We start from the raw sequence: 72089 nt of genomic DNA on the forward strand, positions 1-72089 counted from the left end.
TATCCCTCTCCCTTCTTCTCTGTAAAAAATCAATAAAATATATTTTTTAAAAAATTAATTAATTAATTAGAAAACAAACAAACCATATAATGTACACCACCACCAATGAGCCTCAATGTAAACTATGGACTTTGGGTGATAATGATGTACTGGTAGGTTCATTAATTGTAATAAATGTGCCACTGTGGTGCAGGATGATGACAGTGGGGAGGGGCTGTGTACATGTGGAGACAGGAACTATACGGGAATTCTCTGTACCTTCTGCTCAATTTTGTTGTGAACCTAAAAGCACTATAAAAAATGAACTAAGTCTATTGAAAACAAACTAAGAAACCCTAGTCTTCAAGATAAAGATGATTCTGCTAGCATGGTTGCTGGGGTCCAACCCCAGCAGGTCCAGGGGTCCCCAAAGGTGTGGACGGAGTCGGCGAAGAAGGAATGACACGGAGACAGCGTTCAGTTGATCAGCAGCCTAGCCAGGATCTCTAGCCAAGTTCTGGTCAGGATCTCCAGCAAAGTTCTGGTTAGGATCTCCAGCCAGGTTCTGTTTCCATGTTCTCTTGCTAGGTTCTCCAGCCAGGTTCTGCCCAGGTTCTCCAGCCAGGTTCAGTCACCAGGTTCTAGTCAGGTTCTTTTGCCATGTTCTATCCAGGTTCTGTAGCCAGGTTCTGTCTCTAGGTTCTTCAGCCATGTTCTCTCGCTAGGTTCTGTCTCTAGGTTCTGTGGTCAGTTTCTGTCCAGGATCTTTTGCCATGTTCTCTCCAGTGAAGTTCTTCTGTCTCTAGGTTCTGTGTCTAGGTTCTGTGTCTAGGTTCTGTGTCTAGGTTCTGTGTCGTGTTGTCTTGTTACATCTGTATTTATACCAGTTGATTCCAATCCTATCAATCTCTATTCCAAAGGTTAGGGCATTTATCTCATCTCCATTCCAGGGAGTAAAGATTATGTAGATTAAAGTGATTAATTAGCCTCCTGGAACTTAGTTAAGGGGTTTTATTCCCTCCTTAACTTCAGGGGAAAATCCCTACCTGGGGAAACAACCTTTCTCAGCGAGGTGACCTTGGTTAAAACACATAGTGCCAAGAAGGTGAGCAAACCTATTAAGAACAGTATGCCATATATGCCAGGTCCCTTGAAACAGCAAGGATGGACCGGCTCCTGGCACATGGTATTCCTGGTTCTCCCTGATTTCCTTCATCTATTGCTCTTACTTTATCTTCTACCACATTCACCATTCATCCACCCACCCATCTATAAAATATTTATTTTGATTCTTTACATGACAGATATTGCTAGGTGCTAAGGCAAAATGGTGAAAAAGCCAGACACTATTATAATATTTATAATCATAAGTTCTAATCATTGATTTTTTTTATTTTAAGAAATGTTTGAGAACAGAGATTTTATCTTGTTTACCTAATATGATAGGTACTCAGAGAAAGTTTGTGGTTAGATATACAGTATGAATAAATAAATACATAAACAACGCTTTCTTTTATGACATTTTGAAATTTTGAGCTCAGTTTGAATATTTACATTTCCTTCTGAAAATTTTCTTCTGAAGACTTTTAAGTAAATGGGCATTTTAGTGTACCTGCATTATTAAATTATTAGACGTACTCTTCAGCACCTCCTGAGAAAGAACCCAAGAGTAAGAGCATGCTTTATGTTGCAACAGCACAGCTTGCTAATGCAGGGACTTTACATTTCTTTGGAAAAATGCAAAAGTGCATACCTTCTCTAACTGTTCAGGGTGACAATGATTGACAGAAGTCTTGGCAGAAGAAAAAGTTAAAAAAAAAAAAGATCTTGGATTTCAGTTTACTAATTAAAAGTAAGATTTCTGAGTCATCTCTGTTTGAGATCTTCTTACTTGGTCATTTTTTCATGCTTCATATACATAGGAAGAAAAGATATTAAAACAATTTTTAAAAAATAATCACTAAAATATGGTTCAGTTGAAGGGCATATTCAGAACCTTACAAGTAAACTTATGAAGAGTAGAACTGCCCATAACATAAAATTATTTTAAAATCTATCCTGAAGACAAAAAATATATGCAATTATATTTTATAAAAATTTATATATATATATATATTAAAGAGAGAGTGCATACACCACAAAATGATTTTGGAAGGGTGTATGCCACTGAAAATAAATATATATAATTCATCTTAAAAAATGTGAAAACCTATTTTGAATAACAGTATTCCTAGAGAGGGGAAAAAGCTTCCTTTCAACATTATACACTGCATCCTTAGCCTAACCAGTTTTGTTTCTAGAATAACGGGCTGATTAATTTCCAACTTTATCAAATTTCCTGGTTATATCAGATTTGTTTCAAGTAAAATACTTTTTAGACATCCTTGTTCATTTATATTCTGTTAGATCATGGTTCATAGTTTTTCAGCATTTTCATCTGTACAAGCATTTTCATCCATTTGCAAATAGATGAGAGCAGAGAAAAGCAGAAATAGCTTTACCCCAGAGTCAATTTCCCATACATTCTAATTCAGGAGGGTGGAGGAGAGACAAATTATGAAGTCTCTATTTTTGTCACAGTCTCTTGCTCTCCACCATTACCTTCTCATCTCTGAAAGCTTTTCATCCTATCATTAAAAGGACTGCCAGCAATGTGTGCCTGTATTTTCACATTTAACTTATAATTATTGAGAACACGTACCAATTTCCCCTCCAGCTATATGATGAATAAATCCTTAACTGATCTAATAGGTGCCCAGTCACAAAGTTCAGTACCCACCATTTCCATTTCTGTGTGGCCTCTGATGCTACCTGCCTCCTGAAAAACCAGCTTAGAACTGCAATAGATCTAAATTTGCACAAAGAGCCGTTGTCAGATGCCTGGACTGCCAGCCGCTTAGCAAACCCAACCTGACATGGACAGCAAATACCACACTGAGAGTGACATCCTGTTCATGCGTGGTACCAAGGTTTTGTCACTCCACACTAAATAGGATGTGGATAGAGGGAGAAAGGCATAAGTACATATATCAAAAGGGAAAAGTAATCTCACAAGTAAAGACTTAAAAAATATGGGCAGTACTCTTTGGCAGGAAAAATCTGGCTTTTGCTGGCGCCACACCTGGACTAGGGAACTGAGGGTAGAGGGGACAAGGAAGGGTGCAGGGACAGATTAAAGGTCTAATCTTTGACCTCTGGATTGACATTTCTTTCCAGAAGACACGTCTTCCTTATATCCCACGCATTAGTTTAACACACATTTATCTCAGATGCACAATTAAAGTTCACTACAGTGTGAAGGAATCCTATATAATAAAAGCCTAGGTGGTGGCACACCCTCGCGCAGCACCCTCACACAACGTCGTCACAAGATGGCCACACGCACCGCGGAGGCGGGCCCCAGCGGCTGCTCCAGGTGGTGAGGCCCGGGGGTCCCACGGCTCTGTGCAGAGTGGAGGAGACCAGTCCCGGAGTCTCTGCTGCCTTGCGTGGAGGAGGCAGTCCCTGGTGGAGGAGGCGGGTCACAGCAGGGGATGGCAGCTGGGGGCAATCAGGCCAGCAGGGGAGGGCAGTTGGGAGTGACCAGGCCAGGCCGGCAGAGGAGCAGTTAGGCGTTAATCAGGCCAGCAGGGGAGCGATTAGGGGGCAATCAGGCTGGCAGGCAGAAGCAGTTAGGGGCAATCAGGCAGGCAGGCAAGCAAGTGGTTAGGAGCCAGCGGTCCTGGATTGTGAGGGGGATCCCAGATTGGAGAGGGTGCAGGCCAGGCTGAGGGAGAATCCCCCTCCACAAGAATTTCATGCACCAGGCCTTTAGTTTAGGATTAAACATAATTGAGGGGGATATAATAAATATAATCTTGGGTTAATCACAAATATAACTCTTAGCATAAATCTAAAACAATTAATGCTTTCAGGTGGTCACTGTTGACATGTTACATTCAGATGACAAGAACTCCCTAAATGTAAATATAGTGTCATTTCTAGATAAGTGGCGTTTCTTTTCATTTTTGGGGGAGAAAGGGGGATGAGGACTGAGGGAGGACAGGAGTCATTGATCCCTTTGAGAATTTGATGCCTGCTAAGGATCTGATCTCCCAGGAAAAAATGCAGAGACATACATTATTACACACAATTTTAGAGGACCATGGGACCTCTATTTTGTTTCATTCCATTTTTATTTCACAGCCCAACGACAATTTATTGCTTTTGAGCTCCTTTCTGCTTCTGGAAGAATAAAGTCCTTCCTAAGGGAATAAAGTCCTTCCTGGATTGAGCCTAGCCCTAGATTGATCCAATTCAGCTTAAAAAAAAAATTAGTCTTTTCAGCCCCTCCCTCACCCACCAGCCCGTGTCCATGGGCCTGCCCATAGGCTAGATCTTCCTCTGTAATCTGACTTTCTGAACTATGTCCCCTGCTCTGGCATCCTAACTTGACATCTCCAAATCCTGGAGTGCGGGTGGTGCTGCCAGGCTGTCCATACCAGCTCAACTCTGCAGGAAGCATCAGGGCACTAGAGATTCAGTTCACCACCCTCCACCCCTCACCTTTACAACTGCTCCTGTGGGGGAGCCCCAAGAGTGACAGGATAATGACAATTCCACAGTCTTTTCTCACAAATTTTAAAGCACTCAAGACCACTCCATTTACATTTTAATACAATACTCATTAGTCCCTTGATAGAAAGTTCAGCTCTTCAATTCACAGCACTGTTTTTTTCCTTTTCTTTTCACCAGTAGGGAACATGTAATCACAAGCCTAGATAAAGAAGATAAAGTGTGTCTTAATGGCTCTCTTCATGCATATATTTTATTAGAGATTACTCTATTTCCAGGGCTACCAGAAAAACACACTACTTTCATAACTTAAAAATAAGCCAAATCAGCATATTTCTTATCTGACCTCTTTCTATATTCTCATAAAGACGCAGTATATGAGAGTTAAAATTCTGTATATTAAAAATTAAATCCCTCTTGTGTTTTTCTTATTTTATTGAGAAATAATATAAAATTATACTGTATAAACCTGCCTTTATACATGACATGTAGAGTATTTAATTGTAAATTTAATTATAGAAGTCTTATTTTTCCAGGCATGAAGTAATTTTGAACAGTTCTAATTAATTGCTGATCTGAATTTCAGGCTATCTGTAGTTTATTACCTAGTAAATTTTTTATTATTATTTGCTTCCTTTACACTTTTTAAAATTTGTATGTCTCTTAAACAATGTCAGAAATAATGTCTACTAAAATGCACACCAATACAAGATATATATTTTTTTATGTAGGATTATTTAAAGAACTCCGAATGTCTTCTTCATTTGAATAAACAGTAAGAAAAGCAAATATTTTTGACAAGACATTCTCTGAGTAACTTTCCTTATTCTAATTTCTAGAAAACTTAATAGTGTTAGCTACTCTATTTCTCTTAGCAGTGAAAATACTACTAGATGAAAAAGATGGAGACAATAGAAGTAGTATTTCCAACTTGTTGACATGTCTTTCAATATATTATTCTCATTGACACAGGTGATATTGATATGACATTTACTAGTGATACTTTCTTTGGAGTCCTTCCAAGGACAAGGTGGTCTGGGGGCCAAGCACAGCACACCAAGTCAAACCTCTGGCTGGCACAGAGAAGATGGGGCGCCGCCCAGCACCTACACGTGCTTTGAGCACAGCTGTCATGCAAAGCTGCTCTACGTTATTTACAAGAGCCCAAACAGGAGAACAACCTAAGTGTCCATCGATGGATGAGTGGATAAAGCTGTGGAAACACACACATGCATACACAAATATTATTCAACCATAAACAACGAGGAAATCCTAACATTTGCAACAACATTCATGGAACTTGAAGGCATTATGCTGAGTGAAGTAAGTCAGACAAAGAAAGACAAATACTGCATGATCTCATTTATAGGTGAAATCTAATTTTTAAAAAATCCTAGAAAAAGAGATCAGATTTGTGGTTACCAGAGGAGAAGGGTGGAGGAAGGGAATCAGAGAAAGGTGGTCAAAACATACAACCTTCCAGTTATACGATAAACAGGGATGCAATGTACAACATGACTATCGCTCACACTGCTGTATGAATTATAGGAAAGTTATTAAGAGAGTAGATCCTAAGAGTTCTCATCACAAGGATAAAGTATTTTTTCTTTTCACTGTATCTGTATGAAATGTTGAATGTTAACTAAACCTGTTATGGTAATCATTTTTCCAACATATGTAAATGAAACCATCATGTTGCACACCTTAAACTAATATAATAATGTATATCAATTATTTCTTGATATAATTCGGAATAAAAGCTGCTCTAATTCTCCATTTATCTGCTTCCCTCTGTGACTACTCAAACACATGTAATTAAATGTAGTTTATGTGTTTTTGTGTCACCGGTGCCAGCTCTTAATGGGTGATCAGTAAATGCTTCTTAAATGTAGATATGACATCAGTTCCTAATATGGTCTGAATGTTTGTATTCCCCCTCCTCAAAACTCATATGTTAAAACCTAATGCCCAACCCTAGCTGGTTTGGTTCAGTAGATAGAGCATTGGCCTGTGGATTGAAGGACCCCGAGTTCGATTTCGGTCAAGGACACATGCCAGGTTGTGAGCTCAATCCCTAGTAGGGGGCGTACAGGAGGCAGCTGATCATTGATTCTCTCTCATCATTGATGTTTCTATCTCTCTCACTCTCTCCATTCCTCTCTGAAATCAATGAAAACATATTTAAAACAAAACAAAAAAAACTAATGCCCAGTGTGATGATATTAGGTGGTGGGGCCTTTGGTAGGTGATTAAGTCATGAGGGCAGAGCCTTCATGATTGGAAATAGTGTCTTTGAAAAAAGAGACCCCAGAAAGCTAGCTTACCCCTCTGCAGGTGAGGTTACAGCAAAAAGGAAGTGGGCTCACACCAGGTACTGAATCTGATAGCCCCTTGATCTTGTACTTCACAGACACCAGAACTATGAGAAATAAATGTTTGTTGTTTATAAGCCACCCAGTCTTTGGTATTTTGATCTAGTAGCCCACATGGACTAAGAAAGTTCTCCCTGAAAATTTTCTTAGGACTTTTAACCAGGCTATTATAATTAACTCATTTGAGTGTCAACTTGATCCCTTTGCCTAGATTTCTTCTGAGCTGCTTTGCCTTATTAACAACTACTCATCTTTCAGTCTCAACTAAGGTCAGGAGTCCCTTCCTAATCATCCTGGAGTAGGTTCCCCTCCAAGATTTTCCTACAGTTCCCTGTGCTTCTGCTTCCATAGCCAAGTGAAAAGACCAACAACCACCAAACCTGTGTTGAGATTACTTAAAAGTGAAAACATCTGAGCTACAGCAAGTACAGAAAGAATGCTTATCTGAACTTTCCTTACCAGACTAGAACAGATCTTTATGAGAGCCAGTAGCCACAGTCTCCCCCTCCAGGGAGGTCTCCAGTCCTGGAGGCACTGATCTTAGGCACCAGGACATTCCAAAAAAATTTTTGTAAACAAGCCTCAGCAGAACCACCCCCACCCCCACCGCCACTCCAGCCTTTATTAAGCTAGTATGTAAATCTTTACCCCTAGCTGTTCTGGAAACTACTATTTATATAGGGTACTCCTGCATCCATGATAACATCTCTTGTTAAACCTTCTGTTGTCACTCAATCTGCAGGTCCCTGACCAGTATGACCTAAGTTGGTAGAAAAGTTTTTCCTCCTTACACATGGCACTACTTATTACAAACTGAGTTTTCACATGACGACAAGCTCACTGAAAGCAGAGATTGAGTCTCTCTAGTACTCACTGAATCCCCCAGGAGGTTCCTTAAGCCCGTGCCTATGCTCGACTATTTTTTCACTTCATTCACACATGAACAACAAAGTAATTGGATACAGAATCCACATCCATGTACTATAGTGTCCCCCACCCCTCCCCAAGCTTACTGGATATTTCTCAATTGGTCTACTTTTTCTTTTATCCTTGCTGGATATAACAATTATTCTCCTTATCCACATCCTATCCCATCCCATCCCATCCTCTAAATCTATTCCATGTTTCTCCACCTTTCTCTGACAAGCTGTTTTTTGCCTCTGTTGGCATGCTTGCTGGCTTTCTCTGGGTTCCTTCAGCCAATGGGAGGCACCAGCAGGAGAGCAGAAGGCAGGAGGGCAGAGAGAGGTCAAAGTTACCACTTACCATTCCCTACTCCTGCTCAGTGCTAATAGTAGCTACATCCCTTGCAATTTTAGAACCCACACAAAGTCCCTCCTCCAGAACTCCAGCTCATTAAACTCTGTTAACTCAATCTTCTCCCCTCATTCCTTCAGTTCAAATGGTATGGACAGCTTCTCGCTGTTGCTAAAACTTGAGTTAGGTTTTATCAGAGATTGGTGTGAGTTTCTGTCCAAATCCTTCTTTCAGAAGGCAACGGGGTTGAGAGAGAGAGAGAGAGAGAGAGAGACTTCAGAAGATATCAACCCAATTTAGTAGGGAAAAAGTCAGAAATGGCCTGGAGCCTCAGTTGCTGTCTGAAACCAAGTTTTCTTCCCCTTTGCATTCCTATCACAGTACCTAGTAAAAAAAGGTTTGATGGATAGATAAATGAATTAAGGATTTCAAAGTTCAAGAGTTTTTAAAGTTCTTACTGAAATAAATTTCCATATTAAAAAAATAAACTTTTAAATATCATTATCTTAACACACTGTCAATTCAACAAAATTGTTGGTTTAAAGAAAAGATTAATGTTTTTAAGCCCTAAAGTGTCATTTTTATTAAAATGTTATTGTTTACTAAGTCTTAAGCAATATCCTTTCTTTCTGTACTTGGAGAGAACAAATATGTAGATGAATTATTTGATTTGCAAATAGATCATGGGAAGCATGGTGGTGTCAAGAAAGGAGGAAACTGATTTACAAGACGATATCAAAGTTCCATCTCCATCATTCTAGCAATATGACTTGGGTATGTCACTTAAGCAAAGTCTCAATTTTCTTACCTGAAAAATAAATACAGTACATTACGTTATAATAATAACAGCAACTAAGATTTGCATAGCACTTCATGGTTAAATGTACTTTTTGTTCCCTCATTTGAAGTAAATAGTGCATATTTTTCAGAAAGTAAAGAAAACAAAAGACTTTAAAATGGGAGAAAAATAAACCCAAATGATCTCTGGCTGTGCTGAAGATGGAACAAAAGTAAGTGAATTTAAATAAAAAGTGGAAGTTAAGAAAGTACTCAAGTCCTAGACTCTCAGAATGATTGAACACTAGCACAGTCTACCTGAGAAGATCCGGGAGGTTCTCTTAAATGAGCATAAAAAAGAGAATACACATGGAGTTTTCTATGATGAAAATGTCTGATGAACTGCCTTTTATTCTTCTAAGCCAACACCAAATCTCATTCCTGTGAAGACTTTTCCTAATTTTCTCCCATTATTCCAACTCTCAGACCAGGAACAATTAGTTATCTTTTACTCCTGTGTTTCTGTAGCATTCTGTATCCAACAAAAGAATTTCTAGTACCTGTAACTTTCTGCATCCCTCTCTACCTTCCCTACCACACTCTAAATAAAATCTCTGAGTCCAGGGACCTAATCTTACTTATTATTTACCTACCTCAGTTCTTAAAATGATAGCTATTTTAAGATTGTCACTGAGTAAAAGGTTTAGGGAATACATAATTTTCAGTGAACATTCCCCAAGGAATGGATAAATAAATGAAGAAATCCAGGAAGAGTGCCTGTTTTTCTGTTTCCTTTAGGATCAATCAATACTCTTATGTAGACCTTTTTGATTAATAACTGATATTCTGTGGGAAATGTTACCTACCACAGGGATCCAGAGCCAGCCTTTCAACCATGTACCTTTGAGAAAGGACAGTAGGATGGAAACATTGTCTTCATCTGTCTGATACTTGCCCTCTCCTTCCATACATAAAATTGCAAAAAGTACTAGTTATAGCACATAGACTGAAGGAAAATTGCCTGACACACTGCAGGGCACACCAATCATAAACTCAGGTGACAAAGCTGATGGACCAAACCCCCAAAAACACTTATCAATGTCAAAAGCACAAGTGACACTCCGTTTTTCATATTGCTTTAGAAGAGAAACAAAAGTAAGAGATTCGATTTGCAATAGAAAGACTGACTAAGAAAAAAAATCAAGAATTAAATGTCATAAGAGATTTCATGATTCCTATAATATGCTTACTTAGAAAAACATGCATAATTCTGTAAAATATTCCTGTGTAAGAGTGATCCAGTACAATACTGGTTCTCCTATGACCATTAGAGTAGATAAGTAGACATGGGTTAAACAAGTTTGTACAATAAGGTTTCTGATCTTTGAAACTTAGACATAATTGTATGGTGAAGTAGAGTAACATCTGTCACATTCTATATAATAAAAACCTAATATGCAAATTGACCAAATGGCAGAATGACCAGTGGAATAACCGGTTGCTATGATGCACACTGACCACCAGAGGGCAGATGTTCAACACAGGAGTTGCCCCCAGTCCGCAAGCCCTAGGCCAGCCAAGGTGGGTGCCAGTGGGGGCCCCCTGATCACCCTGCAGGTCGCCCCACAGATTGGCCCTGATCACCAGCCAGGCCTAGGGACCCTGCCTGTGCACAAATTCTGTGCATCAGGCCTCTAGTCTTTCTATAATCTCAAAAAAAGAAAGTGATTCTTTATAGAATGCATTAATTTATTAATTCAATACATGTTCTTAAGTACCAGTTAAGCACTGTTCTCAGTGCTGGAATTAAAATGATGAGCAAAACATACAGAACCCTCTACTCATGGAACTTGAATTCTGGTGGATGAAGCTGACATTTTAATGATGATTGCATATTTCTTTTTTTTTTTTTATTTCAGAATGTTGTGGAATTGTTATAGATAGTCATCATTTTGGACAAAGGATTTTCACATTATGCAAAATGAAAGTCAGTAAACAGTAATAGATCATCTTAGGAGAATAAGAAAGAGACTAAAAATATTTAAAAGTGCAACTGAATAATATTTTAATTATCTAATTCAAAACAATAGTTAAGTTCATTCTGAAAATATGGGAGTCTGGGCAATGGTTAGCATATTGTATAGTAAATCATATCTCTTGTCCTTGCTCTCTCCTTCCATGCCTGAAACTACAAATCACCAGTTACCTATCATAGGTTGAATGAAAATACACACACATATACATATATATAAGGATATTAACCTTAAGATCTGAAGACTAAGCCTTAGACATCCTGCTAAGAATGAGAAGGCAGTGAGAATAAAAGTGAGAAGACAGGACCCAAAATTTTTATATGAAGCCAGGACCTTAGGAGAGGATTAAAGTAGATATAAATGAGTAGCATCACCTGGCTTCCAGTAAAAGCAAAAGAAAAGTAAATGCTCTGTGAAGGAAAGCACCTTAGATTGCCTTAGATTCAATGCTACAGAATATAAGCTCTCAATTAAAAATCACCAAACAGCCCTTGCTGGTTTGGCTCAGTGGATAGAGCTTCTGCCTGCGGACTGAAGGGTCTCGGGTTTGATTCCGGTCAAGGGCACGTGCCTGGGTTGCGGGATGGATCCCCAGTAAGGAGCAGGTGTGCAGGAGGCAGCCGATCAATGATTCTCTCTCATCATTGATGTTTGCATCTCTCCCTTCCTCTCTGAAATCAATAAAACATATATTTTAAAAATAAATAAATAAAAATTACCAAACCATGGGAAACAAAGTACAATAAGAGAAAGTGAATAAGACCAACATATAAAAGATGATCAACCATCAAAGACTTAGATAACAGATGCAAATTAATTATGATTAATAATCATTTTACAGCAATTTAAGTAATGAAAGTGAAATAAAAAGTGAGAAAAATACCCAAGAGATTGTCCTAAAAAACCAAGTACACTTGAAGAATTAAATACAACCTATATAAATACAGATGATAACTATAAATACAGTGTGAATGAACCAAAAATTCAATTAGACACAGCTAAAGAGAAAATGAGTTAATGTAAGTATAGATCTGTGCAGATTACCCAGAATGCAACACTGAAAAACAGGGGCTGGAAAATTCAAAAGGGAAGTTCATATATCTGGAAGATAGAATAAGGTCTAACTTGTGTCAAAGAGGGAGAGAACAGAGGTCATAGCAGACAAGCAATATCTGAAGTGATAATGTTGGAGAAACTTCCAGATTTGGTGAAAGACATGAGCCCACAAAAATAGAAAACATGATTCAACAGAAGAAATCCTATATAATAAAGAGCTAACATGCTAATTAGACCAAACAGCAGAATGACAGTCTGGACATCCTTCTGGACGACCTTCTGGATGAAGCCAGGGCTGTAAGGGCAGGCCGAGGCTGCGAGGTCTGAGCCCCCTTGCACGAATTTTGTGCATCGGGCCTCTAGTAAATTAGTTAATTAATTAATTAATTAATCTATACCTAGAAACATTGCAGTGAAAATATTATGATGGTCAATTTTATGTGTCAACTTGACTGGGTGAGGGGATGCCCAGATACCTCATAAAACTTTATGTCTGAGTATGTTTGAGAAGATATTTCCTAAAGAGATTATCATTTGAGTTCTTAAAGTGACTAAGGCATGGCCTTCCCCAAAGTAGTTGGGCATCATTCAATCTGTTGAGGATCTGAATAGATCAAAAAGGTGGAGGAAGAGCAAATCCTTTCTTCTGAGCTGAGCCATCTATCTTCTTCTGCCTCAGACATTGATGTTCTTGGTTCTTGGGCCTTCAAATCTGGACTAGGATTTATATCATCACCACTCCCAACCCTCTGGCTCTCAGGCTTTAGGACTCCAGATTATAGTCAGAAGCTGGGCCTCCATAATAACGATCTGAGCAATATATATATCCTATTGGTACTGTTACTCTGGAGAACACTGACTTATACAAATAGCAAGGGAAAATAGGAAGTTTTAAAAATAGAGAGAAGAGATAAATCAGATAAATCATTTATAAAGAGAATGACTACTGGACAAAGCACTTTCTTAACAACAATAATAAAAACCAGTAACAGTATAATTGACCTTTAAAGTGAGTTGTGTATTCAACTAAATTATCTTCCAAGAAAGCTATCTTTTAAAAAACAAAAGTGAAATTAGTATATTTCCAGACAAACAAAAACTGAGAAAGTTATCATTAGCAGACTTTCAGTAAAGTAATGTTTGAACTTCAAAACTATGCCTAACACTCATTATAGCATTCACTATATACCAGATTCCTTATCTTTATTAGCTAATTGATCCTTAAAATAATCCTAGGTACTATCACTATCCACATTGTATAGAGAGGTTAAGGGCCATGGTCACACAGCTAGTAAATAACACCTCCAGGATTTGAACTTGGGCTAAGTACAGTCCAAATGAAGGTGTATTTTAGGACTATAGAAAATATTACTAGAAAGGTCTGAGATGTAAGAATAAATAATAGATAAAGAAATCAGGAAATACATTGGTAAATATAAATTAATATTGTCTGTATAAAATGATAATACTAATAATTATGCTCTCTAATCTGTGGGGGTTAAAATCATATAACAATTGATTTAAAATTGCATATAAATTCAGTGGGATTAGAGTTAAAGTGTTTCTAAGGTCTATGTATTTGTCAAGATGATAGTAAGACATTAATTAACTTTAAACTTTGTTGATTTAAGAGCAGATGTTAAAGTGATGTGAGTAATTTCTGGAAAAAAAAAGCTGCTGCTTATGACTGAATTTTAGTTCTGCGCACAAGTGACATCAAGTTGGCAATCAAGAGCTGATATCTGATGCTGTGTCAATCAGGAGAAAGGTGAGCCTTTTCATTCAGAAAGGTCTCCTTACTCACCAATTAATGGAGTATCACACACAATAAAAAAAAAACACAAAACCCTTTTCTAATCTGCCTGTTTGCAAGGAGTGCATTATGCTAAATGGCTCAAGGCATTCTGTAGGCATTCCTTCCACTAGAAGAAGAGATACAAAATAAATACCTTTTGGAAAAAGGTAGGGAAAATAAAATAAAAACATAATAAAAATAAAAGGAGAGGGATCATGGGAAGAAACAAACAGAGACCACAAAGATGTTAGAAACAAGTGTAAGCATAACAATTATGACTGGATGAAAGAGGGTGAAGGGATTAGCTAAAGAACATACATGCATAACCCATAGACACAGACAAGACAACAGTGTGGTGATGGCCATAGGGAAGGAGGGTGGGGCCTACTAGGTGAAGGTGAGCAAAGAGTAGGAAAATGGGGACATCTGTAATAGGGTCAACAATTAAAAATAAATAAAAATAATAATAAGATCCAAGTGTATCCTGTCTAAAAGAGGCTCACTTTAGATATAAGGACACACATAGATTGAAAGTAGAAGAATGGAAAAAGATATTCCATGCAAATGATAATCAAAATAGAAATTGTATGTGTAGACATAAAAATAAAGTTATAATTGCTAATAAAGGAAAATCTCTAAGACTTATTATTAAATTTAAAAGAGCCTGGTGATGAGTCACATAAATAATATGATCAAAATTGTGTAAGAAATAAGATTATGCATCTATACATATATATAAAATGTCTTTAAAGATAGACATGGTTTTTTCTAGAGAATGGTACTGGGTATAAGACAAGGAGAAAGACTCTTGATTTTTTATCTTATACTCCAGAAATTTTTCTATGTCCAATATTTCTTTCATAATTAAAAAATCCAAAAATGATTTTATCCAGTAAATAAAAATTACATTTACATCAAAAAATGAAGAAAAAAGAGGAATAGGAGGAAGAAGAAAGAAAACAACGGAGAAAAAGAACAAATAAAAGCATAACAGGTTATTATATTCATTGCATAGGCATGTTGTACAATAATAATTTGGTTGACCTGTTAAAAAATGTGTGCTGAAAAATAAGTGCACCAAAGGAAATGTCAATGATTCAGCACATTGATGCTTTTTGTGGAATTTCTAAAAATTCCTGGCCTCTGAATATCTCTCAAATCAAACCTCTTGCAGGAATGATCAAGGAAAAAAGAAATAGGACATAGATAAACAACACTAGGAAATATTGAGCAGATTTATTATACAAATATACTAGATATTAAAAAGATAAAAAGCATAAAGAAACTTTATGCCAATATAGTTAGAAAAGTATATAATATTAAATTCTTGTAAGCACATAACTTAACCAACTAAATCAAGAATAAATGGAAAGCCAGAAATACCTGTAACCATGAAAGAAATTGAATCAGCAGTTTAAAATCTTTCCTACATCAAGCCCAGATGGTTTTACAGACAATTTAAGGAACTTAAAAAAAAACACACCAAAAAACTAGTTTATTTCAATCTTATATAGTCATTCAGAGGAGAGAAGAGGAAATTCTCCTCTACTCATCCTCTAAAGGTAGTAAATCTTGATTACTAGAGCAAGACAAAGACAGTGAAAGAAAGAAAATTATAGGGCAATGTTACTTATAAACATAGTTGGAAAAATTCTAAAAAAAAAAAAAATTTAGCAAATAAGACCGGCAGTGTGTGAGTAAATATGATGACCAAGCTGAGTAAAAAATGCAAGGGTAGTTTAACACTAGAAAATATTTGAATGGAGTTCAAATTATATGGGTAAAAATAAAAATCATATAATCCTCTCAATTAATAGAGAAGAGGCATTTGATAAAATTTAACACAATAAAGGGTATCTACCAAAAATACAGTAAATATCATTATTAATGGTGAAAAGTTAGAAACATTCTCCATAAAATCAAGGACATTTTCAACATTCCATTCAACACTGAATTAGAAATCCTAGACAGTATGGCAATCAGAAAAAAGAAATAAAAGCAGAATGATGGAAATGAAAAAATAAAAACAAATCAACCCTTACTTGCTGATGATATGATTATCTACATAAAAAATCTAAAATAAGTTAAAGACAAATTACTAGACTAAATAAGGTTTAGCAAAGTGACTGAATATATAAAATTAATTGCATTTCTATAAGTACACAGAAAAAAGTACTTTTTTAAAAAAGAGACATTTATGATAGTAATAAAATCCATAAAATACCCATGAAGAAATCTACCAAAAGTGTACAAGGCCTTTATGAAATACTGAAATATATTAAAGAAGACTTGAATAGAACTGTACACATGTTAAAGAGGAAGACTCAGTGTAATAAAGATGTTAATTCTCCCTAAACTATGGATTGCATGTAATTCCTTCAAGGGTATAAAGAGAAAATTGACTAGCTGATTCTACAATTTATATTAAAAAACAACAACTAGTCAACACATTCCTGTAGAAAAAAGACAAAATTAGAATTTCTGTTTATTGGAAGACTGTAAAGAAAGTAAAAAGCCAAGCCACAAAATGAGAGAAGATACTTGCAACACATGTAACCAATAACACATTATTATCCAGAATCAATTTCTCTCTCTCTCTCTCTCTCTCTCTTTCTCTCTCTCTCATTATCTCTCTTCTATAAGTCAATAAGAAAAAACTTTATTCTATATATTCAATAGAAATAAGCAAAAGATATAGACAGGAATTTCACAGAAGTGGGAACAGAAATGTGAACAAACATACAAAAGATGTTCAACCACAATGGCAATAAAAAAAAAAGTGAAAATGAGATACAACTTTATACCTATTAAATTAGAAAAAATAGAGTCAGAGAAGACCAAGTGTTGATGGTGACAGGAAACAAGCAGAACTATTCTATACTGAAGATAGGAGAGTAAAGCATACACGCATTTTAGGAAAATAACTTGGCATTACAAACATGAATAGAATATGCTCATATACCTACAATCCCACATTTCCACTTTTAGATATAATTATCTCTCATCTGGACACCTGAATAAGAACGTTTATAGCAACAAGCATCCTTCAAAAGAACAGTTGAATTAACTATGGCATATTCACACAAAGATATATCATTCAGGAATAAAAATAAAATGTAGCTATTAAATAAACAAGCTAGATAAATCTTATCTACCTAATACTGAGTGAAATAAGCAATCAACAGTACACTGTAAGTTTTATAAAATTGAAAACAGTACTTTTGATGATAAATATGTGATAAAATTTATTTTAAAAGAAAAAAAGCAAGGCACGATAATACCAATTTCAGAATATCCGTCACTCTGATGGGGAGACAGCATATGGGACAGGAGAGGAGTACAAATACCATGCATTTTTTAAAATGTCAATTTACTGACTCTTAAGTTGGGTAGTTATGCTCATGGGTATTTATTAATCTTTCATAACTTACTTATATAACATATATTCTTTTTCTGTTACCAAAAAGTGGGGAAGCTGCATGAGGCCTGAACAAGAACTGATTCTCTGACTATGGTCCAAGAGAAAGGTGCCCTGAGCATTGGACAGGGCTACTCGACTCCATCAGTAAGTTCTTGTAATGAGAGATGGGTGTGTTAGCCTTCCTTAGCTTCATGACAGCTTCCTTCCTCTACTGCCTACTAACTTCCATCTGATAGTAGTTTAACTTCCTGTGCACCGAGAGACTGTGCACTGAGAGACTGTGCTGGTCAGAAGAAGCTCAAGTGCAGTTTTCACCACTGTCATTTCAGCTGATATACATCAGTCTCTTGTGAATTTGTTACCATGAGACAACATCTCTTAGAGGGTCTAGGTCAATTAAGGACCAATGACAAGATAGTGTTTCTCCTCACACAGAGCTAAGGGTAAAACTCTGGCCCATGGAATCTTCATCAAGGTGCTGCCATCCTCACTATCCAGTCTCCTTAGACATCATGTTTTTTTTAACTTCCTTAGATGGAATCCTGAAATTTCCATACAATGTGAACTTGTTCCTGACCAAAAAAAATGTTGTTTCTTATGTGAGATGAAAGAAAAATATTTTCTTATGTTCCTATATAAGATAAGTAATATCTTATATTTGGGAGAATAGATGGGTATATCCTATCTAATAAAAGAGAAAAATGGTAATTGGCGTACGACAATACCCTTTTCATTGGCTAATCAGGGCTATATGCAAATTAACTGCCAACTAAGATTGGCAGTAACTGCCAACTAAGATTGGCAGTTAACTGCCAACAAGATGGCGGTTAATTTGCATATGTAGGCACAATGCAGGGAGGCGAAAGGGAAAGCAGGAAGAAGCCCCCTGCCACTGACAGTGATCGGAAACCCAGGGGGGAGCTAAGAGCTGGGGGGCAGGGCAAAGGCGGCCCTGGGGCCGCCTTTGCCCTGCCCCCCAGCCATGATCGGAGAATCAGGCGTCTTTGCCGCCCTGGCCAGTGATAGCAGGAAGTAGGGGTGGAGCCAGCGATGGGAGCTGGGCATGGTCGAAGCTGGCAGTCCCGGGAGCTAGGGTTCCCTTGCCTGGGCCTAAAGCGAAGCCCACGATCGCGGGGCCGCTGCAGCTGCGGGTCCCCGCTGCCCAGGCTGGACACCTAGGCCAGAGGCGTTAGGCCTGGGCAGGGGCGGAGCCTGCAACCGCGGGGAGCTGGGGGTCCCCTGCCCAGGCCTGACACCTCTGCCGGAGGCCTCAGGCCTGGTCAAGGGGACGATCCGGTGATTGGTGATTGGAGGGTGATGAAGGTCAACTCCTCTGGCCGAGGCATCAGGCCTGGGTGAGGGGCGGAGCCGGGGATTGGGGGGATATGATGGTCCCCTTGCCCAGGCCTGAAGCCTGGGTCAGAGGCGTCAGGCTTGGGCGGGGGGTGGAGCAAGCAATCAGAGGGAGGTGGGGGTCCCCTGCCCAGGCATGATTCCTGAGCCAGAGGCCTCAGGCCTGGGCGGGGGCCAGAGCCAGTGATCAGGGGGAGATGGGGGTCCCCTGTCCAAGTCTGACACCTCTGGTGGAGGCGTCAGGCCTGGACAAGGGGCCGATCCTGCGATTGGAGGGTGATGGGGGTCAACGCCTGAGGGCTCCCAGTATGTGTGAGGGGGCAGGCTGGGCTGAGGGACACTCCCCCACCACACACACACCCAGTGCACGAATTTCGTGCACCGGGCCCCTAGTCTATAATAATAAAAGTGTAATATGCAAATTAGACTGGATGTCCTTCCGGATGAAGCTGGGGCTGCGAAGGAAGCCCAGGTCCCAGGTACCTGCTGGCGACCAGAGGGAAGCCCGGGTTCTGGGTGCCAGAGGGAAGCTGGTGCCAGCAGCGGAGAATGAAGGCCTAGGCCAGCGGTTCTCAACCTGTGGGTCGCGACCCCTTTGGGGGTCGAACGACTCTTTCACAGTGGTCACCTAAAACCATCGAAAAACACATATATAATTACATATTGGTTTTGTGATTAATCACTATGCTTTAATTATGTTCAATTTGTAACAATGAAATTGTGGGTCACCACAACATGAGGAACTATATTAAAGGGTTGCGGCATTAGCAAGGTTGAGAACCACTGGCCTAGGCCTACTCTTGCACAATTTCATGCATCAGGCCTCTCGTGTGTGTGTGTGTGTGTGTGTGTGTGTGTGTGTATGTGTGTGCGCGCATATATATATATATATATTTATTTACTTATTTATTTATTTAATCCTCACCGGATGATATATTTCTATTGATTTTTAGAGAGTGGACGGAAGAGGGAGAGACACGTCAATTGGTTGTGTCCTGCATGCCCCCGACCAGGGCCAGGAGCCTGCAACTGAGGTAAGTGCCCTTGACCAGAATTGAACCTGGGACCCTTCAGTCCACAGGCTGATGCTCTATCCACTGAGCCAAACTGGGCATGGATACATATTTTAATTCATTTACTTTTATTGAGCACCTAACTAGCAAGCTCTTATTCTAGTCTTTGAGGTTACAAGGTTCCTACTCTTCATATGATGGCTTATGTTCTAATAAAGTGTAACAAATAAAAAGGAATGTTCTCTGCATGAAAAATGTGCTCTTAGAGTAATTTGAAGAAAAATGGTTTAATATTTTTAGAAGTAGTATGATAAGATTGAGATAGACTTTAAACAGCCATAAAGGAAAAAGTAACATAGCATAGTAGATTACTGGCATTACCACATATAATTATTTAAATGTTCGGGTGTATTTTTAGGTGATCTATCCTCTTTAAAGTGAAATCAGATTGTATGATATTGTAAAATACACACATATAATTATGCATATAGGTAGAGTAACCAGTTTAGACAAATACACACCAACTATTAATGATCATTTCTGGGTAATGGAATTATCAATTACTTTTAAGTTTATTATCCACACTTTTCTATACTCTCTAAATTTGTACAATAAGCATTTATTACTTTTATAATGAGAAAACATCCATGACAGTATTTCCTATTGAAAATAATAACACTAGCAACAACCATGTTCTCTGCTTATATATGAAGATTTTACTACTGACCTACTTCTAGTGGTGGTGAAGATTTTCACTGATTCATGCAGCCTCTTATCTATGGCTGATCAGTGGTACGCATTCTCTAGGTGTTTGGTAGGCCTCAGGGCAGTGAGTGAATATCTCTGTTTTTACTCCTCTTCACTGTGCTTCATGGTCACTAGGTTGACTAATTTGCTTCCTCCTAGGAACAGAAGAAGCTCCTCTGCTCACAAATTGTCTGTGCCTTTGGAAAGCACTGGGCAGACTTGCCCTGACTGGACTGGCTTTCTGGAGCGGCTCCGTAAGACTGCAGTCACATTCTACCTGTGGGTTCTTGGGCCTGGAGCGTGAAGAAAGGGTCCCAGAGCCTGAGCAAGCCGAGAGAAGCTTGAAAACCAGAAGCCACACAAGTCAGCACTTCCCATCTGAACAGGGGAACATGAATGTTTCACCCCTATCAGGCAAAAGGCTTCTTTTTGTAACATATTTTGTAGTACAGAAGTCTCTCCTTTTCTGCAGGGGATACATTCCAAGATGCCCAGTGGATGTCTGAAATTGCGGATAGTACCGAACCTATATAGATTATGTTTTTTTCCTATACACACATACCTATGATAAAGTTTAATTTATAAATTAAGCAAGTAAGAGGTTTACAATAATAACTGATAATAAAACAGAACAATTATAACAATATAGAGGCATATCTGGGAGATATTGCATTGCAATAAAGCAAGTATCACAATGAAGTGAGCTATAATCTTTTTCCTGCTGGAGGATCTTGCCTTCCATTTGTCAAAAACATAACACCTGTGACGCACAACAAAACAAAGTGCAATAAAATGAGGTGAGCCTGTTCTGTGATAAAAGTGAATGTGGTCTCTCTCCCTCACAGAATATATTTTTTATGGTACTTACCATTCTTCTGATGAGGTGAGATGATGCTGGTGTGATGAGATGAAGTGAGTTGAAGGAGGTAGGCATTGTGACCTAGCGTTAGGCTACTGTAAGGATCACTCAAACACAAGCACTGGGATACTGCGACTGATAATCAGGGTGGCTACTCAGTGACTGATGGGTCAGTGTGGGAGTATGTTCAATGTGGAGACCCGGGATGACTCACATCCTGGGCGGGGCGGGCCTCTCGAGACCTCATCATCCTACGCAGATTAAAACAAAGGAGCCATTTCTGGAATTTTCCATTTATTATTTTCAAACTGAAGTGGGGACTGTAGGTAACCGAAACCATAGAAAACAATACCAGGACAAGGGGTGACTGACTACTGTAGAATCTTAATAAAGTGAAATAAAATGTATAGATAAGTTACTACACACATGCTTTTAAAAAAAATTAGCATCTTGTCCTAAGTAAAATATAAAAAGAACCAAAGAAAGTAATTTACATAATATCCATATATATCATTATGTATAAGCTTGGGCATAGTGATGGCATAATCAAATTACACCTAGAACCACTGTGAATGCACTAATTATAAATAGAGACCAATAAAGACATGTAGCTTTAGGACTTAAATTGCCACAGTGATGCAATTTTTCAAAGTATTTAACTCTCAGTTTGCATGGTGGTTGTATTCCTGGAAAATTCAATGTATATTAAAAACATGACAAAGAAAAACAACAAAAAACTTTGGTTGGATTTACACGTGAAATGTAGTCAGGCTTTAGGCTCAGAGTAATTAAGGCTCTTCATTAGCATGAATGCCCACCAAAACATTTGTAAATTGTATGGGACACAGGTCAATTTTTAATTGTGTGAGATTGCCGGTTGCATTGCAGCTTGTCTAGTGTCCCAGTCCCTTAGTCCTCCCTCCCAATCATTATGACAACAGAATACCCCTTCTCCCACACAGTTCCAGAGCCCCTGGACAGCGCTGGCCCCGTGCTATCTTAGAGGTGGCACCAGATTGGGCCTTCACTTTGCTCCAGGCAGGTGTTGATATGGGTTGATCATGTCCATTTAAAGGGCTCAACATGCAATTGGCATTGTCTTCCAACATTTTAAATACACAAAACTTGTACTCCAAAATTTCATTTCTAGGAATTTCTCCTTTAATTCACTCAAGTAATTATATATGCAAACAATGTATTAAAGGATAATATCACACTTAATAACAAATACTTCTGGGTAAAGAGTTGGAAGGTGAGGGTATGAGATGGGGTTTGACTTTTTACTTTCTAACACATAGCTTTTCACTATAATGAGCAAGTTTAACTCTTATTGAAATACTAGAGGCCCCATGCATGAAATTCATGCACGGGTAAGGTCCCTAGGCCTTTCTTCCCCCAGCTGCCAGTGGGGCCTTCCTTCCTTCATTCCACGCTGCTCCCTGGTGGTCAGCACACATTATAGCAAGCAGTCAAACTCCCAGTCTGTCTAATTCCCAAGGGGACAATTTGCATATTAGCCTTTTATTATATAGGATTAGTTTTTAAATTCTAGTTTTACTCAAGAATAATTATAAAGACTGAGAATGCAATGATCACCTTCAGTATTGCACCCACGGTTTGCTTCACTGACCTAATCAATTGAGCACATTAGCACCAACAAAATGTTGCCTTGACATTGTATTATCTTTGAATCATTTTTTAATCAAATAAAATTAAATATCCACAATTTTTCTTAGTGTGCTTTAACTTTCAGGGTTATTCCTAGATCTGTTTGCTTCTCTGAGGTTTTTCAGAGCAGAAGTGAATTAGTCAGGGGCTGCCTAGCAAAAGACCAGGAATTCTCCAAAGTCAGACCCTTGGAGCACTGTTAGTATTTCATACAGATCACACATTTCACATGCCATCTCAAGTTTCTAAATTTTAGTAAAGAGATTTTTATAAATATAAATATTTCCTACTTTCCTGTTTCCTTTTTCCTTCAGTGAATTTTTTCTTTTCTATATCTGCCCCTAATCTAACTACTCACCCACCCAATGGGCTCCTTATTAACAAAAATGCCCATTGAAGGGAGAAAGAACTAGGGAAGGGGAAAGAAAGCCTTCCCCTAGGACAGTGATTTTCAACTATTTCCATCTCATGGCACACATAAATTAATGATTAAAATCCCACGGCACACTAAAAATGTATATATTTTTTCTGACCTGACCAAAAAAGTAGGTATAATTTTGATTCTTTCACACCGGGTGGCTATTATTGTGTAGGCTGTTGGACGTTTTTATTTGAAAGTCTAAGGGAAAATAGGCCAGTGCCCCTGACTATATAGATATTACATGTTTTGAAAATTCTTGTGGCACACTGGTTGAAAACAGCTGCCCTAGAAAGTGACAGAGGAGAGAATATTTCAGAGTACCGATGCACCAGCCTTGAGATTAGGATTCTCCTCATCATAGATCATGATAGGAAACTTTAGAATTGAAGTTTTTTTTAAAAAAATGACATTTACTGATGGTTTATTTTCCCCATATATTGCCCCCTCATATATTCTTTAGTAACTTTGATGCTATAAATTTGTCAGATGATTTCTTTTCCTAGACTGTTGTACTGAGTTGATACATGAGATCATATCTGGCAAATTATTAACAGGGTCTATATTAACTTCTTACATGGGGTTTCTTCCCTTACAAGTGTTTTTCTAATACCTGAGAATCACACACTACACAGAGAGGAAGTTACCCTTATTTTACTCAACACCTATTATAGGGAGAATATGCCTTACCCAGCCTTAACATTCAGCAACTTGTTTAGAGGAGAATGGTATTTTTAAATAAATAATAAATCACACATCTTCCTGATTTTCAAGAATAGGGAAACTATGTTTCCTTGAGTTGAAAGAGTAACCCCCACTGGGCAACAATTTGTAGCATAGTAGCAATAACCACAGGTGGGTCAGACAATTTATCAGCTTAAAGAGACTTCTCATTCCTCCAACTGAAATTCCTTTCAATATACATAGTCATCCATTACATACATCCCCGATCTTTACTTAAGAGTCTCCAATTTGGTTACCAGTATGTTACATCCTTCTCTGGGCCTCAGGTACAAAATCAATGCCTCCGAAGCTCTCAGATTCTTAATTTGTTTATTGTTTTTCCTTGGAACGAGCAGAAAGATTAAAATATCCTATGTAATTTGATACAACTGAGAAATCAGTGGACCATTACATCAGCTCAATGATAAGTGGTAATAAAATCTCCCATTGAAATTTTCTTGAAGTTTTTTTCAATGTGCTTCTACCTTTATTACCTTATTAGACATTTCCAAAGACTCTGTAAAAGAAGTCAGACAGATTAGTGTTCCCATCTCACAGAATGGAAAAGTGAGGTCTGGAAATGTTCAGTGATCACCTAGCTCATCAGTGCCATGGCTGGGGGTGGGGTTGGGGGGGGGGGGGCGTTATATCCACATCCCCAGATGTTTTGCTTCCAAATCTCACCTCATCCATTCTATCTAAATCAATAGTCCTTTAAAGAAAAATTAGAAAACAATATGCTTTCAATTCTTCAATGCTGTCGAAAGAATAAAGTCTGAACTATACCTGGTTTCTTTAACATGTTTTGGATAAAAGAGACAAAACAACAAACCCACATTGGCTTTTGCCAGTTTCATTTTTTTTTTTTTAACTGGCAGCTGCATTTCAAGGCAAAGCTAGTGAACTGCAGGGAGTAGATAATGGGGCCTTCTCAAGGCATCGGGACATCCGGGCCACTGCGAAAGCAGATAATCGACGGCATCTGTTCGGAATGGGAGCGGCAGCAAAGAAGTCACAGCTGAGCCCCAAGACACCCTCAAAATGTGAGCACTTTATTTATGAATCAGCTGCCCACCCTCTGGTTTGAGAATTAAAAAGCCTCGAGCCATACTGTGGTCCTTTCGAGACATGTAATACAAATGCAGTCACAGTAGAGCAGCGGTGGCGGGAGAAAAAAACACAGCAATCATTTACTGAGAGACCAAGTTCTAGGCACCAGGCTGGGAGTTTTGTGTTTCTTATTTTACTTCGTCCTCATAACCCACGATAGGCCGTTATTTCTTTTCTAAGTTCCTACCTGCAGTTGAAAAAACTATGAGGTACACTAGGAAGAGAGCCAACTGACTATTTACGAAATGCTCTGTGAGTGCTATTTTCCGATGATTTGCCATATTTTCACATCATAATACCAACGCGGCTTGCCCAGCTTTCTTTAAAAATGAAATATTTAGACATATAATTTCGCAGCCTCTTTAAACTATAGGCTTTTGATGACCATTTTGCAAGAGTCCAATCAAGAGGGAACAAAAGCTTTATTAACCTGTTTTCTCACTCTCCTTCTTTGCACTGTGTATTTGTTTATTATCTGCGAGAACATGCTCCTCATATGGTTTGAAATGAAAGGATGATCCATCTCCTCATTACCAATCCTCTGCTTGGTGATGAGAAACAAAACAAAACATAGGAACAAAGGAAAAATGCCTTCCTGTCATTTCTCAGCCTTCCTTGCTGCTGCTCAGCTGGGACGTTAAAGAGTGGGGTTTAATGAAAGAAGGTGAGAAGGTGAAAAAAGCGTCCTAATGAGCATGTGTTTAGTTATGGAAAGATGACTGAGAAGCGGCTGTGATTTTCTTTGTGCCTAACATAACACAGGGTCCCCTTAGGTCAAAGAAGCCCATCGTCCTTCCTCCCTCACCCGTTCTGTCCCTACCCTAGCAACGAGCTTCTCCACCTGGAACAAATCTCGGGAAGTTTAATTTCTGACGGTGGAGGGAAAAACAATGTCATTTCCCGTCACTAGCTTATAGCTCTTGAGACATATGCAGACGGTTCTTTAGGCTGCTTGCATCACTGGTAGAGCATCTCACCAGCAAGCATTTCTGACCTAATGCTCAGGATGACAGAGCCCCAGCCTGGTTGGTAGGCTTGCTGACACTTACCCTTTAGGCTGGCAATGAAGAAGCAAGTTCCCATCTAGCCATACAGAGCCACTGGAAAACAAAATGCTTGAATGCTTCAATGGAGAGTTGATAATAGCTGTCAGCATGCTAAAGCAATGCTCTGAATCAGAATGAAATCGTGCAGTTATAATATCATTCTGAAAATGTCTTTAATCAGTGAGCGTTCCAGCCCTGTGGTGTGAGCAGCACACCTAAAATACCCAAAACAAACAAACAGACCATGAGAGCCAAACTCAGAAAGAACTCCCCAAACTCTCAGAGTGATGTTTTGGTTCACCAGCTATAACAAGTAGAAAAAAGGAAGCTTAAAGTACAGCTCCTTTGGGATCAGCAGCTCTCTCAGGGAGGCAGGACCCGCTTCCCCCACGTCTAGGTCCAGTGTAACCGTCAACGCCAAGGCGGGGAACAGAGATCTTGCTTTGAAGTTGAAATATGCAGCCTTCCTTGTGCTCTTCATTGTACATTTCACTGAGTGAATAACCTAAATTACCCAGCAAACTGGCTCATCATAGACAGACCTGCTCTAAAAGGATAAAGAACCAAAAACAAACAAACAAACAAAAACCAGAGAGCCTCACATGTAGCAGTGCAGGAACTAGTCAAGTCCAGTAAGGGGCTGCCACACTCTTTTCTCAGAAGGTCATGAGTTCAAATTCAACCTAGGTTTGTGGTCTAAGGACCATGTAATGTCTTGTGTTAAATGTACATGTGCCTTCAGCATAATGTTCCCAATAGGGATGTTGACAGCTTGCATTTGTCATTCTTGCTGACTCTCTTAGGGAGTACAGTGGCAGGCCAACCACAGGTGGAGACTAAATCACTCCCTGCCATATGAAGGGGATCCTTACAAAATGTAATCTCTGGGGCACTAAAGGACAGCCCGCTTTCACGCTGTCTATTCTCTGCCCCTCTTCCACCTCTGATAAAATAGTGTAGCAGCTCTTCGACTGGGAGTCTAACACGCTGATGAGCCCAGGACAGACTTTAAATTTTAAAGACCTACAAGCATGTCCACAAGAAGAGCATTTTCCACACAATATCATAACTCTCTCTGTTTCCACAAAGCATTCACTTGGGTAATAAAATGCCAGGTCACAAGCCAAATTTTGACTCCATTACTGAGCATTATCCTTGAGCTCTAAATGGAAAGGCAGAACAATTCATGAGCTGTCGGGCTCCAGCCTTACCCCAACCCGGAGCAACAACAGACTAACAGGCTAAACAATGATAGTGGCTATAGTCACTACTTGATTAGATTCTGAATGACTGGCTCTGTCCACGGGTCACTTCGGCCAGTCGCTCAACAAATAGATTTCAGACGATTTGGATCCTAGGCTTCTGCTTGTAATTTCATAGGATTCAGTGAAGAAATCCATCGCCCATCAGAAGAGATTTGGGGTGACTTAGAGGCACTTAAGGTAATCAGATTGCTCCTCTTCATGAAAAAGTACAAGTTGGTGCGGCTGAGTTGAGATGGGAGATTTCCAAGTATTCCTTCCAAGGTTGTAAATGGTTCCCACCTCTAGATTTGATGTTGACCACCTAGGGGTAGGAGGATGAGTGGGAGAATGCACTATAAGGGGCACCCCCAAAATGTGTCAGTGCTGTGCCTCTAAAGGGCGCTAAACACCTTGGCCACCCCAAGAGCACAGGTCACCCTGCGACAGGGGAGAGGGACAGCCCCCATGGGAAATCCTGTTGCCTGAAAGCCTTCCTTCCCGGAGCTCAGCTTTCCAGCGTTACCTGTTGCCTGAAAGACGTCCCCATCACAGCCAGAAGAGCTGCCCAGATCCTATCTTTCAGTTACCAGCAACCATCTGAAATTGCCCTGCTAGGAAGTCCCAAGACTTTGAAGTTATTTGTCAAGTCACCAGATTGGAAAGTACTGGAAAGTCAGGAGGAGGGCAAAACTTTGTGAATATTTCTCCTGCCAAGGCTGAGGTGAAGGTAAAATCTAACAACCATGACCCTAAAAGTAAAAAAAGGCAACAGATGCTGAAGCCTCCCCCCCCCACCCCTACCCCGCCCGCACCTACCTCCTTATAAATCTCCAGAGTGGAGGTCGGCTGAATCTGCCCCAGGCGGAGGCTCCAGGTTTGATGGCCAGTGCTCATCCCACCTCTACCCTCCTATCAATCATTCCTCCATCTACTAATGGGTCCATCAGCTCTTAGTTTGCAGCCTATTCCATCTGCCTACCTAGTAGAAATTGATCATCTCAGTTGTGACCATTTCCCTGATGAGGAAAATAGGAACTACTTTTTTCTAAGCTAAAGCAGTCTAGCGGGGGAGGGAGGGTGTCAAAGGCACTCTGCAGGAAGCCTTTCTAGACTGGGCCAGATGTTCCGAAAGCACTTACAACCTTCCCACCTCGCTCCGTACCCACCCGCCTTGGGCTTCCTCCCCACCGATTTCCTCTCTTCCTTAAGAGGTTTGCTTTTTTGGATTCTCAGCACGTAGTTCAAAGATGGGGATCAGATCTGTTACAAGGGCTGTTGGGCTCTGCGCTTGGGCCAGAGGAGGGTGGAGGTGGGAACGAGATGGATGTGTCCGATGAGGACTGGGGCAGAATGTGCTAGATCCCTGGCGAGGTGTCATAAAATGAACAAAATGAACGCCGAGGCGGCCTCGGAGGAGCGGAGATTTGGGAACCGAACCAAGTGCCTTCCGCAGGGCTCTAGGGGCCAGAGTGACGTGGCTCCATCAGGTGGAAAGCCTGCAGCTCTCCCCCGACCCCACTCGTGAGAGAGAAAGATGTCTAAACAACCAGGACCATCGCCGCCACAACCATGCCCAGGCCGAGGGGGAGGGGGGAGGAGCCTTCTCTGCTGAAACCGCGGCCCGGCCGGGGCTTGTTTGTGGGTTCGCGATTCACCGTGATAAATGGAAAGACCAATTAAGGTCTGATCCGAGCACACGGGAGGCAGACGGTGGCTGATAGTGGAACCAATTAACGAGCATGTCCCCTAGTTCCTGCCGCGGCCGCACCGTGGATGCCCCGGCGCCTGCGGCGGCTCCCTCCGGGCTCTGGAAAGGGCTGTCCTCCTCCCGAGAGAAGGTGCGAGGAGCGGGGCCCCGAGGTGGCTGGGGAGGGCCGTGCCCTGCAGGGAGGCTCGGAGCCAGCCGCCTACGGAGCCCAAGTGTTTGCCACCCGGGCCGGGCGGATGGGGCGCGCCCGAGTCACCCGCCGGGCGGGGACGGCGGCGGTAGGGCGCCCGGGCTCAGCCTGGCGGTGCCCCGAGGGCGGAGGACAGGTGGTTCCGCGGCCGCCGCCAGGTAGCGAGCGGCTCCGGAGCTGCGCGGCCCGGTCCCCAGGTTTCGCTTGCACGGGGCCCGGCTGGCGCTGCCCGCGGCGGGGGCGACCTGGCGCAGTTGGTCGGGGGCTCCAAGCAGCCCCCCCGGGTCCGGGGCGCCCTCGGCCTCTCCCTTCTCGCTCCCCTTTCCCTTCCGGCTCATCCAGCCGCCCCAGACGTGACCCCCGCGCAAGGTGCTGGTGTTGCGCACAGCCGGGGCTGCGTGATGGATGGCCCCAAGGTCGGGGGCGGCGCAGGCACCAGCCTCTCCCCAGCTCGGCCGGGATGTGAGGGTATCTGGGAGCAGAGCCAGGTCATGGAAGTGGGGGCCCCTGGGACCGCGGCGGAGGAGGAGGAAGAGGAGGAAGAGAAGCAGGTGACTCGGGTCAGAGGGGCTCGTACTCTCTGGCCCCGGGGCGGGCTCCCAGGCGAGTCCCCCGCGGCAGCAAAGTTTGGAGCCGCTGGCGCCGCGCCGCGCCGGTCCCTCCCCGCGCAGCTCCCTCGGCGGGGTCCGTGCCGCCGTCGCTGCCGGGGCAGGACAAAGGCTCATTAACACGTGATGGGACCGCGCCTCATAAATGGGACTGGATCGCGAGGGAGCCAGAGACAGCGCGCGAGCGGAGGGAGAGGCAGGGACCGCGCGAGCTGGGGGAGGCGCCGCGCACCCGGACCGGCGGAGACGGGCGGCCCCACGCCGCGCCAGGCTGGGCGAGCGGGAGGACCCGTGCAGCGCCCGGGGAAGGGGCAAGGCTCGCGGGCGGAGGGCGCTCCAGTCCCGATCCTTGTCACTTGCGGGCGCTGCAGGCTGGGGACACCAGCGCGCGGGTAGCGCGGACCGACTGACTTACTGACCGACGGACTGAGGCACGTCCGCTCCACCCCACCCCTTGGCATCCCAGCGCCGGCGCCGCCTCCCTCCCGCTACTCCCGCGGCCACCCCATCCTTCTGCACTTCTTTTCCGCCTCCGCCTCCTCTAGGCTCCCGCGGCGCCAGTGCCGCCCCCTGGCCCGGGCGGGGCGCCTCCGCTCCCTGCAGAGCCCTCTGTGGGGGGGACGTTCCGTTCTAGCGGAGAAGCAGTCCCTGCGCTGGGCGAGAGGTGCCCAGGGAGCTGCCCATCCGAGGACCAGGGGATGCGAAGGGTAAGACCTGGCAGACTTTCATTTGGAAATACTTTTCCCTCTTCCCTCCCCCTGGGGACTGACCTGTGTGGTCCCCAAGGTCCATCCTAGAGTTCTTATTCCGCATGAGCGAATAGTGCGTTCGTGTTTACTTCGCCCTGTAGCCCCCGCCTGTTACCTGTGGTCCGTGCTACTTCTGGAGGTTTCTACCATTTACGAGTTCCTGAATGTGTGTGCACCTGGCTCTCTGTGTGCACTGATGTCTGTTTGTGGAAAATGTGTAATTGTGCATGTTTGAAAAACAGGCGCTTGAGTTGGTGCTTAATGGCTATAAACCGTATCAGCAACTAAGTCTTCCCAGAGAAATACATCCATCTCAGCATCAAACCCAGAAACCGTCTAAAGTAAATTATTAGATGTCATGTAAAGAAATGTATGTCAAATAATGAACTTTTTATACAGGAAAATGTGTAACTGCAGGAGCCACTCTTCTTCGAGGGAAAATAAATGGGCATGTAACTAATATCTAAATTTGAATGCTGATGGAACCATTTAACTCAGAAGTGGCCATTAGCTGAAAAAAGTTGATGTGCTTTTAAAAGACATTTCTTGCTAAGGCTCAGAACCATAAAAGGATCACCTCCTGAAGCAAATGTGTTTGCTGTGATAGACATGAGAAACTGTCATTTGGTCATTTGAAAGTTTAGAAGCAACATGCATATATCTAATTTTAGTTTTAAATTGAACAGATGAGAAAAAAATTAGTCACCTATTAATCATTTTGTCTCTCATCTCTTTTTTCTAAAAAAAAAAAAGTGTTATTCTTGCCTTTGTTGTTGTTTTCTTGATACATTAAGCATACTCTGGCATTTAAAACAATAAAAGATTAGACTAGATATACTGGCTTAAAGGTGTTAAAAGATATTTCCGTGGGTCTCATAACTTCTCATTTTTATTACCAAGATAATATATTTTGAACAATGGGGGAAATGTAATTTCTTAGCAGAAATGGAGTGGACATTGAACAGCAGTGGGATGCCCACTGCCATCAATCTATTTTGCAGAATATTGAGAAGCTCGGAGCAACCAACCTTTAAGGTTCCCATAGGACTTTATCTGATTTAAAGTGTTGCTTTTCTAATCCCACCCTGCTGACAGTTTACCAGGAAGATAGACTGATTGATTTCTCTTGGTCCTCCTCCCCCACTCTCCTAACTCAGTTATAGCAATTTTATCAAAATAAAAAGCCACGTATAGTTTCTTAAGTGAGACAAATTATTTTCTGATTATATCCATACATGAACAGTATACAGGCACCTTCAGAATTCCAAACGTTGCATAGTGCAGGCAGTTATTCGTAGGCACAACAGCAGTTACCATAGTTGGGCAGGAGGCTTGAGGATGGACATGGTTTTAAAAAACTAATCCATTTTAGGTTATCAAAAGAACTTACTGTAAAAGGACTCTTTTTATTCCAAAGATGTCCTCACTCCAGGCAAGGAGCAGTCTTGGCGAAGGTATGTATCAAGTGTCTGATAGGGAGAAGTCTCATTGTGTTCCTAAGTCTCCATAGGGGTACAATGATGCTGGGGGTGGGGGCACGGGGGGGGGGGGGTGCTCAGTTCAGTTCTGACCTTTCAAAGATTAAATGACTATCCTTGCATACTCCTTATTAGGAAGGCAAATTAGATCTCATGCCCCCCACCCCCCTTGTAACAGACAGCAGCAGTAGATGTGCATACAAAAAGAATGTTATGCCTAGTCCCTTCAATAAACCATAGGTGATAGTATGTACATTGGTGTGTGAAGTTTTCCATTCTGGTGAAAATGCGATCTCACATTGGAGTAGTGCTTGGCTTTGTTTGTTATCCGCTGTTTTCTGTCTTTTTCTGTTACCCTTTTCCCAGTGGACTGCGAGCCTCCCCGTCTCGCCTGTGAGATTGTTCTTCTCTAATAAGCCTAGCTGCTGGATCAATGTGTTCTTTTTGGCATTTCAAAATGTTAAAATAGTGAAATTGTTAAGTGTTACCAAGATGAACCTGCTGGGAATAAAATTCTCCGGAAGAACCACTATATGTGTGGCATATTTCAGTCTATTCCAAAAGAAAACCCCTTGGATTGGTTTACCTGTTTTCTGAGGAAAGAAGCAGCCCCATTGATTAGTGTTGATAAGTGTTTAGTATGCAGTGTCAGCTTATTAATTACTAAGGCAAAGCCTGGAAAACTCTTTCAAAACAATGGTGTGACATTCTCCTCTTCTCTGCATTGACTCTGAATTAACATGAACCACTAGGAAATTTAGACAGGCTTCTTGGTTGTCTGGCATATGAGTGCTTGGATTTAGAATTGAAATACTTGGATGTATAAGAATTAACTATTATGAAATGAAACAGCAGTTACAGTTCACCACGCTTACCAAATGTTTCTTTCCAGAAAACAGTTGGCCTAATAAGGAAGGGGATTATTTCTCATAATTGGCTCTCCAGGAATGCTGCAAAAAAAAAAAAAAAAAGTAATATATTGAATTTGGAAATCCCTAACAACACATGATGAAGAAAATGAGATTCAGTTATAGCGTCATGAATTTGGTCAGTAAGATGGAGCCTAGTCTTTGGGTTGCTGCCTGTTGTTCCAGGGGGTAATTATGTTGTCTCAATTGTGTGATGAACACAGAGGAGAACTTTCATCCCTGTAAAAAAGGATGGTGTCTTCACCAGTGTAAGTCTGGCTCTTCTGTTTTTGTAGTCATCATTTTCTAATTGAACCAACCAAGTAGAATAAAACCAACATTGGGTTTAAGTAGTTTATAATTCTGTTTTTGACTCTGAAACAACCTGGACCCAGTAGTGTTTGAAAAACTGCTGGGACCAGGCTTATATAGTGTATGTACATCTACATTGTGAGGGACAGCAAGCTCTGCTAATTTTTCTTTTCTTGACTGAAGATTGGTAGTGAAGTTAAAGAAATCAAAACCAATTGATGCACTTACCTTCATATTTCCCTCCTGAATCTCCAACTCTTTCCTAATCCTGTTCTTTAATAATGTTAAATTTGTATTATAACTGCCTGAATGCTGTTTTTGAGGGGAGGGGGGATTCACCACTTTGCACTGAATTGCTATTAAATGTTTTGATAGCCATTAATTAGATCAGATTAACTTTATAACAATTACAGATCAACTCAGATTTCTCTCAGATATACTCTAGACTAAAAGAAATGATAAATCTCATCCAGAATATGTACACTGCATAATTTTAGATGACTGGATATATCAACACACTTTTTTTGCGTAGGTATGAACAAACTTTTTCATAGATGTATATCTAGACCAAAAGAAAGTTAGATGCTTTTCTTTTTATATTTGAACATATAATTTAGGTTTTAAATAAATATTATAGATTTGGGGAAGTGTCCAAATTTAGGGAGGCTGTGCAGATGGGCATTGAAGACCCAAGGCCAAAGGAACTCTCCACCTTGAATCAAAACAAGGCTGTTCTTATTTTCCACCATAGTGGGATAGTGTTTCAGTCCCATGTGTTCTAAGAATCTTGCAAAGATGCCAGGATGGGCATAACCACATTTTACCAGTCTTGTTGACTGTTTTGTTTTGTTTTTATTTTGGGGAAGAAAGTTGAAGGAAAGCTGGAAGAAAATATACAAAGTTATTACTACATCACAAAATGCACATTAACATGATAATGCCGTCACAAGTTACAGCTATAGGAAGTTTGTGAGACCTGAGAAAGGGAGGATTATGTCCAGTGGTTTTCCAGTGTCTACCTCTTGGTACTATTCAAGTGGTTTGATGTTAGATGAACTTCTCTCTCAATCAGGCCTTCATGGGTAATAGGTAAGCTAGGACATATCAGGAATAATAGGTCAAAACTATTATATAAAGTAATCACTGTGAACTTCTAGTTCATAACATAAAATATTTGCCAAAAGTTTTCCTAGGTCATATTTCTTCAATGGACAGGGTATCTCATTAAAAAAAGAAAAGAAATATTACATTTCATTATAATAGTTTTTATAGGACAATTGCAATTACAAACCTTTTGATCTAGTTTTCATTGAGATTTTCCATGTAGATTATTGGTGTGTAATGTTGGGATGTCCTCCGGTTTAAAAGTTTTGTTTGGACAGGTGAACTGCATAACTTAGCGGCCGTGGACTTCTTGAGGTTTATAGTTGTGTTTGTATAGGCTTTTCACGGAAGGACTTTATTCACCGAACCTGAGCAAATGGGCCTGGCGGAGTCATAGCAGTTGTTCCAGAATACTGTGAATTCTGTTTTAGCCCCAGCTGGTAACATTCTCACACCTGCACTTTAGGAAAGCTTTCAAAGTTGTTCTTTGTTTGTTTTATGTTCTTTTGTTTTTGAATATGTGAGTTGAGATGAGTCAGGTAGGAATCAATGTTTTTTAGCTAACTCTTTTTAACCCACTGTGCGATTGCATTATATTCTGTATTTTTTAGTAAGATTCGTAAAGTCGATTTTGTATTTTTTTAATGCAACAAGGGATGTAAGTTCCCCTTTTGCCTAACACAGATGGCAAATCATTTTTCCCTCAGAGTACAATCTTTTATTATCTAATGTCTTATTTTTCTACTATAATTTACATTCATAATTGTTTAGCGTTTGGATTCGTTGAATAGAAATTTGATCTCTTTGGCTTGATTCCTTACCACCATTATCAATTCTGAATAGCATTTTAAATTGTTTCTTAATTTCAGGCGATAAAGTGCAGTATAGTTACCTGAATTTGATAGTGTAATAGCTATTTTTTATTCCTACTAGCAAATTCCATGCTATTGCTTTTAAAAGAAAAGCAGAGGCATTTTTCAAAGATGTGCCAGGCAATCTGTTGTGATAGTTGAATATACTGGCAAGTGCTTTCACAAACTGTGTATGTCAGTAGTATATTTAAATATAATTAAAATAACATATAATTAGGAAACAACGTTTCTCAAAGTTTAAGTTTAAATGGGAGGGTTCCCCTCTTTCCTTCATCATTTCTTCATTTGTTCTTTTAGACCATATATTTAGAGAATAAAATTGGAATCAATATGATTTCTATGAATTAAGTTACAAGGAGTTTCACATTTAAGTTGGTGATAAATTCCATTATGTTTTTTAAAAAACAAAATTCTACTTTCACATGTGGACATATGTACTAGGAAACTTATAACATTGATTTCTGTTGGTCAGGAGGCTAAAAACGATGTTTTTAATACAGCAAGTGAGCCACCATTATAGATAGTATACCTTTGTCACTCTTGCTTGCTTTTAACTCCGCTATATTTAAAAATAAATAAATTTTATGTATTCTTTACAAAAGAGACTTAATTTAATGCCACTACGATCTGTGTATTTTGGTTTATTCCGGTGTGGGTTGTTAAATGGATAAGATTTTCAACTCATTTTAGTGCATTGCTACCAGAATTTTTAAATGTTTTCTCCAGTTTTGATGTAAGTTGTGGTGAGCAAGCAATATGCATGTCGAGAAAGAGCAAAACTAAACAACACATAACCAAAGTAAGCAAGAAATCATCCAAAGAATTCTGTATCTTTTGCATGTGTGAGAATTTGACTTTGGAAAATGTACAGCTGCTTTTGGAAATCATATCTAAATTCTTACAAATAAAGAAAAAGGAAATCTTTGAATGATTTCAGTCCTCAGCTATGGAAACTAACTTTGAGTAACCAATGGTCCATTTTTTATTGATGAAATAATCAGAGAGAGAGAGAACAGTCTGCCCAGAGTCATATATTTTAGTGCTTTGGGATAGATTTCCATATATTTATAACTGGTAGATATTTTTGTAAGATACTTGCCATCTATAAGCAGTGTAAATTGCATAATTACCAGGATAATTCTGTAAGGTAATTTGCATTACTTGAGCCTCCTGCAAAATTTCCATTTCAGTTTGTCGTTTTCTGGGTTCATCTCCTATGATACATTATTTTATGGTTCCGGGAAAAGAAGAACAGAAACAGAGATATTTCCATCTTTAAAAAAAACCCAGCTGGAATGCTAACAACTTTTGCTTTTTCCCTGTTCTTTTATGCGCAGGAACCATGGGTTCCCTCCCAATGGTGTTCAGCAGTGTTATAAAACTTTACATTGTCTTTGCCAATAGAATTAGGAGAAAATGGTGTTGAGTTCTTAATTTATGTCTGCATACTGGGTACTTACATATTATATCTTGAAGCCACTTTTCTTTGCTGGACAAGATATGTAACAGTAAGTTTCCTGAGACAGCATAGAGAAGCCCTGAATTGCAGGCTGAGAGGCTCCCCACTTGTGCTTATGTTCAGGATAGACTACATTATTCTATTCCAGTCAAATAGAAAGGCCTTGGTTTTAAAGATCAGTGAGTTTACTGTGGCCTTGTAGTATAGTTCGATATCAGGTAGCCTGATTTCTCCAACTTGATTCTTCTTTTTCAAGATGGCTGTGGCTATTTGGGGTCTTTTGTGGTTCCTAAAACAGCATGGTACTGGCATTAAAACAGACATATTCGATCAATAGAACAGAATAGAGAACCCAGAAATAAACCCACATCTTTATGGTCAATTAATATTTGGCGAAGGAGGCAAGAACATACAATGAGGTAAAGGCAGTCTATTCTATAAATACTGTTGGGAAAACTGGACAGGTACGTGCAAAAAAAAAAAAAATGAAAGTAGACCTCCACCTTACACCATACATAAGAATAAACTCAAAATGGATTAAAGACTTAAATGTTAGACTTGAAACCATAGAAATCCTAAAAGAAAACATAGGCAGTAAAATCTCATACATTTCTTGTAGCAATATTTTTTTCTGATATATTTCCTTGGGCAAGGGAAACAAATGGGACTAGAACAAACTACAAAGATTTGCACAGCAAAGGAAACCATCAACAAAATGAAAAGACAGCCCACTGAATGGAAGAACATATTTGCTAATGATAAATCTGATAAGGGATTAATTTCTGAAATTAATAAAAAACTTATAAAAACTCAGCACCAAAAAACCCCCACACAATTCAATTAAAAAATGGGCAAAGGATCTGAATACACTTCTCCAAAGAGGACATATAGAGTCAGTAAACTTGAAAAAATGCTCAGCATCACTCATCACCACAGAAATGCACATTAAAACCACCGTGAGATACCACCTCATATCTGTCAGAATGGCTTTCATCAGTAAATCAACAAACAAGTGTTGGTGAGAATGTGGAGAAAGAGGAACCCTTGTGCAGTGTTGGTGGAATGCAGATTGGCGCAGCCACTGTAGAAAATAGTATGGAGCTTCCTTAAAATTTTAAAAAATAGAACTGCTTTATGACCCTGCAATCCCACTTCTGGAAATACTATATCCTAACAATCCTGAAAGAATATATGCACACCTGTGTTTCATTGCAGTGCTATTTACAATAGCCAAGATTTAGAAATAGCCTAAGTACCCATCAGTAGATGAGTGGATAAATAAACTGTGGTACATTTACTCAATGGAATACTACTCAGCTATAAAAAAAGGCAGGAAATCTTACCTTTCACGATAGTCTGGATGGATCTGGAGAGTATTATGCTAAATGAATTAAGTCAGTCAGAGAAAGACAACTACCATATGATTTCACTTATCTATGGAATCTAATAAACAAAACAAACTAACAAACAAAATAGAATCAGACTCATAGATACTGAGAACAAACTGACAGCTGTCAGAGGGAAGCGGGGCTGGGGACCGGGTGAAAAAAGGTGAAGGGATTAAGCAAAAAAGAACACAATAAATAAACTCAGACACACAGACAACAGCATGGTGATTACTAGAGGGAAAGGGGTTGGAGGAAATAGTAGAGGGTAAGAGGGGATAAATGGTGATGGGAGGAAGCTTAACTTCAGGAGGTGAACACACAATACAAGGTACAGCATGATGTACTATAGAACTCTACACCTGAAACCTACATAATTTTATTTACCAATGTCACCCCAATAAATTCAATTAAAAAATCTGTGAAAGTCTACTTTATCATGAAAGAAGGCTCCCTTAGCAATCCATTTCAATGATCTAAAACCACTCATAGATTAGCCTTTCTTGCTATCTAACCTCCATTCTTCTTTCCCCCTCCCCCCTCAGTCTTTTTCATAGCCATAATCTTTCACAACGGCTCTTAAACTATAGAGTGTGTTAGAATCTCCTGGAGTCCTTGCTAAAACACAGATGCATCCCAGCCCTGTAGTTTCTGTTTCTGTAGGTCTGAGGTATAACCTGGGAATTTGCATTTCTCTTAAGTCCCTAAGTGATGCTCAAGCTTCTAGAGACAGATGACCCTTTGAGAGTTACTGACTATAAAATAACTCCCTATGCACTAACAACCACTGTGGGACTTCTCATATTGTTTTTGTACACTGGAATTTCCCAGCCTGTTCTCGCCTGTCTTGCTTCCTAATTCTTTATCTTCATGTTATTTTTTCTGAATCCTTTCAGTTACTCAGCCCCATACAAAATTGCATAATCACATCATGCAAACCTAGGAAGGATTTGACCTTGAATAAGTACAATAGAACTACCTCATGGTTTCAGTAGCATAAAAATTCTGCACTTGCATCCAGTTAGAATACTTCCTTCTTAATCATAACTATATTTGCAAATCATATTTTGCATCTTTACTGAAGCCTATTTCTTCAAGTTCTATTTTACATAATTATTTGCATCTTGAAAGCATATTTCTCTGTTTATACCTTTCATTGTTAGCACACACTGAAAACTTTTTATTTAACATTTCAACTTAAGAAGGTGATACATTAATACCTACATTTAAAAATCATGTCTGAATGGAACTCTGAATTTACACAACAATAAAAACTTATTTAAAATTATTCCAGTGAGAAAAGATAGGAAGGAAATGGAATTGTTTAGAAAGCTACTATATCCTCAATTTGTATGAGTATTTGAACAAATATTCACTTCTCTTGTGAAAGATTCCAATTTAGACCCTGTAATAATAGAAGATAATTTTCCATTCTTTTTCATCACAGAGTTATAACCTTTGCTGGTGATTTCATATTTGAAAATTGGAAAGCTAAATGTTTCATAAAGTAGAAATGAGTTGAGTTTGTTATTAGAATTGATTTTGGGCTTGTGAGGCATTCGCTTCTTTTAACCATATCTCGACATAAACATACCATTTATTTTCAGTAGAACTACTTTCCTTTACTCATTCTTAATTACTTTCTTGATGCAGAATTCCAAATATTCACAATTAATTTTTATTAATGTATTAAGTTTTCTCAATGTCCTTTTGCCTCACAAAAGCAATTTGAAATTTCATTTTTCTAGGCAGTAGTAATAACACATTTTAACCCTCAATAACATATTTTCTTATTTATGTTTTAATTAATTTAATTGTAAAATGAATAAAATGATGTAGCAGGAGGAGGAATTGCTCAACCAAAGCAAGAAGTATGTCCTGAACAGATAACAAATTTATTGCTGAGGGCTTATAAAAGCCGCTCCATCTAGTGGTTGAATTTTCACATAACTTCTCTTGACAAATCTTTAAAGAACACTTGCACATGGAGAAACCCATTTGGGAAAGAGCAACGCATAACAGCAAGCTTTTGAGGAAAGGAAAAGGTTCATTATAATAATAATTCCATATATTGTTTTTAAAGGTCAACAGTGTATAAGTAGGATTTGTTTAGAGTTGTGCATGTCACAAATATTTCTTTATATATCATTGTTATGTGGATAAACATTGTAGTTCATAATATATACCTGGGCTAAACAAGAGTAAGAACAAAAAATAATTATCAGATCTTTGAGCATAACCTCCACTTACTGCCAATATAACTATTTGATACTGAGCTAAAAGATCCTGGAATAAATCATTGTTCATGCCTTTTATGTAACTTTTATATTTGGGCATTTTCTTTCAGATGGAAATTTGAGACCAAGACTTAGGTTTAATTCTCTAATGACCAACTGACTTTATGCCAAGGAAAAGTATCCACAGTTAAAAGCCATTCTACTAAGATATATCTGCCATGTTGCCAGTGCACACCAATATTCATTTAGTGAATATGTATTGAGTACTTACCTTGTGCCAGGCAGAGGACATATAAGGCCATATAAGACAGGGCTCTACCATCAAGGGTCGTCATCTGAAGGGTTTAGAAACAAGAAAGAATGCTATAGGATGACTCAGCAGTGCCCATCATCTCTCTTTGGGAAAAACCCTCAAAGCATCTATAGGAAGGGGATTTATACAACCCAATACTCTTTGAAGATGAAGTATCATATGCCTATTACATATATTCATATCCAATTCTACTCTGTCATCGTAGAAGGACCGATGGGTGGGCTTTATTTGATGGGATGAGGTAGGATGGACAATCATTCCCATTGCTTCCTTGACCCATATTCATTACACAGGTATGATACCCAGATATACAGTGTATACAATACTAGGCACAGAGAACACACACAATAAATATGTGTTCAGTGAAGCATCTTAGGGCCTTTAACTTTATATCCATCAACCACATTGCTGTGGTAACAGCTCTCTGCCCTTTGGGCACCAAGAGTTGTCACAGACACTCTCTTGTTGGAGCCCTGCTATGGTTTACAGAATTTCTTCTGCCTGATTCTAGCCAAGATCTTAGGAACTAGCCATGGAGAGCCACTTTCACTCTGGGTCTAAGGAAATTATACTGCTCAAGGTGGGAAGTTAAGCAATTTCCAATGAGTTTGAATTTCTCTATAAAAATAATGAATGTTTAAAGCTTGTTTACTAACAACAGCCATGGCTCATTCAGACCTAAAGAAGGTGCCCTCTTCATTCCTCACTTGGTGTTGTGAAAACTGTCATTACCATCCACAGTCCTTATAATTGATTAATGAAGAAAACATAAACCTACCTAATTAAAAAATAATAGTGGCAATAACAAGGTAAATTTTATTTACTTGCCAATAGTCACTGCAGATAAGATGCTAATCCAGGGTTGGTATTTATAGCTTACTAGAGGCCCAATGCACGAAATTCATGCAAGAGTAGGCCTTCCTTCCCACTGCTGCTGGCACCAGCTTCCCTCTGGCATCTGGGACCCTGGCTTCCCTCGCAGCCGTGGCTTCTTCCAGAAGGTTGTGTGGAAGCACGTCTGGAAGGACATCTGGTCTAATTAGCATATTATGCTTTTATTATTATAGATGGTTAATTGGCATACTTTGTTCCTAAAGACCACAGAGCAAGGAAGATTTGCAAGTGCCATAGGCATCCTTTTTGCTGTCGGCAGATCATGCCTCCAGATTTTAGTTGTTCACTATGTAAAATTATCATGTACTATTTATCACTTCCTTTTCCCCAAATCAATTCTTCCCGCTTCTTAAGAAATGGAAAGAAGCGTGTCTTATTAAATGATTCTTGGGCCTCAAAGTTAAGAACAGGCACTTTGAATTTTGCACAGCTGGCTGAAGTTTTAGCTCTGCTCCTCTAGCTGGAGACCTTGGACAAAGCATTTCACCTCTTAGTTTTCTCATATGTACAATAGGGATTGTAATAGCACCTATTTTATGTAAGTATTAAACAAAAGTAATATTTATGTCTAGCACAATGCCTGGCACGTAAACATTCAAATGTTTCTCGAAATATTCGGGAATTCGAATTTTCTCTGCTGTGCATTTAAAGCACTCAAATTTTTTGAGATGGGAACATGGAGAATCAAGACTTTGTTTTTAGTTGGATTTAATATGTATGCTCATGGATTCAAAGAGAAAATAGCCCTTATTGAAGAATGAATGAGGAAACTTAAAAAGTATGCTGCACCATTTGGACAACATGCAGCACATTCAAAATTATTGCTGTCCTTGGTAATGGACTGTAAAGATTATCTGCTGGGTTCTATACACATTACAGATCAGAATAATATATTGCTTCTGACTTTTAATGACTAGACCTCATATGCAAGTTAAAGACAATCCTATGGAGTGTTTTATATGTGAACCAGGCTTCTACGGAATTAAAAACTTTATATGTTCTATTTCAAGGAAAGGCTGCTTCAATTATCCTTAATTATTTTCTTTATAGTTTATGTAGAAAAGGTTTCTCTCTGGAGGGGAAAAAGCAAAGGCACGTATCAGTGGGAAACATCAAAATAGCAGAGCAAAATTAAATGGTAAATGGAATTAGTTATAAAAGTCAGCAAATTATTCTCTTTATATCAATTATTTGCCTGTGTCATAGGCTCTTCTTGTGGCATCATCACCTACTAGTGAGTACTTATCTGGTGTGGTTTAGTTTCTTGAGCCATAAAACTCTTTGTTTTAGCAAGCCTTTAAATGTTAAATGATTAAGCATACTTCAGATCAAATTTGAAAATAAATATAGCCTTATAAGATCTTAATGTCTGTTTAGCTTATATAATTGATATATATTTATGAAAAGTCTAACACTCGTTTTATTAGCAAGAATAGACCAGAGAAAATAGTGCTGATTAATAACTTCTATGTTTAAAAAAAGAAAGAAAAGCTAAAGCTTTGAGAACCAACTGAGCATTACAAGCATAATGGAATTTTCTTTTATATATGGGAGAAGGAGCTGACATTAATACAAAGAAGAGGGATTGTGTATTTTTGCCTAAATTATCAGGATAATTAAGTCAGTCCTTTCTCATTGCTATAGAAGATGATGCAATAACTTACCAAACTACTTTAATAATTCCAATTCTAATGGTTAGAACAGACTTACTTGCCCACTCAGCTGTAGCAGAAATACTCATTGAGTTATGATGTTGGCCTGTGAGAGTATCCATGTATATTGAGGACTTGGCTTAGACATAATGCAATTATGAGTCAACTAAAAATTTCCCTATTAACTTTAAAGAAATACATTAGCAAGTTATTTTTCTTGATCAAATTAGTAGAAACCAGACTTGTTCCCAGAAGTGAATGGAAAATAAACAAATATATCCACTGGCACCATTGTTCTCTTGAACCCTTCACAAGACTTCCCTGAGGCTAGCCAAGCAGAACAACACAGAACCAGCAAAAGGTAGGGAAAAAACAGGATTAAGCTAGGGCCTGGCACTTCTGCATTTGGTATCCTGGGCTCCTGTCAATTTATATACGATGAGCTTGGCATTGTCTCCTTAAAGCATTTATAAACTTAGAAATTTGGAGAAAGAGCCTGGTGAGCTGGTACAGTCTGTAACTATATTGGGAGCAACAACCCTTCTGATGTTTCCAGTGGCTTTTCTGCCTTCCTGGACAGGACAACCTGCGGGAAGCAAATACTGCCTAGTGTCTGTCCCCCCAGAGATGCTGTACAGGCCAGAACTGCAGGGATTTTGACTCTGGATACAACAGTGATGATATCTAAAATGTTGAAATGTCTCTCTGAAACATATAAGGTCTCCAGCTGGGTAGTGAAGAATAAAATAACCTGCTATTAAGTGATACTGATATGGAAAAAATGCTATTTGTAGTCTTGTTTTGAGGACTTTCTTGATGCTCACCCTAATCAGAATACGGATGTCTTCTATCCTTAATGGTGATAGAAACAAAGATATAGACTTTGGTAGACTTAAAAAAAAAACTCATGCTGCTGCCATAATATAAAATTTCTTGGATGATAACATAGCTTGATAGTTGATGTATAAATTTGGGGAGGAGGATTAATGGAGAGGCAGGTGTGCATATAGAGAGATGGATTAAAATAACTGGTGGTGGTATTCTAAAAAATTGAAGTTAAGCCATAACTGTTTTGGCTCAGTGGATAGAGCGTCGGCCTGCGGACTGAAAGTTCCCAGGTTCGATTCCGGTCAAGGGCATGTACCTTGGTTGTGGGCACATCCTCAGTAAGGGGTGTGCAGGAGGCAGCTGATCGATGTTTCTCTCTCATCAATGTTTCTAACTCTCTATCCCTCTCCCTTCCGCTCTGTAAAAAAAAAAAAAAAATCAATAAAATATATTTTTTAAAAATTGAAGTTAAAAAATAATAGATGCATTGCATTTAAATATTCTTATTATTATAAATGCATGATTTATAGCTTGAATTATTAGAACATGTTGGTTTACTTAAGTAGAACTCAAGGAAAATCCCCGATATATTTTTCAGTCATTCTTTTACTATAACTGCAATAAAAACAACTGCTTTTTTAATAGGTACATCTACTATGCATCTTGCTAGAAATTTCCAATTATGATTTTCCCAGTAGCAAACAAAAACAAAATTAATGGCAGCCACATCCCCCAAAGCATAAACTCTATTACTAATGAACTCTCAAAGAAAATTCGCAGTGCAAAAAAATGAGCAGGTGAAAATTACTGTAATAATCCAAATGTAGAAATAAAAGCAAGAATTACTGAAATGCAGAGAACAGTTTTCCTGCCACGATCCCATTAACTTAAAATAGCCTGGGCACTGTGGTATTTGGATATTACCGAGATCCTTGAACTGCACAAAATTCATGTGTATTTTTTAACTGTATTCTTTAATTAAAGTTGGACTATATTGGATAGAAATTACTTTGTATCTAACTCATTTTATCTAGATAATTTGTTTTGATGAAAGTGCTTGGTTGCATTAAAATGGGAAATTGTGGTGACAAATATGGTGATTTTAGCCTAGAGTAAATCACAGCACATGGGTTTTGCATTATGGAAATAAGATCTGTGATCCTTTTTCTTCACTTTATAGTTCTTCCAAATACTGACTCTAGTCCTTGAGGCCATGCCAGTAGGCAGATTTTACAAGATGCTAAGATAGAAAATAGTGATTTAGTAGGAGGTAGTGTTAATTACAATGGACTGACAAAATGCCTCAATTTTGTGTTGGTAAGAAGCTGGAAGGCTTGAATATAAGATGCAAAAACGGCTTTCTCCTAGTTACCATTAATCCTTAAAACTACCAAAACCAGCAACTCTGGTGTCTGAGAGACATGGGTTCAGCTACAAACTTTTCATATTCTGGACAGCTTATCATCCAATTGGCCTCCATTTCCTTGTCTGTGAAATGGGAGTTATAAATAAGCACCTGATAGAGCTGTAATGACAGTTTAATGATAGAATAAATGAAGAATCTCTCAAGTGCCTGGAATATACAAATAGACATATTCCTCTTCCTTTACCCCTGTGTATATTTTCTATTTTCTTTGTGCCTTAAGTGCTGAGACAGAAATAAAAATTGAATAAACAGCCTAGGATTCAATTAGGGCAATTGGATCATAGGGCAATTAGATATTATCTTGATATATAATTAATAAATAAGGCTGAGAGCCATAGTACTAAGTAATGATAATAATTAATATTGAAGAGTTAAATTTTGTGCCAGGCACTATGTTAAGTGTTCTTTAAAATATTTAAGTTTCGCCCTAACCGGTTTAGCTCAGTGGATAGAGCGTCGGCCTGTGGACTGAAGGGTCCAGGGTTCGATTCCAGTCAAGGGCATGTACCTCGGTTGCGGGCGCATCCCCAGTGGGGGTTGTGCGAAAGGCAGCTGATCGATGTTTCTCTCCCATCGACGTTTCTAACTCTCTACCCCTCTCCCTTCCTCGCTGTTAAAAAATCAATAAAATATATATAAAAAATATATTTAAGTTTCAACACAATTCTATGATTTAGGCTTCTACCTCCTCCTCCTTCCTATTTTACAGATGAAGTTTTGAAAGACTAACACGGGTCTGACACTAACACTTGGTCTGTGTAACACCTAACTCAGTGTTCTCTCCATTAGTAGTGCCTTGACTGGTTGGAATCAGTAAATAAATATTGGTTTTTGTGATTACTTTAATTATTATAGATATCACTCACTACTTCTAATTTTTTTATAAGCTAATGAGCCTAATAGCCACATTTTAAACAAGCTTTTATAAATAGTAAAATCAATTCTCTGGCTGTTTATTTTAAAACTAGAGGTCTGGTGCACAAAAATTTGTGCACTCGGGGGGGAGGAGAGGGGTCCCTCAAACCGGCCTGTGCCCTCTCGCAGTCTGGGACCCCTCGGGAGATAACGACCTGCTGGCTTAGGCCTGCTCCCGGGTGGCAGAGGGCAGGCCTAATCCCTAGGTGCAGCCCCTGGTTGGGCTCAGAGCAGGGCCGATTGGGAAGTTGGGGCGCCGTCCCCTGTCATGCACAGAGCAGGGCGGATCAGGAGGTTGCGATGCCACCCTCAGTCACGCTCAGGGTAGGGCCGATTGGGGGGTTGGGGCACCGCCCCCTGTCACACTCAAGGCAGGGTCAATGGGGGGGTTGCGGCGCCACCCCCTGTCACGCACAGAGCAGGGCCAATCAGGGGGTTGGGGCACTGCCCCCTGTCACGCACAGAGCAGGGCGGATCAGGGGGTTGGGGCGCCGCCACTCTCACACTCAGGGCAGGGCCGATGGGGAGGTTATGGCTCTACCCCGTCATACACAGAGCAGGGCCTGTGAGGTGGGGGGTTGGGGCACCGCACCCTGTCACACACAGAGCCGCAGGGTGATCAGGGGGTTGGGGCGCCTTCCCCTGTCACGAACAGAGCAGGGCCGATAGAGAGGTTGTGGCCCCGCCCCCTGTCACACACAGAGCCGCAGGCCATCAGGGGGTTTGGGCACTGCCCCCTGTCACGCTGATCCCGGTGCCAGGAGGCCTCGCGGCTCTGCTGATCCCGATGCTGGGAGACATATTATCCTTTTACTATATAGAATAGAGGCCTGGTGCATGGGTGGGGGCTGGCTGGTTTGCCCTGAAGGGTGTCCTGGATCAGGGTGGGGGTCCCCACTGGGGTGCCTGGCCAGCCTGGATGAGGGGATGATGGCTGTTTGCAGCTGGTCACACACCCTTCAGGGTGGGGTCCCCACAGGGGTGCCTGGCCAGCTTGGGTGAGGAGCTGAGGGCTGTTTTCAGGCTGGGACTGAAGCTCCCAACTGCTCCTTTTTTTCTTTTTTCTTTTTTTATTCTGGGCCAGCTTTAGCTCTGGCTCCAGCTCTGAGGCTTCAGCTGCTGAAAGTAGGTATCTGGTTTGTTTAGGTTCTATAATTGAAACTCTGTATCAACTCGAGCTCTGAGATCCCGGGCTCGCTGAAAGCAGGTTTCTTGGGGTTTTTTTAGCTTCTGTATTTGTAACTATGTTTCTTAAACTGCAGGCTCAGAGGCTGGCAAGGCAGGTGGGGAATGTTGGTTTCCTCCGTCACTGAAGCAAGCAAGCCTCATGTTAGTTTCAAGCTGCCTGGCTGCCGGCCGCCATCTTGGCTGGCAGTTAATTTGCATATCGCCCTGATTAGCCAATGGGAAGGGTAGCGGTCGTACGCCAATTACCATGTTTCTCTTTTATTAGATAGGATAAAACCCAATTGCTTAGCTTAGAATTGAAGAGCCCTTAAAATTTGGCCTGTTCTCTCAGTCATCCTTATTTCTAGGGCCATCCACACGAGAAGCCTAGAATGATGAGACCTGACTCTTGTATTCAGTGTGCTTGTGGCATCACACCACTCATGGGGGACACAGCCAGGAAGCACTGTCCATTATCACTCCTCTCGGGCAATACATATCTTGGTCTTCCTCTGGCTAGGTGACTCAGTTGGTTGGAGTGTTGTCCCATTCACCAAAAGGTTTCGGGTTCAATTCCAGGTCAGGACACATATCTAGGTTTCAGATTTGATACCCAATCAGGTGTGTAGGACAGGCAGGTGATCGATCTCTCTTTTTCTCTCTCTTTCTTTCTCTCTCTCTCTCTCTCCCTACTTTCCTCTCTCTAAAATAAATAAAAATATATTCTTGAGTGAGGATTTAAAAAAAGTCTTGCTCTTCTCATGAGCCCCAGTGAATGTTAGCCCTCTGTGACATTTTCCTTGGTTGGTGTAGATTTTAGAAGTTTTTCTCAGCCATGGCTCAGTCCAAATGTCACCACTGGGTGAAGAGACTTGCCTGCTAGAGCCAGGACTGGGACCCAGGTTTTCCTGCACGACCACATTCTTCCTTTTGGTCCAGCAGTTTCTTCCTCACCCTTTACATTCAACACACAGACCACGCAGCTCAGTCTCTGATTCCACACTGTCTTGTTCTTTGGGTGTCTTGCACATCCAGTCTTACCTGTGTGACAAGGTGATTAAAGTCTTCAGGAACATCAGATACTGCTTGTGTGTGTGTGTGTGTGTGTGTGTGTGTGTGTGTGTGTGTGTCTGTAGAAGCCAGGTGGTAAACACTTCCTGACCCGACTGTGAAGTGCACACCACACCCAAGCACATGTTCTTCACTTGACCCTCAGACCCTGGCGCTCCATAGAGGACTCACACAGTGGCATATCCAGAGAACTCAACTAATGAAAGAAACATGTTTCTTGCACATGCCACATCAGCAACTCCTAGGTGGCTTTTCTTTAACTAAGTAACTCATTTGGTTGACAAATCTGGCAAGGATTTTACCTGTATTCAGAGACAGGAATGAAATAACATGATGGTACTCATTGACGTTTGTTTGAATTCTGGTTTTCTCACCATCCGGCTTATCTGTTTTCCCTGTTAGGATTCCCTGCTGCCAGCCTCTTTCTCAGTCCTTTGGAGTTCGGCCTAATAGAAGACAGAGGGTATGAAGTCGATCCTAGATGGCCTTGCAGACACCACCTTCCGCACCATCACCACGGACCTCCTCTATGTGGGATCGAATGACATTCAGTACGAAGATATCAAAGGCGACATGGCATCCAAATTAGGGTACTTCCCGCAGAAATTCCCTTTAACTTCCTTCAGGGGCAGTCCCTTCCAAGAAAAGATGACTGCGGGAGATAGCCCTCAGTTGGTCCCAGCGGACCAGGTGAACATTACCGAATTTTACAACAAGTCTCTTTCGTCCTACAAAGAGAATGACAACATTCAGTGCGGGGAGAACTTCATGGACATGGAGTGCTTCATGATCCTGAACCCCAGCCAGCAGCTGGCCATCGCCGTGCTGTCCCTCACGCTGGGCACCTTCACGGTTCTGGAGAACCTGCTGGTGCTCTGCGTCATCCTGCACTCCCGCAGCCTCCGCTGCAGGCCTTCCTACCACTTCATCGGCAGCCTGGCGGTGGCAGACCTTCTGGGGAGTGTCATCTTCGTCTACAGCTTCGTGGATTTCCACGTGTTCCACCGCAAAGATAGCCCCAACGTCTTTCTGTTCAAACTGGGCGGCGTCACAGCCTCCTTCACGGCCTCGGTTGGCAGCCTGTTCCTCACAGCCATCGACAGATACATATCTATTCACAGGCCCCTGGCCTATAAGAGAATCGTCACCAGGCCCAAGGCTGTGGTGGCCTTCTGCCTGATGTGGACCATCGCGATTGTGATCGCCGTGCTGCCTCTCCTGGGCTGGAACTGCAAGAAACTGCAATCGGTGTGCTCAGACATTTTCCCACTCATCGATGAAACCTATCTGATGTTCTGGATCGGGGTGACCAGTGTGCTGCTGCTGTTTATCGTGTACGCATACATGTACATTCTCTGGAAGGCTCACAGCCACGCGGTCCGCATGATTCAGCGCGGCACCCAGAAGAGCATCATCATCCACACGTCGGAGGACGGCAAGGTGCAGGTGACTCGGCCGGACCAAACCCGCATGGACATCAGGCTGGCCAAGACCCTGGTCCTGATCCTTGTGGTTTTGATCATCTGCTGGGGCCCTCTGCTTGCCATCATGGTGTATGATCTCTTTGGGAAGATGAACAAGCTCGTGAAGACGGTGTTCGCCTTCTGCAGTATGCTCTGCCTGCTGAATTCCACCGTGAACCCCATCATCTATGCCCTGAGGAGCAAGGACCTGAGACACGCGTTCCGGAGTATGTTCCCCTCGTGTGAAGGCACCGCGCAGCCCCTTGATAACAGCATGGGCGACTCGGACTGCCTGCACAAACACGCAAACAACACAGCCAGTGCTCACAGGGCCACGGAGAGCTGCATCAAGAGCACTGTCAAGATCGCCAAGGTGACCATGTCTGTGTCTACAGACACATCTGCCGAGGCTGTGTGAGCCTGATGCCTCATGGGCAACACAGGAAAAGAAATTATTTTTTTTTAAGCTAAAAATCTAGAAGAGTCTGTCGTCTCATCAGTTATATTTTTTAAGTTTATCGTGCTCACTGAAAAGGTGATGGTTACCATGATCAGTTGTCTGTTCGCTGACGTTTTGATAGTGTAGATTCTCAAACTCAGTTCTCCAGGGATTTACAGTGAAGAAAGCCTGTTGCTTAAGTGACTGGAAGGTCCTTCAAAGTGTCAGTGAAACAGGAGGGAAGCCTTTTGCTACACAATTTGCAGTCTAAGTACCACTGGAACAGCGCCATGAAATGAGTAATGCCTTTGCAACCACCACTTTCATTATAATGTGAAATGTATTTGTCCATCAGTATCAGAGCTGTCCATTTTTACAAGTTATAGTACTAAAGTAGAGCTATTTTGTAAAATGTATTGTGTCCTGTGAAATGTGTACCAGTGTTTACTATGTGTTGTTTATATTTGTCTAGTTCAGCAAAACTGAAAAGTAGAATTTTATGAAAACAGTGGAATATAAGCAGTGGGTATATGCCAACGAGACCACTTTTTTTAAAGAGTATTGCCCATGATATAACTTTAGAAACCTGAATATTTTTCAAATATCTATTTAAATTTGACATTGGAAATAATGATAAAGGTTGTTGTTGTTGTTTTCTGTTAATACAACAAGAAGAATTGGAAGACTCTCCAAAGTATTGAGCAGAATTCAGTGACACTTAAAAATTTATTAGCTCTGCATTTTCATACAAGGACATTTATGATCTTCTGGACTAAAGCTATTCTCTTGGGTGATGGATTACAATTATAACAGGGGGGAAAGGTATATTGACTTTTTTGGCTGACGTCTCTGACTTTCTTTAGTCTTTAGCTATTACTGGACCTCTTAAGACAGCATGTGTCAATCTTAATGTATATTGTTATCACTGTGCAATTGCTGTTTACTTGAAGAGTATTGTATTCTTGTATTCCAGGTTTAAGTAGATTTTATGCCTGGGTGGCCAAACAACAGTCTTCATTTTTTTTTCTTAATTGAAAAGAAGTATTGTCTGGATCAGTAAAATTGTACTGTGTGTGAGTGTGAATATAAATGTGTGTACGTGTGTGTTCTATCCTGCAACTGTTACCGTAATGTCATAAAGTGAGAAAACTGTGACCAAGTGTAAACTGTACCACTTGCTGCACTCTTGTACATGAATTCAGTTTCTAAAATCGAGTTCATTGAGATAATCTTGTTGATAAAAATACTGACCATGAGCATTCAGAACCCTCCCCCACCTCTACCACTGCCTTTAAGAGGCTGGGTCAAGTATTACTAAATTGACCTTCAGATATTTTATAAGACCAGTGTTTAGCAAGGAATAATCAGTAATGAACATTTAAGTGAAGGTCTGTATTTACAGTGTTAATTGCAGGAAATGAGTGTTTTGGTTTCTGAGCCCATAATATGAATCAAGTCCATGGAGATGTAAGTCGTTATAAGCAAAGTGGTTCTAAAAATCCTACAATGGTAACATTTTTTGATTATGCTTGTAGGTAGTGTGATCCCGGCTTAAGTAACACACACGGCTTCCTGGGAGTGAGACGGCCAGGTCCAGCCGGTGTGGCTAAGGGGCCTATCAGACAGTGAGTGGGTGGGTGAGACCGAAAAGGGCAGTGAGGAGCTGACATACCCGTGATAGAGGCCTGGATGACATATGGCTGCTCTGTGCTTCACCCAGACGCCCTTGGGGACAACCCAGCACCCAGCTGGTTTGGGTTAAGGAATAGACCTCTTGTCTAGTCCTGGTAACCAAGATCTTCTACAGCATAAGGATGAGCATGGCTTCCTTTCCTCCCACACCCTGGTCTGCTACTCCTTAATGGTGCTCAGAGTCAGGCCCTTTCCCAGCAAGCTTAAGAAATGGATACTGCTTAAGAAACCACTTGACTGGCAAACTTTACTTATAATCTTCTCCTTATGCAGCCAAAGCACGGCTCCTGCAGGATCCGGAGGCCTGCATAGCATGAAGTGAAATGGAGAGCTAGTGTTTTTGGTGACTTTTTAGATATTTAGATACCTGTGCAGCCTGGCCTAAGGCTGAACGTGGCCTGTGGACCAAGCTGAGGTACTTTAATCATCTGTGTACATAGCTCAAATCCACCCACTGGTTCCCTTGCTTTACCTCTCTGTGATATGCAGATGAGGGCTCAGGTTGCTAGAGCATTAATAAGATCTCTTTAGAAGAAGGAGAAAAGATTCTTTATGAAAAAACTCACCAGGGTCTAGTTTTCATTTAAGAAATGTCACTCTTTTGTCCCGCATTAGCCTGAATATTAGCCTACATGTCTCAGAGCTCACTAGACAATACAAACTTTCTTCTCACAGCTATGAAGACATGGTAAAAGTGAAATTCTACTTATTGGTAAAAAAAAACAACACAACAAATCTCCAGGATTCATTTTGAAACTGTATTTGTATGTATGCAATGTAGATTTTATAGTGTGTTGTGCTTTCAAGATCTAAATCATATAATCAATGAAGGGACCATGGGGCTGACAGCACTAAACTTGGTGCTTACTGATATTCTAAGAAATATCTGTGAAATATCACCATGTATGTGTTATACCTCCTTCATTTTAAAACAAATTCGTTTGATTCCCTTTGACACTTTAATATCGTTTCCTAACCAGGTTACTCAGATGTCCTCTCATGAATATACTCAGAGTTACCATTTATTAGTATCATGCATTAATTAGTTCCTTAATTAGATCTATTAATTTAAACATACTTTAGATTTCAATAAGTGTTTAAAGGTCCAACTTCAGAGTTATCTACTTTCCTCTGAGAATAATACATTTGTCCTGACCATGCATTCCACCATCACGTATGTCGTCAGAAAGGGCCAAACTTCCAACCTGCTCACTTTCTTCAGAGTAATGATGAATCTTTCAGTCCTACACTGGGAATGTCTTTTTTTTTGCATGGGGCTCTTAGCGATGTGGGCAGACTTGCTAATTTAGTGGCTGGTACTTATCAGGAGTATACATGCATGTGTTCTGAACCAGCTCAGACTCGCCACAGTAAGCAGCTTTGTGGCTAGCAAAAGAGAAAGGGCAGTTGTTTAGACAAGGAGGGCTGCTCCCAAGAACTTCTAATTTTTCATTATCTGTGAAATATATGTAAAAGAAACACGAATCTGGGAAAAGCTGGGACATATGCCTACACTTGAGATGGTTCCCAAGCCTCCCCATCCATCACTTTGAGTCAAGTCTATCTGGCATTAGGTGTCAAAGCATTTCAGCCGCCTACACTCACCCTACCACCAGATGAGAATTAGAGCCTGGATGAGTAGCATTCTAGTTAGTGCCCTAATGATTAATTTCTGCCATTCCATGTCTGTAAAAGAGACCACCAATATCATGCGCAAAATTAGATTTCTCACAATCTAGCTGTATATTTGTATGATATTTTAAAATCTCCTAAATGCTGGGCAATGGCTATAAACAAATGTCTTGCACTGGCCTTCTGATGAAATGTTAACAACGCCTATTGTAATATAGACAAAACATTTTATCTACTGATTTGGGCTGAATGTATGTAAATAGGTTTAAAAAAAAAAAGTCAGATGTTGAAGCAGTGGCCTACGAATCAGTAATTTTCAGATAGAAGAGTTTCTTTCCTTTGCTGTAGCCTCCTAAAAGCTGTCTTCACTTAAATTTAGTGCACTAGGCCTGCTGGGGATTGGAGTCCCCAGGAAAGGAAACCTTTTCTTGTAATAATATAAATGAAGATACTAGATCATCTGGGTTCTTCCAACGTTTCAAGTGGAAAACAATTCTTTATTGTCTGTAAATCTAACATTATTACTTTTCCTCTTAGAAAAATATTGTATTGTTAGGTGTTTGTTGAGCTGGTAACATCCTTGCAACTGCTGCAGTTTCGTTGTTAGTAATCTGTATAATATTTTGTACACAAGTACCGGTAAGATTGTTATTCACTGTAGCTTCAGTCATTAAATTACTATAGCAAAGTAGTACTTCTGTAATATTTATAATGTATTAAGCCCACACTCTATTTTATTTCAATGATATAATTACATTGTCATTTATAAAATTGTTACTTACTAAGGAAAACATCCCATCATGTCAATTGTCCAAAGTTACCTGGAATTAAATAAAAATTCTAGATTATCATGAATAACATAAAATATCTTTGAATTCTGCCTTATTTTCACAGTCTGGTGTTAAAACATTCAAGATTTAAGTTCTAAAGGGTTGTTAAGCAACTGATTATCAATTCCCAAAAAGCACAACTTTATTTGAGAAATGGAGACAGATTGGATTAATATATTCATTTCTAACATGGGAAAAACATGCAAAAGCCATCTTTCATAAAAAGGAAGAAAGCCTGCCATGCCTTTTTAAAGCATTATTTCATCAAAGAGTTGAATGATAGTTCAGTAAATTAAACAAATGTACTGTTCACAATGTTACTGTAAACAAAGTAAATTGAAATTTAGCAGATTTATTAAAACATATGTCTAAAGAATTTTATAAAATCATATATTCTGAACCATGTGAAAGAGATTACTTTTCACTGTAGCTTGTGAAAACACAATTTTTATTTGAACAGTAAGAGAAAATAGTTTAAACACTTTATAACGAAGTAAAAAAGCATTACAATTAAGTTTACACATGATTACTGTCTAAAGTATGTTTGTGGTCAATTTTGAAAGAAGGCTTTAAATTTTCAAATAAGGAATTGGTAAATATTGAAAACCAATTATTTTTATTTTTAATGGCTATAATCAAAATTTATACTTTTCCCTTTTTTAAGATAAATACTATGGTAACTACATGAAATGAAATGTATCTAATGAAAAGCAGATGATGTGTTCTTAGTTCTTTAATTTTATACTGAGACTAGATGGGAATAAGATTCTTATTTCATATCTTCACATAGCATCTTGAAACTCAAAAACTAATCCCCAGTCAATAATGTGTGCTCCATCTATAATGAAATACATATATATCTAGATTGATGTAGAAACAGAAAACCAATTAGAGTATGCTAGAAGCTCCACAGTCTCCCCACAGATAGTTCCAACTGGAAAAATCCCACCCATACCTCTAGGCCACCGGTTCTCAACCTGTGGGTCGAGACCCTTTGGGGGTCGAACGACCCTTTCACAGGGGTCGCCTAAGACCATCAGAAAACACATATTACATATTGTTTTTGTGATTAATCACTATGCTTTAATTATGTTCAATTTGTAACAATGAAATTGGGGGTCACCACAACATGAGGAACTGTATTAAAGGGTCACGGCATTAGGAAGGTTGAGAACCGCTGCTCAGGCTCTCCTATGATCAGAGTTTCTTTGGCTTGGAGGTGATAACGATAACGTGAAGTTTGGGGCTCCACACTGGAATGTAGAAAGTCAACAATACACATTAGCATTGTTCCTAGCTTTCCTGTCCCTGGGATGCTGGTTAGGAAAATTTGGAATGTACATATCTGATTAGCTTAGGGGTAATGAAATGTGGAATAGGCATTCTCTAAACATCTCAGAAGTACCAGTCATTGAGCTACTACTGTCTTAAATACTTCAGAAGTTTCTAGGTAAGGTTAAATAATGAATATATAGGATTTTGGATACACAGTTCCCTGTGACATAGCCAAAGGAAAAGAAAATGGTAGGAAGGAATAAGAAATGAGATGAAAATACAATTACAGTCTTGGATAAAGAGAAAAATGAGATTCGGGGACTCCAGTACTAATTAAATACATTGTTTATTGCTTTGAACATGAGTGCTAAAATATTAGTAGAGCAAATTAATAATTTTTCTCTTAATACTAAGAAATAGGTGACTAATGCAGCACTTCAGTTAATGGTAATAATAATTATAATTGAATTCCTAACATCTTTGGATAAGTGTGATCCATTTGAAAATGTTCCAATGTTCTTTATCCAGTACACAATCTTTTTTACTAATATCAGAATCATGATGAATGTCAAAGATACCCAGCTTTGCTAACAGAGGCAGCTATTGTGCTGGAAAGAACACTGGAGAAGAAATTATTAGGTTCAGAATATAGCTCTGGATCAGTCACTTTCTGGTTGTTTGGCCTTGGACAAGCTACAACCTCTGGTTTGGTTTTCTCATCAGTAAAAATGCCAACTCTGAAAATGTCAGTAGCATTAGGTGATATAAAGTGTTTGGAAGATCTCTGAAAACTGTGAAGGACGATACCAATGTAAATTAGAATAAATTCATGTTCAAATAATTCATTTCATTCTAGTTTTCAGTTAATGTCTATACCAACCCTTTAGCTAACTAGAGGCCTGGTGCATGAAATTCATGCATGGGGCGGGGGGTCCCCTCAGTCCAACCTGCACCCTCTCCAATCCGGGACCCCTTGGGGGATGTCCAACTGACAGCCTAAACCGGCAGTCGGACATCTCTCTCACAATCCTGGACCGCTGGCTCCTAATTGCTCACCTGCCTGCCTGCCTGCCTGATCGCCCCTTACTGCCCACCCCTGCCGGCCTGATCAACCCTCACTGCCTCTGCATACCAGCCTGATCGCCCCTTACTGTCCCCCCTGCTGGCCTGGTTGCCCCTAACTGCCCCCTGATGCAGGCCAGGCCGCCACCAACTGCTCCCTCCCTGCCAACCTGGTTGCCCCCAACTGCCCTCTCTACTGGCCTGGTCACCCCCAACTGTCCCCCCTGCCGGCCTTGTCACTCCTCACGGCCCTCCCACCGGCTTGGTCACCCCACTCAGCCTGCTGTTCAGTTGTTTGGTTGTCCCTCACTAATCCCCCTGCTGGCCTGGTCACCCCACACAGCCTGCTTGTTCAATCATTTGGTCATCCCTCACTAACCTCCCTGCTGGCCTGGTTGTAGGCAGCCATCTCGTGAGGGCATGAGGGTTAATTTGCTATTACCTCTTTATTATATAGGATAATCAGGAACAAAGAAGATACATTTTGTTGTGCCTACTGAGTGGCAGGCATTGACTGTACCAGTACTCAACCCTCTGATATATATATATAAGACCAGAAGGATGTCTAATCTAATTAGCATATTATACTTTTATTATTATAGACTGGGGGGGGGGGGTCCCTCAGCCCGGCCTGCACCCTCTCACAATCTGGGACTTCTGGCTCCTAACCGCTCACCTGCCTGCCTGCCTGATTGCCCCTAACCACTCTGCCTGCCTGCCTCATCACCCCTAACCACTTGCCTGCCTGCCTCATCACCCCTAACTACTCGCCTGCCTACCTGATTGCCCCTAACCACCTCTGCCTTGGCCCCAGTCACCGTTGCTTCATCTGGAAGGACGTCGGAAGGTTGTTCATAATTAGCATATTATGCTTTTATTATTATAGATACTTCATATGATAGGTGAGAGAAAAGCTAAGTGAGGTAAAGACTACATAGCTAAGGTCAGAATTTAGGCCTTCTTGATTGCAAAGCCCTTATTGTGTTTTTTTTTTATTGCCACAGTGCCTCTAGTTATCTATTCATTATTCACTTAAAGTCAGATATCCCATAGGTATATACTGAAAACTTCCCATGTGCTAGAAAATGCCATGATGAAGAACTTGAGTTACCAGAATGCCAAGTAAAAATAATGCCCAAATTTCTAGTGTTTTGCAGTACGTTTCCACATATGTAGGCCCAAGAGGTCAAGTATCTTGTGAAGCTCACATGGAAAGTTAGTAGTAAGCTGAGTCTCCAGAGCTCAAGTGCAAGTCCTTGGGCTCTGAACCCTGGATCTTTCTATCTCGCCACATGGCAAAAGAACGTAGGGTGTGATGAGGTACACAGTTATCACCAGATATTTGCATTTTCCTTCCTTCATTCTCCAGAGGGCAGCAATTCAAAAACTTTATCAAATCCATTCTGGATGTCAAAATAAATTAAATTTGTGTTCTTTATTACTTGCCTAGTATGACTCATCACTCACTTGGGTAGCTGAAACAGTGGCTGAGGAGAAGTTTGATTTATTTTATCCCCAGAGCTAGATGCTACAAATGTATTCCTGGTCCCACCTACAATAGCTGTTTTTCCAGCTCTTCGGCCACTTTCTATAGCAAAGTTTTCATTTTAACTCTTTTAATTAAACAAGAAACTTGCTTTTTACTTTTAACTTGCATGTAGAACAAGGCTTCTAGGAAATAATACTCTACTAGTCAATGAGATATAACTTGTTAAAATTGTAAAATACAATTTAGCAAGTATTTACTTAGAACCTTTCTTGTACTTGGCACTGATAATAATGGTTAACATTTATCTCTTTTATTATGAGATTCATCATCTTACTTAAACCTCTCAGCCATCCTCTGAAGTATTATTATTGCCACCTGACAGTCAGTAACCTGCCCAAGGTCACACAACTAGTAAGTGGTGAGTTTGGATTTGCTCTTAGTTAGTACAGTACTGAGTTGGTAGCCACAAGCCAATTTCCATTTAGCAAATTGTACTGTGCATCTATTCCGTTCAATTCAAGTAACACTTACTGAGCATCCACTATAAGTCATCAACTGACTTAAGATCTAATGAAAGAAGGTGAATACTTAAGCCGGTAATCTCAATGCAAGGCAATCAATGCTAAAATAGACGAGGCTATGGGAAACCAGGAAGGGCACAAGTAACTGACTTAGGAAGAAGATGGGATACTGAGCTGAATATTGAAGACCAAGTAAGAACCAGCCAGGAAAAGAGAAAAGGGGGAAAATGAGGATAAACAATGTTACAGGGAGAGAGATACCGATGGAGTGGGGATACAGGTGAGAGATTGAAGAGAGCATGATGTGTCCAGAGAATGACACAAAGCCTCCTGTGGCTCAGATGTGGTACCTACCTATAGGAGAATAATGAGGAGGAAGGCAAGAACCCAGATCATCAAGGGCTATAGACCCTAAGGAAATTAGTTGTTCTTGGTGCACCTTACTGTGATTTGCAAAAGCTTGAACAGATTCATAATATTAGCCAAAAAGGTCAAAGTTTAGATAGCCTTTTCTTTAGTTCTACTAATTCAAAGAGGTTTTTACAAAGCATCATATGCATATGTAAAAATATCACTTCCTGCTTGGCCCAGTAGAACACCCAAGGGTGGGGGTGGGGCTCCATGTTCTGTTTTCTCATTAGCTGGCCACGTATTTTCCCTCCTGATGACATTACTGTCACTGCTAGAAAGAGCATTATTCACTAGGAACTGAGGGACTTCAATTAGCTCCCCAAACGGTGCAGTCATCAGTCACAAAGTGTTCCTGGTCATTATTCACCGGGACTGGTCAAACCCTCTGATCTCAGGATGACAGGGACGGTATTGAACGCCAGTCCTTGGGGCTTCAACCCTCTGCCCTCCTGCCCCCTTTGTAAACACGATTATTGCTGCTGCTGCTGCTACTGCCTGGTTTGCCTGAAGAGATACAGAAATTCTTTAGGGAACAGAGAGATAAGGACTAAGGAAGAGATTCCTTAAAAACTCTCCAAAGAAACCCAACCCTACACCTGACTCAAGTGTAATTATTTCATTCATATTGAATAGCAAAGACTGCTTTTCAATTAGGAGTTTGAGTTTTTTAAGGGAAAGAAGAAACTGAAAGCACCTTTGAGTTGTGCTGTAGGTAGGGAAGTAAAACTTCAAATGAATGACATTCTGGCATTAATCCTTTTCCAAATTAATTGCATATTTCACAGTTTTTATAAAGATTTCACTATACATATATTCACAAAATCTACACAAAGACACTTTCTGTCTTTTTAAAGGAGGGAGAGCTCTACCATACATTTTTCTTAGAGATTTTATTACTTGCATTTATAAACCAAACAACAATTTTTCTGCTTTGTGCCTCATTCAAATCTCTAATTATTCTAAAAAAGGGACAGAAACCCTTTAGCTATTCAATGCAGCCTCTGGTTGCTTGTCTTGTTAAATCCCAATCTTTCTAACCGGGGCGGCTATAAGCAATTTGTCTTAGTTGGTCATCCAAAGCAAACATTTTCAAGTATTAATCTCTTCCCACTGATTGAGGAATTAGCGATGGAAAGCCTCAGAAAATGCCCTCCATTTCCTAACAGAGGGAAAATCCTGACTTTTTCAGCATTATTCACCAAAATTAGATAAATCCAAATAGCCCTTTGAATTATCCGGAATAGGTCGCACTTATTGCAAATGCCACGCTCTCCTGGGGACGGCCTCCAGGGAGAGATGAGGGTGATGGTGCCCATGGCTGTTACAAGTATGATCATCAGAGATCTTGGCACAAGTAGTCATATCTAGAGATTCTTCCTAAAAGGTGGGGCACACCGCTTCCCCTAGCATCCCAGTCCCAAGCCTGCTTGTTTGAGCTCCCGGCTCTCATAGCCATTATGATGTTCCAGTGGAAGGAGAACAGCAGTGTTGATATGTGAGAGAGGACTGTTGGACAGTGTTTTCTTCTGCAACAATTCCGATGGTCCCAAAGCCCGAGAGCTCTTTGTTCTAATCACGTTATGTCTAAGTCAAGGGAAGTAGGAAGAGAAATATTGATTCTTAGAAACTTATTATGAAGGTAAATTCTTTAACAAGATGACCTCACAGGAGATGCCTGCAGTAGAACAGAAAGATTCTCAAGGCTTCATGTGCATAGTAACAGACCACCTTGGCAGTTTAAAGCTAGAAACAAACATTATCATGGTTGAAATGCCGTGCCGGCCAATGGAACCAGCGTGCATGGCTTTCCTTTTTAGGTGGCACGTACCTAGCTCCCTTAAAGTTGGACAATAACTGAAAGCTCTTCCAGGTCTGCTTCTGAAAATAATCAGGCATGTAACCAAAATATGACATCTCATCTTAGATGCAAAGATGAGAATGAAAACCAAATCCAGTCACCCAATCCAGGGAACCAAAACCAGGGGACTTGGCAATGAGGCGTAATGCTATTACTCTCGTTGCTATCACCTCTGACAGTCAATAGTACAGATCAGTCTGAAAGCAAGCTCTCTCCTTTGTGTCCAGGGGTAGGTTATTCGGAGTACACCTAATGGATGTCAGGCAGTGGACCCATAGAAACTGAAACTGTAGGCAAAATCAGCATTACTCTGCTTTAAACACTTAAAATTTCCTTGGCTTATTTTTCATGGCACTATATGTTTGTGCCGGAACCCTGAAGCCAGCTGCACAAATGACAGCAAAGACAGAGCAATCATCTGAAAAAAGGAGGGCTAAAAACACTAGCTTTTATTTACGGATAGAAAAGCAAATATGAGGTATAAACAACAGAAAAGGGTATGAAATGTATAAGTGAAAATGAATGTGTTCCAATTTGGGGGTCTCGATGAAAATTCTGTAGGCAGGGGGATAAAGTATTAGCAAAGATACTCCATTTAGAAACTTAAAATAAAAACAAACGGGTCTTTCTTTCCCAAATACTCATAAACACAATAAGCATTAGATTTAGCATCACCTAAAGCAGAAGCTTTTAGACCTGACTTTATGAGCTGGTCCATTTGCTTTTCTCCTATATCCAGAGAATGAATTTCAAAATGTGTAGGAATCTAATCAGGTGTGGCTCATAAAACACCTTATGTCCAATTTACGATAAGCACTACTCAGCTTGGGAAGTGGGAACAGCCAGTCAGCTTCTAATGTTCCCATGAGAGAGCGAATTCGTTCATCTACCAGGTAGTCAATGAAAAGAATCTTGGCAGATTTAGCTCTTACAGGTGTTGTAAGACAACTTGATATATTCAAATCAAACTCATAAAAAAAGACAAATGAGGAGGGAATTATTTCCTCTCAAAAATACCTTGCACCTGCAAAAGAGCTTATAGCAGGGAGTGCCTTGAGTTTTCCGCTCCACTGATGGATTTAAAGGGTAACTAAGCGTTCATAAGTCCAATTTATAAAAATTTTTCAGAAATTGCTCTATTGCTCAAAGTGAGATTTCCTATAGCTTTTCTACCCATCCTGCCCTTTGATCCCCATACAAGCATTTCGTGCATACTTCTGTATTCTGAAACCTGGGATTGTTCACCAGGGATAGATATGATGAACTAACATGTTCAGTTCTTCAGGGCACCAGACCCCTCTGCAAATTTGAAATTGCATTAGAGACAGAAGCAAACCTCAGCTGTTCACAGGAATAGTGAATGGAATAGAGTATTGAAATCCATAAATAATCCCCAGATGTTCAAATCCTTTACAGCCAAATATGAAACATTCTGTAAAGATTTCCATTGATGCTAACAAGTGGAAGAGGAGGCTGATTAACGTCGGATGCCTTCTCTCACTGACCTCTCTCTGCTGACAGACACAACAGGCAGGCAAATGGTAAGGGAGCAGGCAGTACAGGCCTGGGAGCAGAGACACACTCAGCAGACTGCATAATTAGCTCCTAAATAACAAGGAGAAGACCATAAACAAGACAGAAGCGAGCCAGAGGGACTTTACTTCCATTTAGCAATGATTTCACCATGCCCGCAGCGTGCCGAGAGGACTACACCTGGGCCTGCCTGGTCCCCTGGATTGTCTCCAAGGCTCCCCATGACAGCCATCACATCAGGCTGTGTCTCAGAGGCTCCATAAAGCTGCAGAGACTCCCTGAAGCTGCTGCGTTGCAATGGAAAGGATACCAGGCCCTGGTCAAGGCTGGACTTGTAGCTGAGTTTGACCTTGACTGTACTTCTTCCCTGCCCCATATATGAGGCCCCAACAATCCTTCTCTGGGCTGGTTAGCAGGGCCAATGGGCTAAAGTTGTAATTAAATGGGATCACTTCTGGGGCCACACCTTAAGCCTGTAAAGTGCTATATTAATATAAGGTTTATTCGGGAGGCTTTAGAAAATGAGATAGCCATTCAAGTAATGTCAGTTGGACTGCCTCTTCCAACAAACTTCCAAGAGGGCCCCCTCCCTTTATTCTATCTCACCTTCCCTACCTTCCTCCAAGAGCAACGACAGCCCTGAAGGGGAGTATGTTGTTTGCAGCCAACATTGAAAAGATATGTGGCCGATTTCTGCTATATGGCTGAATTGCTGGGAGAATTCCTTTTAAAATATGATTCTGTCTTCTATGATCAAATTCAGTGCCACCTAGCTCCTCCCAGAGCCTCCTGGGTGACTCTGTAACAGTCAATCTCTGTGCACAGAATTCATATATAAAGTCAAACTTTTCAATAGATAATACTTTTTTCCAAAGGTCATATATATGCAAAAAACTGAAGGCACTGAAAGTAAAAAAAATAAAAAGTGGTTTTAGAAGTATGCTTGAAACTTCTCCATGTAACTGATTACCACTATTTCAGTCCTGATTTGAGATCTAATTTGGGGCATCAATTTTGGGAATATAGATTGAAAACTTAACTTGAACATTTGACTTTCAAAAGTAGGATTGTACTGTGATGCCCAGCTCTCAAATATTGCATTATGTTTTGGTATGATTGCTTATTGCTACATTGTCCTTGAATTATTAGCCAGGATAAAACACTGAACACATATAAAATTATTTTACTCTGTTCCTTCCTTAATGAGCTGAATCAATTAGAATTTGATTCTATGTTGATTAATATGTTATTCACTCAACAAACACTTGTGCAAATTTATGGCCTGTTCCGGGAAGACAACTCAAAAGCCTTTGGAGGGCATATGGTTCTGTGATGATTCATAGTACATGTGATCCTCCGCAGTCAAGGATCACACTCAGCAGACTGCATAATTGGCTCCCAAGTAACAAGGATATTCCTTGATTTTGAATATCCACTATATTCTTATCAACATTCACTTCTCCCTCCAAAAATGACTATTTTTACCAAGTCCCATGAGATATGAAGTCACTTATAAAGGTATTAGGATAGAGAAGTATAGGTGACATGAGACTTCCTGCTAAGAAACAGTATTGATAGTGTGCATTTTACATCTCGTGGGACTAGTTTGCAAGGCAGGGGAAGAGAAGCTGTGATTTCTCCAATTAGAAATGAATTCAAATTAATGACATATTGAAGTTATCTGTCATTTATACCTTAATATAAAAGTCTTAAAATAATAGCTTCAATTATAAGTATTTTTAAATAAGTCCTTACTATATGGTGGGCACTATTATAAATGTTTCCTAGACAGCTGACCTCATAATAAGAGTATCCAACTGCAATACGCAGGAGAGTTCTTCCCCGACTTTTAAAAATGTCACAGCACACATAGAACATAATATTACACTAGAGTACACGTCTGCAGCTGCTCATGGCTGGAAACCACTGTCTTCAGAACCCACCAGCCACCCTAAGGACTAAAGGAAGAAATCAGCCCTAGCTTGTTTGGCTCAGTGGATAGAGCATTGGTCTGCGGACTGAAAGGTCCCCAGTTTGATTCTGGTCAAGGGCATGTAACCTTGGTTGTAGGCACATCCCCAGTGGCGGGTATGCAGGAGGCAGTTGATCAATGTTTCTCTCTCACTGATGTTTCTAACTCTCATCCCTCTTCCTTCCTCTCTGTAAAATATCAATAAAGTATATTTTTTTTAAAAAAAAAAGGAAAGAAAGAAATAATTCAACACACACTTTTTCTGGCACATTGGCTGGGAATGGCTGACTTGAGAAGCTGAGATTTAATTTGGCAATTGTATAAGACAGGGAATTTTGGAGCATGACGTATTTAGAGGAAGTTGGAAGACTTTGAACAACCAGGGGGTAGTAAGAAGTCTTAGATTCTTTTAATCTGCCTGAATATGAAGTGAGAGGATTTTTCTTCATTGATTGTTAGGGTGTTACTAGTCAAATTTGAAAAAGCCACTTGGTTCTGGTACTTAGGGAGGAGAGCCTATAATTTATGAAACTATATAAAGCCTATGTTTAAATACAACATGTCTACTATGTAGTTCGGACCTATTGTCAGTGTCCCCTTCAAATCAACCATGGACTCTTCTGGCAATTCTCCTGGGCATGTCTTGATCTCATTTGAGAGGAGGCCAGTCATCTGCTTTCATCAGTTCACCTTCCAGAGTTCCATCAAAGAAATAAGTGCTTGTTCTGCCCTGGGAATTTCAGTTTCTAAATAAACACTGTAGTAAGTCATTGTTTCTGAATAAAAATGGTTGAAAAATGATTTTGATGGGCTGCAATGTGAGACGCTCTGCATTCTTTTAAAGTTAGTAATGATTTTGTTCATATATATGACATTTTCTTCTACTTGAAAAGTGTTTTCTAATAATTTATTAGTTTCACTCCATTGAATGCTTTTGCCCTTTGATCTCCATGGTTCTTATTATAGGTACATTCTTCTATTTCCCAGTAGTAATTGTTGTTATGTTAAAATCTTTCCTTTCTGTTTTAATTGACTTAATTCTTTGACCCAAGAAGCCAGAAGTCATTTACAAACAAATTACTTTTTAGAAATCCATCAGGCAATAGCCATTACCTACCATTTACAGATGTAGATATTCCATTTACAAATGTAAATACTAGAGTCACCTGAGAGTGCTTCCTCTTTCAGGTCATGTTCAAATACATAGTAGATGTGGGAATTAAAGTATCTAGTCACTGTAAATATCTTTCTTAAATGATAAAGAGATAGTGAGGTGGGGAAAGTAAGGGAAGAGAAATAGCCCAATGGAATTCTTCCAAATTAAACCAATGCATTGAAAATGCACTCAGTCTCACTAATTACATATTTGAACCTGCAGAATAACTGAGTTCAAGTGCAAAATTTAGAATATAGAGGCTCCTCCACTTTTGGCAGGTTACACTGCAAAAGGCTGGCACATCCTTTTTTCCACACATCCAGAAACTGGACACTTAGCTGATTGAGAGTAGAGGTTCTGTAAGTGCTCATCAATAGCAAAATGGTTGAAGAAGTTGTGGTACATATATACAACGTAATATTACTCAGCCATGAAAAAAGAATGAAATCTTGCCATTTACAACAACATGGAGGGACTTAGAGGGTACTATGCTGAATGAAATAAGTCACAGAAAAACAAATACCATATGATTTCACTTGTATGTGGAATCTAAAATACCAAATAAATGAACAAATAAAACAAAAACAAACTCATTGATACAGAGAGCATACATGGTTGCCCAATGGGAAGGAGTCAGGGGATGGGTAAGAAAGGAGAAGGGATTAAGATGCACAAATTGCCAGTTATAAAAACAAGGTTGTAAAAGTACAGCATAGGGAATATAGTTAATAATCCTATCTAATAAAAGAGAAAAATGGTAATTGGCGTACGACGATACCCTTTTCATTGGCTAATCAGGGCTATATGCAAATTAACTGCCAACTAAGATTGGCAGTTAACTGCCAACAAGATGGCGGTTAATTTGCATATGTAGGCACAATGCAGGGAGGCGAAAGGGAAAGCAGGAAGAAGCCCCCTGCCACTGACAGTGATCGGAAACCCAAGGGGGAGCTAAGAGCTGGGGGGCAGGCCTTTGCCCTGCCCCCCAGCCATGATCAGAGAATCAGGTGCCTTTTCCGCCCTGGCCAGTGATAGCAGGAAGTAGGGGTGGAGCCAGCGATGGGAGCTGGGCACGGTCGAAGCTGGCAGTCCCAGGAGCTAGGGGTCCCTTGCCTGGGCCAAAAGCGAAGCCCATGATCGCGGGGCCGCTGCAGCTGTGGGTCCCCGTTGCCCGGGCTGGACGCCTACGCCAGAGGCATTAGGCCTGGGCAGAGGCGTAGCCTGCAACCGCGGGGAGCTGGGGGTCCCCTGCCCAGGCCTGACACCTCTGCCGGAGGCCTCAGGCCTGGTCAAGGGGCCGATCCGGTGATTGGTGATCGGAGGGTGATGAGGGTCAACTCCTCTGGCCGAGGCATCAGGCCTGGGTGGAGGGCGGAGCCGGGGATTGGGGGGATATGATGGTCCCCTTGCCCAGGCCTGAAGCCTGGGTCAGAGGCGTCAGGCTTGGGCGGGGGGTGGAGCAAGCGATCAGAGGGAGATGGGGGTCCCCTTCCCAGGCATGATTCCTGGGCCAGAGGCCTCAGGCCTGGGCAGGGGCCAGAGCCAGTGATCAGGGGGAGATGGGGGTCCCCTGTCCAAGCCTGACACCTCTGGCGGAGGCATCAGGCCTGGGCAAGGGGCCGATCCTGCGATTGGAGGGTGATGGGGGTCAACGCCTGAGGGTTCCCAGTATGTGAGAGGGTCAGGCTGGGCTGAGGGACACTACACACACACACACACACACACACACACACACACACACACACAGTGCACGAATTTCGTGCACCGGGCCCCTAGTATTGTGATAACTGTGTATGGTGTCAGATAGGACTAGACTTATCAAGGTGATTACTTCATACGTTACTTAAATGTCTAATCACTATGCTGTCCTCCTGAAACTGATATAATATTGTATGCCAACTGTAATTGAAAAATATTTTAATTAACTTTTAAAAGGAGTAGAGGTTCTGGAGTCAGAGTGCCTGGGTTCAAACCCCACTTACCGCTTTGTGACCTGGGCAAGTTACTTAGCCTCTCTTTACCTCCAGTTTTCTCCATTTGTACCATTTTGAGAGTTCATAAAAAACTGTGCATAAAGGGCAGCGGGTCAACTATTTAAAGTTTAAAAATGGATCATTCTCATCTTTCATTATTACTGTTATGGGTTCACTCAGCGAGATAGACCACCGACTCAGAATTTAAATTTAAGAGCCTTTATTAAGCTGGCCAGCTGACTACAGTTACAGCACCCTGCCGGAGCAGAGGCCGAACTGCAGCCCAGACTACAGGAGTTACATTTTATTATTAAATTCTGTGGAGGCCCAGAGAAAAATGTGTCTTTCAAATTCTGGGCCCCCATATAGAGGAAACTCTCTTTATTTATACTTTTTCCAGTCTTTTGTCTCCCAAATTTGGAATGAGACTTCCGGGCCTTCTGAGAAAGAAGGCCTGCGTGCTGGGAAGGGGCCATGAGACCATATCTCAAGGTCTGGCCTGATGTCAGTACCTTCCTATCTATGTGTTTTAGGAACAGACAGCACAGCATGACCCGTCTGGCCAAAGTGCCAGATATGCAGCCCAGCACAATTATCTTCAACATCTATTCCCAAAATAACTGAAAAATCTGTTGGAATAGTTGCCTTCTACCTTGATGACTGCCACCTGTGCCATGGGGTGTTTCTTGGCTTTGTGACAACCAACCCCGACCCTATTGCCCCCAACACAGTCTAACCCTGAGAAATAGCAAAGAAGACCTTGGACCTATGGAATCTTCCATGGCTCGTGGCAAAAAGTCACCAGGAGCACTTTTATTGTGGTTTGATTCTAAAACAAACTGCAGGCATGCTATTGAACTTACATTAGATTATTAAGGATTCATATTGGTTCTAATATTCTGGCCACACACACACAAAAGGGTTTCCCTCTGCCAATCACTTTCTTGTTCTTTATCTACAGAAAAGCTCAATATCTCCTATTGAGAATTTACTCTAGGACCACATTCAAATGCTGCCAAACAGCTAGCCCTACCCCTACTTCTTGGCTTTAAAATAGCCAGGGGCCCAATGCACCCACCACTTCTGCCCATGCATCAAAAGGCTTACAGTCCCCAGGGAAGAATACTAAAAGAGGCCTTCTTATATTTGATAACAACTATTTATTCCACTATAGAGATGTAGAAGTGTGAAAATATCACTACACCCTTATTGATGCAATGGATCTTCTCCAGCTATCCCTCAGCCCAATGCTGAGTCATCAAATGTTACTTTTAGTAACCCTAACATTAAAGGAGAGAAATGTATTCTTGGCATCCAAATACATTTCTTCTTGTCCTTTGTAAATAGTGATTATATCTCGTTAAAAGCAGCACTATTCATGCTATTATACAGGCACAATATGGTTACCTAATGGCCATAGAAAACTAGATATCTATAGGAAAACTTTCTCCAAGTGCTATCTACTTTACAAACAAACTTTAGGGAGTGAAAATTACCTTTAGACTAGATGCAACTTCAAAGATTCTGTCTTTATTGCTTAAAATTCCAGTGAGGTCAGAGCATGACTTTCCTTTGAGGTGGGCAGTCCTAGATGTAGACCAAGATACATCACCTGTTTGTTTCTCAACAAGCTGTGGCATAGAACTGTCCATGTGGTTTTACCACACACCTTTTACTTATACTGGCTTTCCATCTTTATGGGTCTGGAAAACACTCAATCATCTTTCAGTACTCACCTCAGGCATCTTCAGCTCTTCAAAGCTTTTTCTGACTGCCCTCCACCCAACTCCAGTAAATGAACTTGACCTTTCCCTCTATTATACTTTAATTATACTCTATTCATCTATACCATTTTATGCTTTTATTGCACTATTGTGGTCTTATCTAGAATATGAGCTCTGTAAAGTCAGTGACTATATTTGACCTGGTTTTGGCATCTTCAGAACTTAATATAGATCTTCATAGTAGGCATTAATAAATATTACATAAAATTCTCTCATTCTCATATTTCCCATTATTGTATAAAATAAAAACATCTATTTCTGATATATGACCTCTCATCATACATATACCTTTTTTAGCATTTAAAAATGTTTATCTCTATTGTTTTCATTTCCAGAAGTTCTATTTAATTCTTTCAAAACCTATGTGGTCTCAAATTTATTATGTTCAAGACTTGGGTAGCTAGTTTTCATTTGTTTTTATGTCTTGACTCTCCTTCATGGTGATTCATTTCCTCGTGTGGTTTGTAATTTTTTAATTTGTGAACTCATCTTCTGCAAAGCCTATTTTCCCCCTGGAGATCCTGATTGCTCTAAATATGGAGAAAAAATAAAAGACTTCAAGTCCTTTCAGATGTGTTTTCACTAGGGATTTGAAGTCATTCAATAGCCCCAAATCAGCTTCTAATGCTAATTTCATGGTTTAAGTTTTCCATAGCACCCTGGCAGGATAAGTTCAGACTCAACACCTACATTTGGCACAGCCCAGATGTGGCTTTAAATTTCTCTTAAGCAACTCATCCTTCTTTCCCCAAGGCCTTGGACAAATAGTGAGCATTATTTCTGTTTCTCTGAGCTGGTAGAAAAAGTTTTTGTAGATCTCTTTAGACAAATAGCGCAGCTTTTTAAGACTTCAGGCTTTGTGCACAGAGTTCTTTTTCAGTTTTCCAACCTCATATAGATCCAAGGCCATATCTCTGGTTCTCAACCTCCAATTCTGGGTACATTTTTTATCTGAAACTCACTTGGGCAAGTGATATTAGCTCCTACTTAACTGCTCTGGTTTTAGTTTCCCTCTTAATCCTGTTACTTAGGATTTCCTTTTCATTATTTGAGTTAAGCTATGTACTAAATAATTGGTGGAGAAATATTTTTTCCGGCACTTGAATTTGCATCCTTGTCTTCTTAGTCTTCCATGTTGTTGAAAGTTCCACTTCATATTTTCAGAATCCCTTCACAGACTTTCTCAAGTGATCCACCTAATAACTCTCAAGAAAGATTAGCCAGGTAGTAGGTCCTCTTATACTAGGTAACTCTGGAGATTAAAATAGTTTAAGAAACTTACCTCAATGCTCATGGATTAAGTTACCTTACCAGTTTGAAAGTCTTCTCATTTTAGCTGAACGCTGTGTAAACTGAGGCTCATGGATTCAATCGATACCTAGGGAAGGCAAAGGTGGACTTTTGGCAGGTAGTCCTGAAAGATACCACAAACTTGCTCTTTTGTGGGCTCTAGGCCTAATTTATCCCCTTGGATCTTACCTTGCTCCCTTTTGTGAATTTCTACCACTCTCAAATACACTAAACAATCTTTTCACCCAGTTATCTTATAAACTGTCCTCTCAAACCTCATGAATTTACCCAAATCTATCTTTGTCCATAGGCATCACTCTCCCATGCCTAATCATAGTGAAGACGTTCATCTCTACCCTAAAACTTTCTGTTTTAACTGCATCCTTTTGTACTCACACATCATTCACTCACCCAGTGAATGGAGGGAATCAGCAATACAGGTCAAATTTAAACTGCAAGAGAAGAAAGTAAAGACTTGGGGGTCTGCTGAAGAATTATATGCTCATCATAGAAACTGTGTGCCTTTCCTGTCTTTGTTGACCCATATTATTATACTCTAGACTTTTCATGGGGTGAAAACTATCTTCGAATGAAATGTGCTCTGAGATGTCTGGGTTCCATGTAAAAATAACAAGGCCATACATGGAAGACATGTCATGTTATTCACTTGCAATTGGCCCCTTTCAACACACCCAGACCAGGGCCATCAGTACCCAAAGAAAGCCAGATGGAGGAACAGAATCCTAAATCAGAGAATTCACTTGGCTCACCTACTTTCCTCTACTTCAAATCTTTTCTCTCATTGAATCTTCTTGGATCCTGAAATATTTGACTTTGTACCTTGGCTTTTTTTTTTTTTTAGACTTGTTTGGATTTAGTGAGTTGTCTCCAACTGTTCTCCTTGGCCCTGACTACAATCCCCTTGGAAACATTCTGAAAATTTGTTGTGACCTTGAAAACCTCAGTAGAAAATAAGCAACATGCTGTTAACTGAAACTCAAAGGGCCC

General features: G+C 40.4%; 1 protein-coding gene across 1 annotated transcript; it reads left to right on the top strand.

Moving 5' to 3' along the window:
* Positions 1-30122: 30122 nt before the first annotated feature.
* CNR1 (cannabinoid receptor 1) lies at positions 30123-54792 on the top strand. The gene is made up of 2 exons (XM_059700992.1): positions 30123-30638; positions 49104-54792. The coding sequence occupies exon 2, from the start codon at positions 49167-49169 to the stop codon at positions 50580-50582; it is 1416 nt and encodes a 471-aa protein (XP_059556975.1). The 5' UTR covers positions 30123-30638; positions 49104-49166; the 3' UTR covers positions 50583-54792.
* Positions 54793-72089: the final 17297 nt, after the last annotated feature.

The sequence above is a fragment of the Myotis daubentonii genome, chromosome 6 (genome assembly GCF_963259705.1).
Source record: "Myotis daubentonii chromosome 6, mMyoDau2.1, whole genome shotgun sequence".
Classification (NCBI taxonomy): Eukaryota; Metazoa; Chordata; class Mammalia; order Chiroptera; family Vespertilionidae; genus Myotis; species Myotis daubentonii.

Coding starts and splice junctions, on each gene's coding strand:
- CNR1 (XM_059700992.1), top strand. CDS start 49,167: ATGAAGTCGATCCTAGATGGCCTTGCAGACACCACCTTCCGCACCATC.